At 33.7% G+C, this 60,948-nt stretch overlaps 7 protein-coding genes across 15 annotated transcripts; 6 read left to right on the top strand and 1 right to left on the bottom strand.

The window, feature by feature from the left end:
* Positions 1 to 1,582: 1,582 nt before the first annotated feature.
* LOC108335927 (pectin acetylesterase 8) lies at positions 1,583 to 8,279 on the top strand. 7 transcript variants are annotated; one of them, XM_052869745.1, is made up of 19 exons: positions 1,583 to 1,920; positions 2,653 to 2,774; positions 2,893 to 2,975; positions 3,104 to 3,233; positions 3,317 to 3,396; positions 3,503 to 3,589; positions 3,673 to 3,797; positions 3,884 to 3,944; positions 4,076 to 4,129; positions 4,218 to 4,295; positions 4,564 to 4,669; positions 4,937 to 5,082; positions 5,570 to 5,695; positions 5,989 to 6,060; positions 6,749 to 6,817; positions 6,919 to 6,982; positions 7,471 to 7,572; positions 7,727 to 7,826; positions 8,102 to 8,279. In XM_052869745.1, exons 2-16 carry the CDS (start codon positions 2,654 to 2,656, stop codon positions 6,928 to 6,930), a joined length of 1,350 nt encoding a protein of 449 aa, XP_052725705.1. In that variant the 5' UTR covers positions 1,583 to 1,920; position 2,653; the 3' UTR covers positions 6,931 to 6,982; positions 7,471 to 7,572; positions 7,727 to 7,826; positions 8,102 to 8,279. The 7 variants fall into 7 exon arrangements, with proteins under 7 accessions (XP_052725705.1, XP_017427634.1, XP_017427636.1 ...); XM_017572145.2 differs by having other exon boundaries at positions 7,727 to 7,976; XM_017572147.2 differs by having other exon boundaries at positions 7,717 to 7,976.
* A 3,474-nt stretch (positions 8,280 to 11,753) lies between these two features.
* LOC108336019 (uncharacterized) lies at positions 11,754 to 16,897 on the top strand. Of its 2 annotated transcripts, none has more exons than XM_017572298.2 (6): positions 11,754 to 12,252; positions 13,034 to 14,077; positions 14,292 to 14,486; positions 14,593 to 14,723; positions 15,317 to 15,427; positions 16,039 to 16,897. In XM_017572298.2, exons 1-6 carry the CDS (start codon positions 12,109 to 12,111, stop codon positions 16,097 to 16,099), a joined length of 1,686 nt encoding a protein of 561 aa, XP_017427787.1. In that variant the 5' UTR covers positions 11,754 to 12,108; the 3' UTR covers positions 16,100 to 16,897. The 2 variants fall into 2 exon arrangements, with proteins under 2 accessions (XP_017427787.1, XP_017427786.1); XM_017572297.1 differs by having other exon boundaries at positions 11,756 to 12,252; positions 14,572 to 14,723.
* Positions 16,898 to 18,514: 1,617 nt separating this feature from the next.
* LOC108335757 (beta-amylase 8) lies at positions 18,515 to 25,158 on the top strand. Its single transcript, XM_017571894.2, has 10 exons — positions 18,515 to 19,060; positions 19,512 to 19,736; positions 20,636 to 20,716; positions 20,886 to 21,089; positions 22,200 to 22,394; positions 22,660 to 22,824; positions 22,940 to 23,200; positions 23,915 to 24,127; positions 24,263 to 24,479; positions 24,882 to 25,158. Exons 1-10 carry the CDS (start codon positions 18,668 to 18,670, stop codon positions 24,899 to 24,901), a joined length of 1,974 nt encoding a protein of 657 aa, XP_017427383.1. The 5' UTR covers positions 18,515 to 18,667; the 3' UTR covers positions 24,902 to 25,158.
* Positions 25,159 to 25,289: 131 nt separating this feature from the next.
* LOC108335758 (alkylated DNA repair protein ALKBH8 homolog) lies at positions 25,290 to 29,706 on the bottom strand. Of its 2 annotated transcripts, XR_001832784.2 has the most exons (9): positions 29,566 to 29,706; positions 29,140 to 29,458; positions 28,361 to 28,462; positions 28,134 to 28,220; positions 27,820 to 27,945; positions 27,382 to 27,672; positions 26,684 to 26,749; positions 25,856 to 25,971; positions 25,290 to 25,575 (listed from the first exon to the last, which is right to left on the bottom strand). XR_001832784.2 is itself a non-coding variant. In XM_017571895.2 (8 exons), exons 2-8 carry the CDS (start codon positions 29,437 to 29,439, stop codon positions 25,915 to 25,917), a joined length of 1,029 nt encoding a protein of 342 aa, XP_017427384.1. In that variant the 5' UTR covers positions 29,440 to 29,458; positions 29,566 to 29,706; the 3' UTR covers positions 25,624 to 25,914. The 2 variants fall into 2 exon arrangements, 1 of the variants encoding a protein (XP_017427384.1); XM_017571895.2 differs by lacking the exon at positions 25,290 to 25,575 and having other exon boundaries at positions 25,624 to 25,971.
* Positions 29,707 to 39,627: 9,921 nt separating this feature from the next.
* On the top strand, positions 39,628 to 42,746 carry LOC108334855 (probable LRR receptor-like serine/threonine-protein kinase At3g47570). Its single transcript, XM_052869969.1, has 3 exons — positions 39,628 to 39,711; positions 39,796 to 42,286; positions 42,376 to 42,746. The coding sequence occupies exons 1-3, from the start codon at positions 39,628 to 39,630 to the stop codon at positions 42,744 to 42,746; spliced, it is 2,946 nt and encodes a 981-aa protein (XP_052725929.1).
* Positions 42,747 to 50,926: 8,180 nt separating this feature from the next.
* LOC108335510 (alcohol acyl transferase 1 allele RGb) lies at positions 50,927 to 53,503 on the top strand. Its single transcript, XM_017571534.2, has 2 exons — positions 50,927 to 51,447; positions 52,431 to 53,503. Exons 1-2 carry the CDS (start codon positions 51,013 to 51,015, stop codon positions 53,325 to 53,327), a joined length of 1,332 nt encoding a protein of 443 aa, XP_017427023.1. The 5' UTR covers positions 50,927 to 51,012; the 3' UTR covers positions 53,328 to 53,503.
* Positions 53,504 to 56,150: 2,647 nt separating this feature from the next.
* Positions 56,151 to 59,476, top strand: LOC108334856 (methanol O-anthraniloyltransferase). The gene is made up of 2 exons (XM_017570787.1): positions 56,151 to 56,582; positions 58,553 to 59,476. Exons 1-2 carry the CDS (start codon positions 56,151 to 56,153, stop codon positions 59,474 to 59,476), a joined length of 1,356 nt encoding a protein of 451 aa, XP_017426276.1.
* Positions 59,477 to 60,948: the final 1,472 nt, after the last annotated feature.

Raw genomic sequence — 60,948 nt, 5'->3', positions numbered from 1 at the left:
ATAATATATATATAATATTAAAATAAAAGAAATCAATCAATATAAGAAAATAGTTCACAAATTCAAAATTCACGGTAGAGTGTCTATCATATAACCAATAATAGAGAAATCTTCTAATTTAATCTCCATTTACTAGAGAATTTATCATATTATAAAGATTACATCTTGGCAAATTCTTTCCCGGTAACTCTTAATTTTTATTGAAGTTACAAGGTCTAATTTATAGAATAAACACTGTTATAACAAACGTATGTGAAACACGCTCAATAAATAGTGTTTTCCATTACAAAACAAAGTAATCATAAAAAAAAATAATAAACACAAACAGACTAGATAATTTAATGAGACCATAAACTATATAGTAATACAGTTCAGAGCTAGTCAGATAGTTTAGTAGCCTTTAATTAAGACTCTACTGAATTAATTTTCATTATCAATAATGCATTATCAATAATGCATTAACAATTCTTCAATGTCAACAATGTATTAACATGTTTATTGAATGAATCGGGGTATCCTAATCCCTTGATTTGATGGGAGTTAGAAAGTGCTTTTGCGTTTGGCACACAAAGGTGAAATGTGAGGTTGAAAAGAAAGACAAGAAAAGGAGGTTGGTGGCTTTTGGTGGCATTGGAGGACAGCTTTTCTCATTAATGGGAATATAACAAAACATCATGTATGAATTTAGTATAGGAAGTGTTTGTTTAGTGAAACTATGATGTGGTATTTAAGAAATCACCGTCAATCGCGTGCCACTTTTTGTACCTCAACATTGCTACCAAATTCCTAACTTTTCCCACACCCACTTTACAATCCAATCATGCCCTTCACATTCCTTAGAGTACTACACTATTCGCTACTTCGTAACACTTTAATTTCTGTATAAACTTTATTCATTTCAAAATTTTATTTTAAATTACAAAACTTTGACATCATTACACCGATCAATGAGGACGAATGCATGCCGATATGTCTCTCCCAGAAAGCAATAATTTACGTTTGGACTCAACGAAACATCGATGCATGTTTACCTTTATTTCGCAAAGACATTCTTAGAAGAACATCATCATCGCCGTGATGAGAATTTGTTTTGTGAAACTGAAAACCCTAAAATTCAATTACTTTAGCATTTTGTCAAAGGAAAAGAAGTGGAGACAGAGAGAGGCGAGCTCATGATGATAAGAAAAGGAGCGTCCACAGGAGAATATTGTTAGGGTTGTTTTGTTCCATACTTTTATTTAGCCGGCGCCAAGATTACACATTTGAACCACTCATTCATGTGGGAACACTAAACAACGATAAGATTCGATGCTTTTCACAAGAAACATTCGGGTCGGACCCTGGAGCCCCAGACACAGTATCAATATTCTTATTGCCGTAATTATTCAATAAAGTAATTAAAGTATTTAGTTAATTAATTATGCACTACCCGAAGGCAGAAAACACCAGCACCGTGAAAAATTTGCTGTCTTTGAACTTATATCCCAGTTTAAGGACATTCTGCGACTAGGTTTACTATGTCGGACTGTCACTCATTTATTTATTTTCTTAAAAACAAGTAAAGAACTTTACTATATAAATCTGCACATTCTTTCACAGAAAAATATAAATTAGCACATTTTTTTAGTGTAGTTTTTGAGGAAATGAGTGTCGGCTCTGGGTTTTTCTGACCAACTGAGAAAAACCTTTGTACTCACAGAACTAACTGACTGACACCATAATTCCATTACTTAGACTGAAGATTTAAGCTCGATTCTCTCTCCACCCAACACTGTCACAGAAACAGACTTCTTAACGATTGTTAGTTACATTGTGTTTCTTCACCACCTTATAAGCCTTCACCACCTTCAATTGCCTTTCATTAACAAACCTTCTTCAGTGTTCCTTCACCTGTTTTCCTCAACCCATTCTCCATCTCAGGTACACCTGCTACCGTTTATACTCATACACAAACTGTTATCTTTTTAGTTTTGCCTTTGATCATCTGAATGTTTGTGGGGTTGGAGTGAAGATTTTGATCTGCCTTTGCCTTAGAATATGGGATTAGTTATTGGAATGGAATAGGATCAGTGATTGTGTTTGTGATTCATTTTGTGAAACTTACGGGAAACCTGTGCAGTGCAAGTCGGCAGTTTTGACTTCCATTACGGTGTTGCATTAATTTCTGGTGATGACTGAAATAAATAAGCCGAAATCAAGATTTTAGGAGGCTGTTTGTTTCCCCATTTTGAAGGCAACATCGGAGTTTTTTTAGTCGCTGTAACTGCAATTATGGCACATGTGTATATAGTTTCTGGCCATATCAAGGATCACGTAACGTCAATGAAAAAGCAGGTTTTTGGATTTGTGTGTGTGTAGAGGCTAGTGGGAATAGGGGCATTGGGTTTTTTCACCGTGGAAGGAAACCAATATTCGTACAAAAGTCATAAATTCATCTGAGTTATTCTATAGGAAATCAAACTCTTTGGCTCTATGATTGTTGGAATACCAACTGCATGAATAGATCCTTTTTCGGTGAGTGTTAGGTCGAAGTGAAAAGGGAGTTGGAACGATGTATTTTTACTTACATATCGATGGAAAGATCTTGCTCTGTTTTTCTAGTTCTATATGCGTATGTATGTTTATCGTTTTCTATTGGTTGGATTTGTGCAGAATGGAGGGTGGGAACATAAGACAGTGGTTGAACTTTCTGGTTTGTGCACTGCTGTTTCTGATAGCAGAGGCTTCTTATGTGCCAATCACCTATCTTCAGAACGCTGTAGCAAAAGGAGCTGGTTAGGAAATTTGGTTATGTCTTTTCGTATATTAATTAATTGTGCTCTTAACATCATGCTTATTACTTTCAATGATGTTTATAATAATTGGGAAATTGGATTTCAAAATATCGCGCAGTTTGTTTGGATGGGAGTCCACCAGCTTACCATTTTGATAGGGGATCTGGAACAGGGATTAACAATTGGTTGGTTGCTTTTGAGGTTGTTCCTCCCTAAAAGTTTCCATCAATAATGAGACTCAAATATGAACTTTGGTTCATTGTTTTATCTGACTTTTTTTGACAAACTATAGAAGTTCATTGGCTCTTCATCTATTTTCTTTCTGCTAGGGAGGAGGATGGTGCAACAATGTCACTACTTGTCTCTCTCGCAAGACCAATCGTTTAGGTTCATCTAAGCAAATGGCAAAGCAAATTGCCTTTTCGGGAATTATGAGCAACATGCAAATCTTTAATCCAGGTCTTCCCCACTGATCAACAATCTTGTTTCTTTTCATCAATCCAACATTGATTTAACTTTCTAATGAGTGTTGTAAATTACAGATTTCTACAACTGGAACAGAATCAAGGTTAGGTATTGCGATGGTTCATCTTTTACTGGTGATGTAGAAGAAGTCAATCCAGTAAGTTCAGCTAAACTCTAGGAACTTTGACTTCTAAATTTAATCAAAATATTAATCATGAGTCATTCTGGTTAAACTTTAATACTGTGGTGTGTAAATAAATTAGGTTACTAAGTTGCACTTTAGAGGAGCAAGGATTTTTGCTGCTGTCATGGAGGATTTACTAGCAAAAGGAATGGAAAATGCTCGAAATGTAAGAAATTTTGGTGTTTTGCAACTCTTTTTCTTCCTCTTTATTGTTTTTTTTCATTCACTCACCAGAACTTGTTACTACAGGCAATTATTTCTGGATGCTCAGCTGGAGGATTAACTTCAGTACTGCATTGTGATCGCTTCCGAGCTCTATTACCTGGAGGAGCCAGAGTGAAATGCCTCTCAGATGCTGGTTATTTTATCAATGCGTAAGTTATTGCTTTTTACTTTGCCTCTTCAAATAAATATTAAGAGTTCCTTAAATCATTTTATGATTCAATGTTACTGTTAACAGAAGGGACGTCACTGGGGCATACCACATTCAACAGTACTTCAGTCAAGTTGTTGCTACACATGTACCGCTACTTTCCTTTTATCTGATCAATTTCCATTTTGGCATATGCTGTGTTCTACACACGCACAAAAACTTCTTTCATGGAAGATCTAAGATATTCAAGTCTTTTTTTTTTCATTCTAATTTTAAAAGGGCTCTGCAAGGAATTTGCCTCAGTCATGCACTTCAAGACTTAGCCCAAAGCTAGTGAGTTTATGAATTAGTTTTATCTTTCTACCTCTGCAATTCCCTCTTTGATTTTACTAATTCTTCTGATTTCTGAACAATCTTGCAGTGCTTTTTCCCACAATATTTGGCGTCACATATCACTACGCCGATCTTCTTTGTAAACGCGGCATACGACTCATGGCAGGTCAGATAATTCTTTTGCTCAAGATACATGAGTGTATTTGCAGAGTGAGGCTTCTGTTTTATTGTTTTGATCATGCTAAACCGACATTGATCTGTGTAAAACTTGTGGTTTCTTATGCAAAATAAACTTTGTATCAGAAGTTGAACCAAGATTATTTTACTTACTCTTCTTAAGATTTCTATCATTTGATGTTTTACTACAAGCTCTTAATAACTGGAGAGATGATTCCAGTCCTTTCCCTGATCCTCAGAATGTTGTTTTGATTCAGATTAAGAACATTTTGGCACCTGGTGTTGCTGATCCTGAAGGCCATTGGCATAGCTGTAAGCTGGATATAAACAACTGCTCACCTGATCAATTAGATCTAATGCAAGGTGAGTATTCTTATATTAATTATTTGTGTACCATGGAATCATGGTAAAATCCAAACTGAGAAATTTTATTTTGTAAAATAACCCTCAGAATGATGTCTGTTGTTTAGAACGCCTCTGTCAACAAGTGTTCATACTTTTTAATCGAGTTATAAGGAAAACAACTTACTGAGATCACAATATCATACCTTGTCATATCTGAACTTTGGCCAAAACTTTTAAGGGCCAACGAAATTCCTGATTTCAAGTCATACGTGGGTTGATTTTCAGGCTTCAGGACAGAATTTTTAAGGGCATTGACAGTGCTAGGCAACTCTTCATATAAAGGAATGTTTATAGACTCTTGCTATGCCCACTGCCAAACTGAAATGCAGGAGACATGGTTGAGAAGTGACTCTCCAGAGCTGGAAAAGACAGTAAGAAGCTGCATTTTCTAAACCCCACCCCCTCTTCAGAAAATATAACATACTTACAAACATTTTTCCATCTCTATAAATATACCAACTTTTAGTTATAGTTTCTTCAAAATATATTTATGATCCTTGTGATGTTCAAACTTTAAGTTTTTCTGTCTTTCTTATCAGTCTTCATTACAAAAATGTCTGGTGATTCCATAAAGCATTGCCATGTGACAATGCCACATTACAAAATACGCTAGCCTCGGGTGTCAACGCCTGATGAAATCACAAAACCTTTTTGTAATGGAGATTAATGGGATGACAAATAAGTCAAAAGTTTGAACATTATAACATAAATAAATAAAAACACCGAAAGAAAAAACTAGTGTGTTTGTATAGATTAAAAACATATTTGAACATATATAACATATGATGAGTTACATAGTGTTTTTGCCTTGTTATTGTCTTTCCTTCATAGCTGACTTGTCTGCGTAACACTCTGCAGACAATTGCAAAGGCTGTAGCAGACTGGTTTTATGAAAGAAGGACATTCCATCAGATAGATTGCCCTTACCCCTGCAACCCCACTTGTCACAACCGCGTTTTCGGACCAGAAGACAACCACCAAGGAGTATAGATACATTCATTTCATCAAAATTTATCACACATTTATTTCTACCATTCCTAAAAACCACACTTATTAGTTATTGGTTAGCAACATCAGATTGAATAAGAAAATATGATTTCCAATTCTAGTAGGCCATCAAAATAAGGAAATGCCACCACTGCACTGAACTTGTGTGCTGGGTGTACCTCCACCATTGTTTAATGCCACTTATTCTCAATAAAAACTAGTGATAGTATATTCTTTCTAAGCTTCTGTTACTTGATATATAAGAGCTTTATGTGTTGTGTGTATGTTAGAAAAATGTGACCTCGAAAGGAACGTCAGATGCATCAGCCAGAAAGCTCAATTTTCCGAAACTAACAAACAAGGTGAGCTATGCTTAGTTGCAGTATTCTGCTATGAACCACTCATTTTATTCCAAGGGTTGGAACCAGACACGGGAAAAACTGAAATAGACCACAATGTAATTTGCTTCAATCATTGATTGTGGTATTAAAAAAATATTATTAACATACATGCTTTTCTTTAAAACAGAGAAACCTTATCTTACTGAAATATATTATTGACTAATACAGTGCCATATTTTCACAAACAATTCGACATAAATTTAATTAAACACGCGCTTTGAGCGATTGCAATTGTCCTTTCTCAATTTTCATCTCTCGAAGCTCTAATCACCGTCGCTAGCCGCCGCGAACTAAACTCACCTTGGCCGGAATCCTATCGTTTGAAGCGGCGTTAGCTTTGTAACCTGTCTTGTCGTTTACCTTCTTCAAACATGTCGTTTTTTCTAACACAACTACAATTTCTTCTCACTGGGGTGACCAAAGTAAAAAAACATATATGTCTGGATTTTGAGGATTCGCATGTTCATACTTAAATCATCGGTACCACGTTTTATACAGTATAAATGAAAACATTTTTTGCGGTACATAGGATTTCATTCTAGTATTTTTATTTTGACTGTCTTATGCACCTTAACATCATGAAGTATGACGAGGAAACTTGAACTTTGTTTACTTAATGTTTCATTTTGTTTTTCTATTCCATTTTTAGGCACAATGGATTGAGCTTGTGTGCATTAATGGAGGAATCAATGGGCTTCTACTAACGTTGGGTCTTATGGTAAACATAAATGTTTAAAGCTGTTTTTTTTTTTTATAATTCTTAGTTCATAAATTCTGCAGAGGGGTGACATTTATATGGGTCCTACTTGCATCTTGTAGATCATCGTATAAAAGCTGGTTCGAATTCTGACACGGCTGGACCATCTCTTCCACTGTCTTCCATGTAAATGATTTACTGTTGTGAACTTTCGACTGGTGTGAATTTTGTTTTATTGTTGAGTGACATGTTGCTGGAGTAGTTTCCAAGGCTGATAGTGATAGAATCCTCTAGCTTCTCGCACTTGTTCAGTAACAGTTTCCCAATTCATTTCATGGGACCACAATCTTTGTTAGTATCACAGGGTCTATGACCCTATTCACAGTGAAACTGTTTTGGTTCTTGTGGATAGATATTGTATGATCCCCTTGTTTGTTGTAACATAGCTTTTTCTTGTGTGAAATGGAATTATGTGTTGATATGCCGTTTGAGATTATCAAAATTTCCGATGTTGTTTGAAAATCAGTGGTTGAAATTTAGTACTTGTTTTTGTTGAGAATTTTCAGTTGTTATCTGGTAAACTTTCTGTTGACTTTGTTGAGGAACTGCTACTTGGATTTTTCTTTTTGTTGGTTAAAAATAATGGATTGATCAATTGGGTGCTGGTTGTGCAGAGGAAGCAGGAAAAAGCCAATCCCATTGGATTGAACAATTTTGTGGCCTTGTACAGACTGCAATAAATTCCAGACACAGCTTCATAATTGGATTCAGTCAGAGTAAGCTTGAACTTACTGCAATTGCTTGGCCTAAATAATTATTTTCTGCCTTAGTTTTGGGAGAGAGGATGTTCTGGTGTTTCTGTTTGACTTCTTTTTCTGTGCCATCTATTATGAGAAACATTTATGCATCTTTTGTTTAAGGTGAAAACAGTTGGAGGAAGGGCGTTTTGGTAGGATGAAAAAGAAATGAAAGTTCAAAACTTTGGTGGGCTAACTTTCACTCAAAAAGAGAAGAAAACTTGAAAAATTAGGTGGATCATAATTGATTATACGAACAACATGCATCTTTATTTTCAAATGCTGTGTCAATTCACACGAACTGGCTAAGTTCAAGGTGCATAAAGCCTGCTGGTGAAGCTGCAATTGTAATACTGACAGCATATATCATAGTATCTTGTTTTGTAAGAACAAATTCATAATTTCTAATTCACCATTTTAAGGAGTTGCTTTCAATATAATTTTAAACATGGCATTAGTAAAAGAATGTTACTGATCATGCAATTCATTTGTTTTTCTCTCTTTGCAGACTAATCTGTTACTCCAACAGGTGTGAAGAAGTTCCATTGGCTCAGCATCTTGCACCTACTAGACACTTTGTTTTGTTTTGTTTCTTTCTGTAGTATTTGCTCATTATAGTTTTGAAGGCTCAACTTGTAAAAGGAATACAAAATAAAATAAAAATATCATATGATCATTTACATATCTCTGTAGGTGACATCATCATTGTTAGATTTTCTATGAGGCTTTAAGATGAGAGCTCCACTGGCCACTAATGGGTTATCAACACACATAACTAGTGCATCCATATCCACTATTATTGTATCCATTCATATCAACATTGCTGAAACACCAAGTTTATTTCTTTTTTCTATCACTGCTTAAAGAGTTAGTGTTAAAGTCATTATATTTTAAAGAAGATTCTGATATCATTTTCTTTAGTAATCTGACATTTTTCTTCTTTCAATTATTTGTTCCTTTCTAGCAACATCCATGAACAATTTTTGTGTTTCAAGTGATACAAATATACATTTGTCAGAATCATGTAGACCATGTTAATATGTTATCTGATTCATCATACTGCATATATTTGGAGTTTATGTATCTGTGCCTTTGACATTACCATTTGAATGTGGTGTGACAGAATAATAAAATCATCCTGTTAGGGAAACCACAAAAAAAATTAAAGGTTAAATTATTTAGTAAATTATTGAATAATTCATGTAGGCCATCTCAGTGTATTATCTAATCCATCATCGATTGATTTGGACTTTACGTATATGTGCCTTTGATGTTACCATCTGAATTTGATGGGACACTAAAATATCACACAGATCATAAACTTACAAGTAATTTATAATTGAAATTTAAAAATTTCAAACATTTTTTTTTTAATTTGAATTATAGATTTGAAACACATGGAAGATTATCTAAAAATTGTTAAATAGTTCCATAATTTTCTTATTAATTCACCCCAGTAATATAACCTTTAATCAGTCAGTTTGATTTGCTTAGAAAAAAATTCTTATGTTTTTAAATTTCACAGTTAGAATTAGAACATTTTAGTAGCACATACTGATCCTTGATGCTGAGTTTTGAGATATTGTCAATACAATGTCTGAAATTTTTTTTACAACAAAAGTTTACTCCATAAATCTCATTAAGGGATTTAATTATAATAATATACATTTATTTGAAACATTCAAAACATTACAAGAACTTATTCCTTAATTTAAAAGCAATCTTAAAATTAAAATTAAAACAACTTCATCTTAAGCAAGAATCTTCTGCTTGTCGATCTTCCATCAATCTGATAGCTCGGTCAAGATTACTTGATGGAAACAACGTTTGGAAAGAGTTGACTCCGTATTGAAGACTCTTTAATGATTTCTACTAATTTTTATTTTATTTTCAAACCAATTAACGTTTGTCTTTCAAAAGATGAAAAAAAAAAAACTTTTTCAGACCTTTTCTTTAGGTTACGTTGAACACGACACGTTCTTTTAGGTGGGTTTGGAAGGAAATACATCTGTGGTTCTGTAACACATTAATAATTAGGTTTAATTGCTTACATTGTCCCTAGTTTGGCTGCAACGTGTCAAAGTAGTCCATCGTTTTAAAAAAATTTCAATTACGTACAAACTTGGTTTAAAAGTGTCAATTTCGTCCAAACGTATGTAAAATTTGCTTCAATCAAGTCCCTTCCGTTAAATTCACCAAAACGGACGTTAATTTTTTAGTTCTCTCTCCTCTGCTCCTCTGCTGCTATGCTATGCTCCTTTGGACATTATATGAAAGGATAAAAAAATCTAACACTTTACAAAATTTAAGAATTTGTATTAGTAAATATTCTTTATTTTACGAACGTGCTCACTGATAACAAAAAGTAACTGAGTTTTGAAAATTCATATGATTTTTGTTTCTACTAATCTAAAAATCCTTAGAAAATATATGTAATATACTGATTTAATATAATATTCTAAACAAATACTTGGGAAAAACCTTTTCGTTAAGACTTATTTCTCATAAAATTTTGCAGCTCTTATTTCTCTGTACAAATTACAGTAATCTGTACCGAATAAAAATGAATAATAGCTAGACAATACATTTTAAAAGAATTAGAAAAAGAAATGTCCATGAAAACAGTGACAAGTTTCCCTCTTTCAACCCTATCCATGTATGCTTACTACATTACCCAACTTTTACACATGAATGTTAATTTAACATTTCCCCTAACAATATCATTTCTATGGTACTGGCATAGGCTGGAACGCAGCAGCTTGAGGGGGTGGTGGACGAAGGGCGGGAATCGAACCAGGAGCGACCCCATTAGCAAAGGGACGAGGAGGCACTGGTGCAACCCCATTAGCCTGAGGAACATTTGGAAGTGTCGGAGGTCCACTGGCAAATAAAGTATGGGGCCTGCTCTTCTGTGCAGTTGGATTACTTGCAGCCAAAACTCTTTCTGCACCACGGAAGAAATATATTAGCAGATAGTCAGATACTACAAAAAGGAACAATAGGCATGAATTAATCCATAAAAAAATATAAAAATAGCATCAAGAAAGGTCTTACCTGCCGGGGTACCATGCCGTTCACCCTTAGTGTCTTTCTTATAAGCATATGACACTGTAATTTGACGATTGCAAAGATATTGTCCATTCATCACCTATGAAATATACAAATATTCAATATCAGTGGCATGGAAATGCTTACACTAATTTCTCTATTAATAAATCATATGTAGCATATTGGTAAAAAAAAAGTGGAATAATAATTTAGATAAAATCATTTAGTTACATCATGATCATGATTTAATTTATGTAAATATTAAATATAAGTTAAAAACATTTTACTAAAGGAGTAGCAGAGCATAGCAGCAGAGCATAGCAGCAGAGGAGCAGAAGATAGAGAACTAAAAAATTAACGTCCGTTTTGGTGAATTTAACGGAAGAGACTTGATTGAAGCAAATTTTACATAGTTTGGACGAAATTGACACTTTTAAACCAAGTTTGTACGTAATTGAAATTTTTTTAAAACGATAAACTACTTTGACACGTTGCAGCCAAACTAGGGACAATGCAAGCAATTAAACCTAATAATTAATAATAATAGAAATAGAGAGTAGGTCAACTTAATCATTTTATTATTATTACAGGCAATATTTATTCCAACACAATCAGTATAAAATAAATTCAAGATTTAATGTTTTTTTTTCACAGAAGCGTTCGTAACGGGAGTGAAGTTAGTTACCGTTACCATGTGAGTACGGTGTTTTTCCAACAAAAAGAAAAGGTTGAAAACAAAAGACGTGGGAGAGATTGAATGTTAAAATAAGGTAAAATGAAAGAAAATAAAAGGTGTTGTGTTGGGGGCAGCTCCACCTGATTTGTGAAATTGAATGCGATTGAAAGACACGCTGCACTCATCGTACACCAGAGACACCTATATTTTAATCCCCAGAATCGTGGGGGCACACAAAAATTAAATGCCATTTTTCTTCTTAAATTAAACTACAAAATTTTAATTTTAATTTTAATATTAATTTAATCCCCTGTAATTTTCGTAAGAACAAAAGTCTGCTATGATTAATTATTGGATAAATTATGAGTGTTATTTATTGAATTAATTTAAAGTATAGAAAACAGCTACTACTTTATTTTGCTTGTTAATTATTTTATGTTCTCGTCGCTTTTCTTACAAAAAAAGCCTCCTTTTCCGTTTCCCTGCGAGTTGCTTTGTCTCATTCCCTCAGCTACTCCCATCACCACCACACTATCTTTTCCCTCTTTACCCTCTTCTTTTCCCTTCTCTCTTCTTATTCACATATTCACATTCAAAAAATTCACACACTTCAATCCAATGCACCACAACATCCCGCAAAAATCTCACTTTACTTTCCCATCTCTGTAGATCTGAACCACCCGGGATCTCAAAAAAACCGCATTTTGATTTCTGGGTCTTGCCGTTTGCTCCATTTGGGTACTCCCAAACGCTTTTTTTTTTGCCGGGTATCTGGTTGTTGGCAGAGGAAGATGGGGTCCAGTGGCAGCAAAGCCAGGTCGTCGTCGTCGTCTTCGGGGAGTTTCAGGAAGGGTCGATCTAAGGGGCACAGAGGTTTCCCATCTTATTGTCTGGGAACGTCGTCTGGATCTCGTGACATTGATAGTGACGACCAGGTAATACTAACTTCCTTGGTTTTTCAAACTTTTTCGCATCCTTTTCAGTGTTACGTCAATTAGATTTTAATTTAAGGGATAATTATTTTCAAAATTTTCATTAAGTTTACCTTTTTTTTATATTTTAAAATCAAATATTACTTGATTGAATTTGCCGTTACTTTCAAAGGTGTTTGAAAGCTATTGGTTTTCGTGATTTACTGGTGAGACTCCTAATAAATCGATTCTTAATGGAAGAGATGACGTTATTTAATAAGGTTCTTGAAAAATGCAATAGTATTTATACAGTAATGAAACAGCTAATTATGCATTGAATTCCTGATAAACAAGTGTTGGAAAGTGCTGGTTAGTCTGCCCCGATTCTTGTATTGGGGAAACTCGCCTACTGCCAATTGGTTTATGGGTGAAATCTGAAATGTGGCAGAACCATTTTGGTTTATGGGTGAAATCTGAAATCTTCAAAAACAATTATAATGCATTGTGATTCTGTTTCAACTTGCAAATTTTTTAAATATTGATTGGTGGTGTATTAGGACTTTCTTAACACCTATGCCTCTGTCTTGTTATTAGCCTCTTTGTTCTATCAAGTCTTATTTTGTTTTTAGGCTAAGAAATGCCCGTAAGATTGTTTAAAAAGCAATATAATGGAATAGTTTTTCTTTTTCATTTGTTCTCATACATTTGTTTCCTTGTGTCAGTGTCATGTAATGGAAAAGTTTTGGAATTGGTCAAGGTTTTATCTTACTAACTGGCTAACTGTAGTTTGAAACACATGCTTTAGGTTTGTGATCAGAATAAAGTAAACCGAGATGATGTGACATACACCAGTGGCAATGAAGTAGACTCAGATGAAGGGAAGACAGAGTCTTTTAGAAAGGTGAAACCTGGTAAGTCTGATGAAGTGCCTTCTAACATTGACCTTGAAGAGTGGCGTCACAGTGCATCCAGAACTGGTAGCAGCTCTGCACATTCTTCTTCAAACCACTCCTTGAACCCCTCAAGTCGGTTCTTGTCTCGCTTTAGCCTTGTTCCTGGTAATATAAGCTTCAGACTTAGCAGAACCACAAGTTTGGGATCATCTAGGCCTTGCCCTGTTTCTTCAACAAGTATCTCAATATTTAATGATGAAGATGAGCTTAGTCTACATTCAGGGCCTCCTGGCAGCTTGATTAATAGAAATGAAACTCAACACCGTAGTGATTTGCTCAATGCATCTTTTGTTAGTCAAGTGCCTATGCAGTGTCATGAAGAAGCTTCTAATAATTTGCGTCCTAATGCCCCAGCATTGGTTTCACCTGGTAATTTGGCTAGTAGTCGCCCAGTTTCTTCTATCCAGGATGTGGGTAGAGATGGAAATGGTGCAAGAGAAGTGCCTGATGCCAACATGTTTTCTCCAAGAATTCATACTGATACAGAAAATACTGAGACTAGACATACTGATAGGCGAAATGGAGCTCGAGAACCTGTGGAACGTAATGTTCGTTTTAGCCGAACTTTAAGTGTTGGAAGGCTCCGTGACAGAGTTCTCCGCCGATCAACGTTGTCAGACTTCACCTTTTGCCCCATGCAACGAGAGAGAGAAGTAAGAGAGGCTGGTCAAGAGAATGGAAGACGAGTAGGGGATAGAGAAGCAAGAGTGTCACCAACTGGTCGTAATGCTTCAAATTCTTCTACACCTAGATATCCTCTACCCAGTACACCTAGCTCCTTGTTTGGCATCCAAGACTATGAAGTTGAGACTTCACGTTCTAGAGAAACTAGGTATCAGGATCTGCTGGAACATAGGTCCAATTTCCTGGAACGGAGAAGAAGAATACGGTCCCAGGTTTGTGGATTTTATGAACTTTATAATTAACAACTAACTGATGGTCTGATAATATGCTTCCAAACCCAAAAATTTCCTCATTATTTGAGGCTTTTGAAACAACAATAACAAATATTCAGACTAGTAGTTTTTTCTATGGAAACATCTGTGCATGTTCTCTTAACCAATCACTGGAATTTGTTTATTGTTAATGATGCAAATTTATATGGTCTAGGTCCGTGCTCTTCAGAGGTTGGGTAGCCGGTTTGAAAATCTTTCTGGACATGACAGATCATGTGTCTTGTCTGGTCAACACAGAAACGGTCGTTGTGCATGCAGAACCAATAGTCGGGATACCAATTCAAATGATGATACCAATGCTAGAGCTAGCATATCAAGAATTGTTATGCTAGCTGAAGCCTTGTTTGAAGTGAGTTTAATGTGCTGTTTATCTATTCTAGTGGCCATTCATTATATATTTATGCAGGTTAAATATTTGTACATATTTTAATTAGGTTCTGGATGAAATTCACCAGCAATCTGTGGTTTTATCTTCTCGCCCTTCTGTGTCATCTATCGGTTCCATTCCTGCACCTAATGAAGTTGTGGAATCCTTGCCTGTCAAATTATACACAAAGTTGCACAAACATCAAGAAGAACCTGTACAGTAAGTATTCAAGCTCAACCTCCTCCCAGTATGGACTCATTTTCTTAAAATGCCTTTTCATTTTTCTTTTTCATGTCCACTTTCATTTCCATTTATTTTGTGTAAGTTATTCCCTCTTACATCTTCTATCTTGTGTGACATGTCTAACAAATTTTAGAACGTATGTAACTTTTCCTAACAAAGATTAAAAAGTAGAAAGCGAACAATAAAAATTAGTATTTAGTCGTGTCTTGTGAGGCCAGACTTGAATCGTTTTAGTATGCAATTTGGATGCTGTAATGTTGACATCATGGCATGAAAATCCAAACTGATACCAGATACTGTGAAACTCTTACCTCCAACCTCCATACCCAGTTATTATGTAACTTGCTGCATACTATTTAGCTTTAACTATTCACGACTGTCTTCTTTTTTTTTGGTTTGTCGTGGCATGTGACCTTTACCCCCCACTTTTCCTTTCTTTAGTCAACATACTGATGTGCCTTTTATTTTTAAACCTATTTAGTACTATCTAACTAAACTTGTTTAACTTTTCCCTTACATGGATTATACTAAACAAGTTTCCCTTTTCTTTTTGCCTTTACTTTTTGCAGATGTTATATATGCCTTGTGGAGTATGAGGATGGAGACAGCATGAGAGTTCTGCCTTGTCATCATGAATTTCATACAACATGTGTAGACAAGTGGCTGAAGGAGATTCACAGGTATGTGGATATAGAGATTTGGGTGCCCTTTTGGTTAATTTAGGATTGCTTTGACTAAAAGCTTAAAATTTATGTAAAATGTTCTATTGCTACATCTATTCATTCATGGGACTGTGGAACCTATCTAAAATGGCACAGAAGGAACATAGATGAGTGAGTTTTACATGTAATCTATAGACTAGAAGCACTCTACTGAGTAAACTGTAAAACAAAGCAGGTAAAAACAGAAAAACTATATGATGCTAAACATTGGTGATTGACAAAACTGACTAAATGTTCTGCGGTTTTATGAACTTTCCCCATGTTTTCTTCAACATATCCAACTTGTGGTCCAACCACCAATGATTTTCTGAGATGGATAATGGAAGATTTGGATGCCCTTCTGACATCATGATGTTATGGATTTCTACCGTTTTTAATTCTTAGCAATTCATATAACCCCACTGTAATAATTGATTGAATTTCTTTGCATCTTAAAACTGAGCTATATGTGTCCCGATACCATGTTGTCCTCTATTCATATGATCATTATGTTATTATCTTTACTTGCAACTCGTGCTAAAGATACATGGAAATTTGTATCTCTTTAACTTTTATTATATTATACACAGGGTGTGCCCGCTATGTCGAGGGGATATCTGTGTATCTGATTCACTGCCAAGGGAAAACTAAGGTGGCCAATTTTTGATCAACATCTTCTCTGAGATACTCATTGCTCCTTTGGTCATTGATTGCACATAAGCTGATGTGACACCCCCACCATCAGAAGAAGCACTCTAGTTGTTGTCAATATTTACTACAATTTCTGAATAAACAAATCGGACCATGGTAGAAATAGACTGACCTATTGGCTCACCACCCTGTATTGCCAGGTGAAGCAAATGCCAAAAAGGAGGGCTGTGGTATTGTTTAATGGAAATTCTTTTCCATTATGTTTCAGAAAAAAAAGGTTCTCTTATGATATATCCGACATCCTTTGTTTTGCCCCACTTGTTAAACAAAATTTGGGGAAAAAAAGCATATGTCAAATGAGCACTTTTGGTCATCCATGAAACTGCAGATGGGCACAGCATCTTTGACTGGATCATTCTCTTTCTCTGTAGACCAGTCAACCAAGTGGCTGCAAAACCATAAGCAGTGGTGCATGCGTGTGATGATATCCCTTTTTCACTTTTCAGAGGAAAAAGGGAAAGAAGCATTTGAATTGCCGTGTAAACTGAGGGAGACAAGTTGTAGTTGTCTCCTAACAGACCCGAAACACCACCATCTACATTTATTTGTTGTACAATTTGGTCTGCCTCATGTGCTTTGAATTGTTTTGTCCCTGTTCTTCCCATGCATGATCATGATGCAGGGTGGCTAAAGGATCATTTCCTTGAGTTTTGGATCACTCACTTTCTTGATTAGTCTGTCAAATTTTTAATATTTGCTTAATATTTTTATACTTTTATATCATCTTATATTATTGCATTTTCCATGTTGCACTCTCACTCACTGTTCTCAGCCTTCTTAGATCACTTGTAAAATTGTTATTCCTATTTAATTCAGAATATCATTTTAATGAATTAAAAGTCTTGATTTTCAATAATATTATGTCTTTGGGTCACCGAGGAAAATATTATCGTTTTAGATATTAGCGGAAATTCAAAGCCTAACTGTACCTTCGTGTCTACAATTTTTATAATTATAAAAATTAGTTAATATAGTGCTCACATTTTTATGATTATAAAAAGTAATTAACACAATAAAAAAATTCATTACTACAATAAAAAAAGTAGTTACCACAACATAAAGGATAAATTCGTAAAAAAGAAAAAGTGTTACAAAATAATGAATCAGCTGCTATAGACAGTAGTTTAAGATATACAATGTTAATTTGTTGTTTCAATTGACGTGTCAAGTTTGAGGTGAATGTACAATTGTATTTAAAGGAGACACTGAGAGTTTGTTGTTTATATTACACTGTTTATGTAACTGGTGACTTGTAACAGAACACTGGTTTAGTTAATTATTTATTCTTTTTATGTTGTAATCCTTATGTTATGTCTGTATGTTGTGGTAATTCTGTTAGATATCAAAACTAGCAGAGATCAGAACATAAAAGTTTACTGGTATAGTGATGAGATTAAAACATAAAGTTTAAAAGTAAACAGATTATGGAATTGTTTAAAGAGATAATGATGCAAAGTGTTCTGCATAAAGCAGTCCATGGTTGATTTATTTGGTTGGTGAGGTGACAGTTGGTGTGGCATAAGTAGGTACAGTACTACACTATTGGTCTCAATTCAAAACATAGAGAGATGACAGAACGGTCGGTATCATACACGTCACTCACTCCACCAAAACTGAACGATTTTTCATTTCCAAAGCAATTGCTGCTTCTCAATGACCAAGGTCACCTCTTTATTTTATTTTTCAGTTTTTTTATAATTATTTTAATATTATAATTTAAAAAATCTATATTTTAATAAAATTAGATATATACTTTCAAATATTTAAATTTAAAATATATTTTTTGTTGTATTTTATACTCTCAATTTCGATATGATATGTTATAGAATACATTATATTTTCTAATTTATTAAAAATAAGTTGATCATTTCAAAATTAAAAATAACACTAATTTCTAAATAAGTTTATTGGCTTGTATATACAATAATCAGCTCAAAACTATATTTTAGAAAAATTAATATAATTTATTTATTTTAGTTTATTCTTCTCTTTCTAGAGTATATAAATTATTCTTTTCAAACAAATCCCTTGCATTTTCTTATATTAATAAATTATAGTTGATTAAAATTGTATTTCATTTGGAAAATATTTTTGATATAATTAAATAACTCTAACTGATATGAATCAGTTTTTCATTATTGTTATTCTGTTTTTACCTTCTTTGTATGTACTTTTCTATGTATGTACTTTATTATTATCATGTGTTGAAATAAGAAAAAAAAGGATGCATATAGAACAAACCTGCCAGATAACATGTGGTGTGTTATATGATGATATCCAACCCTCAAAAAGTTCAAGTATAGAAATTATTATTTTTTTTAAAAAAAAAAGGTTTTGTTTTTAGTGACAGAGAGAAGTGAGAAATGAAGGCCCAAGTAGGAGGTGGCGTGGTTTACGTTGGGCCAGTTCGTATCAGAAAATCAGAAAAAATAATGAGAAAACGGCGTTGAGTTGAGTTGTGAGAGGAAGAGTGAAGAAGGTGAGAAGCGTCAACGCTGAATTGTGAAGATGAAGAGCATAAACGACGACGGTTCCACGCAAGATCTCGACCCTCAGAGCGACCACAGCTCCGATTACTTAACTCACCCAAACTCTAACCCCCAACCTCACCCTCACCCGCGCCGTCCGCGGGGTTTCGCGGCGGCGGCGGCGGTCACTACCAATTCCGTCGCCAAGGGAAAGAAGGAGAGAGAGAAGGAGAAGGAGCGAACCAAGCTCCGGGAGCGACATCGCCGGGCCATCACCAGTCGCATGCTCGCTGGCCTCCGCCAGTACGGCAATTTCCCCCTGCCCGCGCGTGCAGACATGAACGACGTACTCGCCGCGCTCGCGCGTGAGGCTGGTTGGGTTGTTGACGCCGATGGAACCACCTATCGCCAGTGTCCCCCTCCCTCTCACATGGTTCCTTTCAATTCTCCGAAAATTTCACATTTGAGCTTTAATTCACTCATGATTGCGGCTTCTTATTATTGAATACTCCAGTTTGTTGATGGTTCGGAAGTTGAGATGTGACAATGTGATTGAATTTAGTTAGTTGCTTGTAAGTTAGATCATTGAAGAAAAACTGACACTAAATAATACACGCCGACAGTGTAAAATTTACGCTGTCATCTAATTACAAACTGCCATATCCTTTAGATTGTTGAGTTTTTGGTGACTACCCTAAAAGTCATCCAATGTATGATTTATATTTGTTGACAGTAAAAATTTTTACACCGAGAGTGCATGCATTTTAAAGCTGAGATGTAAAATAAGAAATTGAAATGAAATGAAACGTTGAGCTGGGAAATGATTTGTTGTGCTAATTTTAAGGTTTTCCCCCTTTGTGTAAATGTAATGTGTTACGATGCAGGGGTCATTTGCGGCTAAATCAGTCGAAAGTCAACTCTCTGGTGGTTCTTTGAGGAATTGTTCTGTTAAGGAAACGATTGAGAATCAGACATCTGTGCTTAGAATTGATGAATGCTTGTCGCCTGCATCCATTGATTCTGTTGTAATTGCAGAAAGGGACTCAAAGAACGAGAAATATACAAATGCAAGCCCCATCAATACTGTTGACTGCTTGGAGGCTGATCAGGTGATTTTGATGGCTAATTCTAGTGGATTTATATCATATTTGATGTTGATTTTGATATACACGGGCTATGGTTTTAATTGCCCTTGCTGTTTTCCTCGTTTGCAATTATCTGAAATCTGAACATGAACTAAGTATAATGGCTGTAATTTATAATGTGATTCTACATTTGCACTATTGAGTTTTCTTGATATAGCATGACTTTATGGTTGTAAATTTGACATTCCTCCACCTAACTTTTCTGATGGGCCAGATTTGCACTCCAATTGCATAATGCTTTTTTTGATGTTTTTGTTTTTAACATGAGTAATGGGTTTAAATTTAATTTAAGATGGTTGTGGAGCGATATTTGAAACCATAAGATTGCTATTGTTTTTGATAAAGTATTGTATCATTAGTTTGTTCTATTTTTTTTTTTATCAAAATTGACCGCCTTGCAACACTTCTGTTCCTTTTGAAACAAGTCACCAAATGGTTTATTAAGTTACAGTTTGCCCTTTGCAGAAATGAAAGAAGTGATGGAGTGTGTTAACAGATAAACTTAACATTTAGAATTTGCTCCTCTTGATATGGAAGTATTTTTGCTTAATATGATGGTGTGTGAAGCTCACAACCGTTGGGGACAACCTGAGTTTCAGGATAAGTAAAATTCACTATAAATCTTTATAAGCAAAAACTTCACAATGACAATACTATAGAACAATATAGAAAATAAATATTACACCTGAATTTGCGGAACTGATACTAATTTTGTAAATATGACTTCCTCAATGGCTTTGTTTTGGTTCCTGGTATGCCATGTAGTTTTAAGTGATTTTAACTTATGCATAACCATAATATTGAGCCTTATGTATGAGCAGATGTGATCCAGGACCAGCTGATAGTGTAATTTTTTAATGCAGCTTATGCAAGATATTCATTCTGGGGTGCACGAAAATGATTTTACTGGCACACCATATGTTCCTGTTTATGTAAAGCTTCCGGTAAGTGTCCTTCATTTGCTGCTTGCTGAATAACTAGCTTTGATCATGTTTAATTTCTTCACTCTGGACAACAAATTGTAAATGTACGACTATCATTTGTTTATCCTATTTAGTACTTTGTTTTCCTTGTATTTGATTATAAGGTTTAAAAATTAGTCTTTTATTGCAGGCTGGTATTATTAACAAATTTTGCCAGTTGATTGATCCTGAAGGCATTAAGCAGGAGCTAATGCATATGAAGTCTTTAAATGTAGATGGTGTTGTTGTGGATTGTTGGTGGGGCATTGTTGAAGGCTGGAGCCCGCAGAAATATGTGTGGTCTGGCTATAGGGAGCTTTTTAACATCGTTAGAAAATTCAAACTTAAGTTACAGGTATTATTTCACTTGCTCATATAATCCTATCCATACATAATGCATTGATATTCATTGGAATCTAAGTCATTTATTTTCTTGGAATACATTTTCTCGTTTGGACTTTTGATCATGGTTAGTAGTATCACACAATTCATGATACAACTAGTGCAATATAAGTGTGAGTTGTACTAATTTTGGGTTTGACTTGCATATGAATTGTGCAATTTGCAAACAAATTTTGTCCCCTGCATATGTACGGCCTCTGTTCCACTTAAGCTGCACTTGTTGCTGGTGGGTCAAGAAGGGAGATGACCCTCAACCTTAAAGTTAAATGACAGGGTACTGAGTTTTATTTTTTAATTGAGGAACTTTTATATTTTAGTTCCAAGACAAACACTGCCAACATACAATTTTTGACTTTGGGCCGCAAGTTATCCACTGGGCCATGTATTCGTATAGGACTTTCTAATATCTTTTAATTACAATATAGAGAATAAAAAACTAAAGATCTAGGTTCATTACTATCAAGTTTTATTTCGTATTTAAATAGATAATTTCTACTCATGACATTTGGAAACTGAAATAAAAATTATTTTCAAACTTATATGTTTCTTTCGTAGCTATTTAATTTCACGATGCTGTTATATGTGTGTATTTTTTTTTTGTTATGTTGCTTTTAGATTTATCTTTATTATGATTTTGAATCTTGCTATTCATGATTCTGAAAATGAGCCTTCGGATCCATAATTTCTATCCCAATTCAGCCACCATGCTTTTGATAGATTTCCTGCCTATTTAACACTTGAAACTAGTAAAAAACAGGAATGACATAATATTGAAGAGATAATTTCAGGATGAACGGATGTTGTCTACTACCTATGACATCTATTTTTGATATGGAAATTTAAACATAATAGCTAGTGGATGATTTCATTAATACTATTCCTTGAAGAAATGTTTCTTCAGTGTAATTAATAAAGCCATGCTCTAGAAGCATAATATTTGAAACACCATTTAGAATGTCTTTAGAGGTTTCTATGATTGGATGTGTATTTTTGTCATGGGAATTGGGAACCATCTTTGAAGTTGTTGGAGAACCTTTTTTCATTCTTGTTTAAAATTCTGAAGGTTGTTATGGCTTTTCATGAATGTGGAGGGAATGATTCTAGTGATGCATTGATTTCCCTCCCACAATGGGTTTTGGATATTGGAAAAGACAACCAGGATATATTCTTCACAGATCGTGAAGGACGGAGAAATACTGAATGCCTTTCTTGGGGGATTGACAAAGAACGAGTTCTCAAAGGAAGAACTGGAATTGAGGTATGAAAATTTTTAGCCCTACTGCTAGATTCAAAGATTTGACATTCACGTTATTGTTAAATGTCTGTTAGTTACATTTACATACTAATTTCCGGTATTGTTGTACATTTCACCTTATTAAAAAATAAAAGGGCAGTTCTTTCTAGCATGTGCAGAATTCTTTGTGGTCATAGATTATATTCTTTGAAGTATTCTTCAATTGAAATCTACTAGTGTTTTCATTTCTCATGTTTGTTAGTGATTATCCTTTTCTGAAAATATGCAGGTCTATTTCGATATGATGAGAAGCTTTCGGACAGAGTTTGATGACCTGTTTGCAGAAGGTCTGATTTCTGCTGTTGAAGTTGGCCTTGGGGCATCCGGAGAGCTGAAATATCCTTCTTTCTCAGAAAGAATGGGATGGAGGTATCCTGGTATCGGTGAGTTTCAGGTACCTCATATTGTGGCTTAATTGCAAAATTGTTGAATTATTCTGTACCATAAATAGTGTGCGTGCTATCATATTTTAAAGTAGTCCTGTTTGCCGTCTCATCTTCTATGGGCAGTGCTATGATAAATACCTGCAACATAGTCTGCGGAGAGCAGCCAAATTACGTGGTCATTCTTTCTGGGCTAGAGGACCTGATAATGCTGGACATTACAATTCTATGCCGCATGAAACTGGATTCTTTTGTGAGCGAGGTGATTATGACAATTACTATGGACGATTCTTCTTACATTGGTACTCCCAGACATTAATAGACCATGCAGATAATGTTTTGTCTCTTGCAACCCTTGCTTTCGAGGAGACAAAAATAATTGTCAAGGTAGTGTTCCCGGTATCAGTTTCTTTTTCTCCAGTAGTTTTGTCTAGGTCGTATGACTAAATTTGGATGATGTTTGTTATTGGCTGCATTATCAGGGATTTAGATTCAGTTTGGTATCCCCTTTCAAATTTGGGTTCCATTTACTACACGTTTTACATTTAAGAGAAAAACTTTTCATGGAATAAATGTTAATGGTATATAACTCCTTACTTGTGTAAAATAGAATTTGAGTGCATAAATAAAAGCTTTGGTTAAGAAATGGATATAGTAAAAGCCAAAGGGAATAGAGTGAAGACTTGTGAGCAAAACTGGTAAATAAGATGATATCAATATCTGAAAGGAAACTCAATTTTAGAATTAACATTTGGACACAGATTTGAAAAACGAACAATAGCTAAGGAATTTATATCCACATCTCAAATGTGATAGCATATTTCAGGAATCGTTCTGCAGCAGACCCAAATGGATCATGATGATATTTTGTTAGTATACTATCGTTTCTATAGTTGACTATAGTTGACTATAGTTGACTATAGTTGACTTGTATAAGGAAAAACCAAATTTTAATTTTTCTCTTCCGTATTTTTCTTAAGATGTTTGTCCCATATATTTAACCTTAGGAAGCATAGTCATCATATCTCCTTTAAAAGTCATATCCTGCCGTAGAAAGTACAAGTATATAAACTGAAACTAAGTGACAATGATTTCATGTAGGTTCCTGCTGTATACTGGTGGTACAAGACTCCTAGTCATGCGGCAGAGTTGACAGCAGGATATCACAACCCAACAAATCAGGATGGGTACTTTCCTGTGTTTGAGGTTTTAAGAAAACATGCTGTCACCATGAAATTCGTCTGCTTAGGGTTTCATCTTTCCAGCCAGGAAGCTAACGAATCATTGATTGATCCTGAGGGTCTGAGTTGGCAGGTAATGCTTTCTATGTTCTAAAGAATGTTGCTTAATTAGGTACTTTGCAGAACATATTTTGGTCAACATGGACGATTAGTCCCAAGTATGTTATCTTTGTTATGAATGATCATTGTTTGTTTTATGTTTACACAGGTGTTAAACTCAGCTTGGGATCGTGGGTTGATGGCTGGTGGAGAGAATGCACTCCTCTGCTACGATAGAGAAGGGTACAAGAGATTGGTTGACACGGCAAAGCCGAGAAATGATCCTGATCATCGACATTTTTCATTCTTTGTTTACCAGCAACCATCTTTGCTGCAGGCTAATGTTTGCTTGTCCGATTTGGATTTCTTCGTTAAATGCATGCATGGTAAGGACCCCTGGAATTTACTCTGTTTTATGTGAGAATTATTCTTGTCACGTGGTTCTTTGCACAAAGCACGATATTTTTCAAAATCATTGTCTCAATCAATGTTTTCTCTCCCTATACGTCCCGCAATGTCCACCATTTCTCAATCTCAGGGTATCGTGTATAGTCTGATAGAATTTAAGTTCACTTAAATATGTTTTTAGTCCATCAAAACTTTGAATGTGATACCTGTAATATAGGGAATTTTGATCTTTTTGATATAAATTATGCCTAAAGCATTGATTAAGTTTCTTTAGTACTAAACGTTTTCAAGCCGGCTTCGTATTTGCAAAATCTGTTATCAAGTTCTTGCTCAGCAAATATTTTCCATCTAATGTTTATTATAGCTAGCTATTCTTGCAGGTGAGATGACGGATCTGTAATGGCTGCAAATTGTAAAGTTTTAACTGTAGGTCATTTCGTGGGGGTAAATGATCATCGCAATGCCATTTGTAACAATGTCATCTACATATAATAATATTCGTAGAATCGTTGCCTACAAGAAGTGGCCTAGTCGTCAAGCAACGCCTATTTAAGGCATTCCAACATATAATCTTTCTAACCGATTAAAATAGGCAATTATAAAATGTGATTATGGATGGCAATGTTTGCTAGCGATAATAAAAAGCATTTTAGTCTATCTATTGTTTGTTTGGACCTTATATTATTATTCCAAAGTCTTTGGGTGGTTCGGAATCCATTCAGCTATCGAACTGAATGAATGTTTAATGCGATGAATGTATACATAGCATTGGGTTAGTGCAGTTAAGATTCATCATAAAACGACCACGTTTCCATTCATGTGCTGTTGTTTTTGGTTGTATGGATTCACCCAGACTTCCATTTACATAAATATATACTGGTTTAAAACTGAGTGATTTAAAAGATTTGGTCAGCATACCATCTGAACGTTAAACACCAAGTGCTCGCAAAATAATGTAATCAAAACAAAATTGAAAATGAGTTATATGAATCCGACCCTTGACAGAAATGTTATGCCAGGGAAGCCCATTTGGTTACCACTGAAAAATTATTGGAATACTCTTGTGTGGAATATCTGGAGCATTATGACACGTTCAAAAAAAAGAAAATGCACAAGTTAGTAGTTATTAGAATTATACATTTCATCAAACGAATCAGATGAGAAAAAAATCTAATGTGACGATGGTGTAGACATAGAAATGTTGGGGTTAAGGCTGGTAGTGACAATGAATGTAACTGAATGAAGCTAGGTCGTGAAGAACTAGTGACCTATTTAAATATTCCTAATCAAAGAAACATCTTGCATGTCGTGAGTATTATAATATCAAGAACAAGCAAACAGATGCAGAACACACCTCAGGTTATACCAGTCCAACTCTCAATTACTCATTCTCACTGCCGCCTCAGTTAAACCTTATCTTTGAGAATCGCAATACTGAGGAAAATCACATTTGCATAAACCTGCTCTAACCTGGTACACACAAGTACTTGTTTTTAACATGAGAATATATATATAGACAGTAAAGACAAACCTTGCAACAAACAATTACTTATTAATTGTTGTAGTATAAAAGTATGCAGGAAATGCTAGATTTCTGCACTGTCAAATGCATATTAGATTTCTGCAAATGCATATTAGATTTCTACACTGTCAAATGCACTAAATAATTAGTGACCAATTTAAACACTAATTATTTTAGTAGTCAAAATCATGGTAGTTAAGGTTAGAGACCATTGAGAGTTTAATTTCCAAAAAATTATAATTTTTTATTCATAATAGAAATTATTTTAGATTCCAAATTTATAAATTGGTATCTAAGTTAGTCACTATAGTGACTAATTATTTTTTATCTATAAAATCGGTTGCTATTTAAGAATTTTCTTGTAGTGTTTCATTTTCCAAACCTGCTTATTAATATAGGAATACTGCATTGGAAAATTATAGCCAATGCAAACTGATCATATTTACTAAGAAAATAACAATAAAAATACTGAAATGTGCATTTCAAAATCAAAAGTCCATACATAAAAAAGGATTTCATATGAGGGTATGACAGCTACTGAAATAATTGCATTACCAATATTTTTGTATTCTTGTGCTGAAGTACTAGATACTGAATCAGAAACAATAATATGGTGTTTACAGGAACATCCGAACCAAAAAGACAATGACATCAACTTACCTTACGAAATGTAAAAGATACCCTTCTTGAAGCCCTTCTAATGACATTGCCATTAACTTTATCAATCTGTGGGGAGACAAAATATATTTAGTTGGAAAAATATGTTATCAAGACACCTGAATGCACTTCAAGTAAAAAACCAATCTTCATGTTTTCTGCTAATACTAACAAAAATTGTCAGGAATTAGGATAATAAAGTTGCCCTGCTAGGAAACACATGAAAAGAGCTGCAAAGTTATGGGACTGATACTATTAGGAGGCACCTTAATTGAGTAAAAGGTTGTAAGTCCATCAGAATTCAACATTTTGGGTCTTTAATATGCTCTTTTATAAATCCAGCACGCCTATCTGAAGTGCTCAGTGTGAAAAGCATAATAAGGAAATACAGATTGTCTAGTAACGAAAGAAACATTATGAACTTAATATCTTAAATACAGAAATTCTCAAACAAGGATCTCTTGGAAAATGGGATCTTTTACTAATTTTATATTGAAAATTTAGGAAAAATTTTGGCTTGCTAAATGAGCCAAAAAAAAAGGTTGTTTTGCTTTTGGACTCTCATGCCTTTTAAGATATATTTTTCATAATTTTTCCATTCAAATGACCACAAATACACCACTTTCAGACCATGATAGTAAACAGGATTTTGAAATGTAACAATTTCTTTCCGCATGTAAAAGTACACAGCATAATCACACCTTGTGATGTGGAATGTAATGATGCCAGGCAAAACGTGCTTCTCCAGACAAGAGTAGCAAAGACCGAGGAGGAAGATAGATAGCTCTCCTTTTAAAATTTGATTGATCTTCTGTATTTTCTGATTTTGCAATAGAACTTGAGGCAACTTTAGGAAGCCAATCACCATTTTCATACCGTCTGAACTCCATTATACAGGGCCCTGATAATGAAAGGCTGAAAATTAAATCTTCAAATGCAGAGTGAGTGTCTATATGAGGGGACAGACCCACTCCAGGTGGGTACTCATTTACCTGGTGGTGCATAACAACAATTAACTTAGAACATCATAAACAGTATTGATTATATGCAATAACTCATTTTCCCTTATAAATGAACTAATAATAGCATCAATTTATCACCCGATTAAACAATTACGGAGTACTAGTAAGTATGAATACCGTAAGTTGGTCCAAAACTATATTTTTAATATTCTTGAAACTTGGACATGATGAAATTCTTTCCAGTATTGGAGAAACAAATGACGGAAGTTCACCTAAGCAATGCCTTGTATTAACGTTCCTAGTCTGCAAAGCCAAATGAAATGGAAAGAGAGTATAGATTAATCAATCTTCTCACAATACTCAGCAGCCCATTTGTTAAAATATAGCACATTTCCAAGCGGTTTGGAATAAGATCATCAATCTCATAAAGTAATTATTTAGTTGTCTGGAAAAACAGATAATGAGAAATCCAAATAATCCTTGAAACTCACATCATAGCGAAACTCATAACCGTAGTGTTGAACCCTTCTTTTTGCAAGACTGTTCCAGGGCCTGCAGTCAACAGCCTGAAGCAGTTCCTGAGAAGATAGAGAAGACAAAAATTTGTACAGGAAGCACCAACATAAGTAAAAAATTATTTCAAACAGAACAATGCAAGAAAAATGCAAACATGGTAAGCTAAACAATTTGCATTGATACGGAATGAAAAGTTCATAACCTCTTCTTCTTTAGCACTAATGAAGTCATGAATTAGGTAAAGGCCTGGAATGCTCACTTCTGATGCAGAGATAGATACAGGAACCAAGTCACTAGCTTGATCCTGAACAGACATGTAAACTCGTAAGTGTTAGAATAAAGAATGTAAATTCCACAAACCACCATTGCTTGTTAGAAATGCAAATCTCCTCCTTCCTTACCTTGTTAATTTAAAACAATTTTAAGAAACTTATGCGTGTAGCCTGTACATGGAAGTTACTTTAAAGAACATAGCAAAGATGTTTCTTTTACTGATTGACTGTTTAAGCTTACTCTTCACACTAATAGTTTATCAAAATTAAGCTTTATGAATAATACATAAAATAAGGAGTGGCATGAATCGTCAACCAATAAAAATCATTATGAGCATGACTCTTCAAGTAGTCATTGCAAAAGGTAGCAAACTTACTCTAAACAACAATTTTACGATTGAAGGGATTGCATGCGTTATATATCCTTAAACAAGTAAAGTAAATATAAGAGAAAACTCTTACAAATTTGTCTATGCATAATCTAATTTTAACTTGTGAAGAAATGAATTTCACTCCTTTTCTTCTTATTTTTGTCTCCTACAAGTCCTTATGGAAAATCTCGTCCAAACATACTCTATTATTCCAATCAAATAGAATGTAAATGAAATAATGCAAATAAAGCTGTAATAATTAGAAAGCCCTAAATATAAACACGAACCGATTTATAGTGAAATGAATGGTGTTAGATGAATGGTGTTAGTAGTAGAACCTGTATATTTGGCTGAAGCACGGAATAACGGATATGCATGGATCGACCTCCAAGTTGAGGACATGGGCGTCCATGTAATGCCTTCAAGGCAGCTTGTGCAGAGCCCTCTTCAGCATAGGCCACAATGACACGTGTCCCACTATCGTCTGCTGCATAAACTCCCTTAAGCTCTCCAAATTTGCAGAACACTGATGCAATGTCATCATCAGAAATCCCCACCGCGGGCCCACAATTGGCCACGTAAAGGTTCGAACTCAACTCACCACCATTCTTGGGACGTCCAAACCTTGGCAAACTCATATCAATACCCACATCGAAGCTGCATAAATAAATCAAACAATTTTCATTAGAATCATCGGAGGACTTGTTTGGTTCGACCCAGTTGAGGATCACGAAAAACTATAATGGAATAATATGAATACGCACTTCCCCTGATGAGGGTAAGAATCAAGTTTCAATTTTGCCGAATCCAAGCTTTATTTCTGTGTGTGCTGCGCAATCAAGCTCATAGAACCTACACCAAATCAAAGGATTTGAATCTGTATTGGGTCAAATTAGTCTATCGGTTTGAAAATGCTATTTGCACCCCTTTTAAAAATTGAAATTATTTCCCGTCATATAATCTTTTAGATATATTTCGGGAATTAGTCGCTGCTACGTAAAAAAATGCATTGTGAAAATTTTCTGCAAAGGTTAGAAAAATAAGAATTTGGAATATTAAAATAGTGGAAGTATACAGAAAGCTTTTTTATTTTTCAGTGTGCCATTATACTATTATACTATGACTTCAATATTATAATCAAAATTAAATTACTAAAATTGTATGATGTTCTCAAGACTTTCCTTTGCAGGTCATTAACTTTAATTAAATAGTATAAAATTTTCATAATTTCAACTTATATATTAAAGTCAAGTTATTTTACCACAACTTCAACTTAATTTAAGAAAAAATGTGTTTCACTAGCAAGATTTCTTCACCATAATGTGATACCAGCTTTTCACGACTTGAGTGAAAGTAAAAAAAAAAAAAATATATATATATATATATATATATATATATATATATATATATATATATATATATATATATATATATATTTCTATAGTTTTGGACGACTTGAGTGAAAATAGTTTTTGACGGTATGGAAAGGAATTGATTCTTCTACATGAGAGAGATTTTGTTAGGTGTAATTTTGAGAGGAATTGATTCTCCCTAACTAAAATTGATTCTATGTGTTTTTAGTTTTGAGAGAAAATCAATTCTTCCCCATCTACTAAAAAGAACTCCCAATACATTGTCATGATGCAAGATACACTAATACTTACAATTTCTAGAAAATGAATAGATAGCAACCAACTACTTCAATAATTGCTAAATGTATTAAATCCACGCACAAAGCAAAACATCATTATTTGTAAAAACCATAATCCTTAATAATTCTTATTCAATAATAATAATAATAATAATAATAATAATAATAATTCCTTAAATATTTCAAAACCAAGCATTTTAGCTTCAATCATGGACACTAAGTCATGTCTCATAAATAAGGCATAAACTACAACATTGTTTTGCCTTGTTCGTGCTTAATAACATAAGAAAATTGTTTAATAAATTCTACTCATTTAGCATGTTTCTTATCGAGCTTGTCTTGACTTTTAATGTATTTAAGAGATTTATGATCACTTTGATATATAAATTCCTTAAGAAGCAAATAATATTTTCAAGTATGCAAAACTCTCACTAGGGCATATAACTCCATGTCATAAGTGGAATAGTTTCCCATCGCTCTTTCAACTTTTCCCTAAAATAGGATATAAGAACACCATAGTTCTCTTGTTAGGGCATTGAGATGATATATGTCCGTTTTTTAAACATTTGAAACATTTTTTAGAACTTGAATGTGAAGAGAAGAAGTAGTAGGTTAAGGAGTTATTTTACCACTTGAAGACTCATTCTTCTTAAGTTTGGTAGTTGTAGAAGTATATTTCTCCTTCTTAAATTTCTCCTTATCCTTCTGTGAGGTGGATAGTTTTTTATACGAACTTCTTCTTTTGAGTTGTTGTTCTACCTTAGTTGCTTGGTGAATGAGATCTTCCAAAGTTTTGTAATGGTGCATCTCCACTACATTTGAATCTCCTTATTTAACCCATTAAAAATCTAGCCATTGTAGCCAAAGGTGTTTCCTCCACTCTCACCTTCATCAATGTGACTTCCATATCTTGGTCATAATCTTCAACACTCTTATTTCCTTATGTAAGTTTTTATAGCTTGTTGAAGATCTCATTTTTGTAATAAGGAGGCACAGATTTCTCCCTCAAAGCTAACTTCAATCATTCCGAGGAAGAAATTGATTGCCTTCTCCTCCTAGCTATGTACATAGTGTTTTGATAAAACTAATTCAAAACATAGCTTCAAACTCCAAGGATGTCGTAAGAACCTTATCATCATCATCATCATCATAATCATAAGAGTTGAAGATTTGATCAAGCTTCATTTTCCATCCAGGTAGGCTTTCAAGTCATTAGCTTTAATAAATTTAGGATTTTAATCTTTCTTAACATCGTATCTCTTATAGATGTGTGGTTCCCAAACTCCTATGGTCTTCGGCCTCGCCTTGGTATAAAACCATGCTTATTTTCATCATTATAAGAAGAATGGTCTAACTCATCATGTCTCCTTCTCATTCTCTCCACTTCGTCCAATCTCACACTCACATCTTCATGAGACTTTTAAAGTCTTTTAAATTATAGTTAAGTGTGTTATTACATTTGAGTCATTTGTAAGTTGATTTTATCAAGTAAAACCATAATTGTTGTAGTCTTAAGTGACGGAAGATAACTATTCGGTGAAGAAGTCATGTCCTATAAGAAAATGTTAGTAATAATAAAAATATATTTAGGACCTCACCACACTTTTAAGTGTTTCACTCAAATTTCACTCATGTACCATATTTATAGGTTTTTTCACGAATATACTATCTTACATTTTACCACTCAAATTCTCATTAGCGCTTGGCAAAGAACTCCATTACCTTAAGCTAAGAGTGAACGAACAATATAAAAAATGTTGAGATCTAAATCTTGATTCAAAAGGTAAAAGAAAATACAAAACTCTAGATAAAACTTCGAGGCATTTTAAAAGACATAAAAATTATAAAATTAGAAAATAATAGGAGTACCAAAAAAATTTAAATGAGACAACACATGTACTCTAAGAAAAATATTTATTGCAATTCAATAGATAAATAAACCATAAATAAAAAACAAAAAAATGCAAAAAAAAATTATGTTGAATTCTTCAATTAGTTTTTGCTCTTGGATCCTTACTTTTTCTTTTTCTTTTCTTTCAATATATATTTGCTTCCTTTTAACTTGGATCCATTATTCTTTCTTTTCTTTTCAATTTTACAGTTCAACACACAAACAAAGAAAACTAAATAGATTACTCTTCCAACACCAAAACTCATGGAAAATAAAAGTAAACAATTAATTAGGACTACAATTAACAAAAAAACACAAAAATAGATCATTTAAACGAATCAAATGTAGAATTTCACAATTTAAACAAAAAACACGAAGAACACGAGAAAAGTTAAAAACTCAACGGAATTGGATAAAACCTTACGGGTTTTAATCCTTACAAAATTCTAAAAATAATGAACTTAACAAAGTTTCAAAACAAGCACAAAACACAAAATATTCAAGAACTTTTTTTTTGGTTTTTTATATGATAGGAAAATTAAGATATAAGAGAAAATAAAAACCAGACCTTACTTTAGATATCAAATGATACAGTTTGGATAATAGATGATACGCTCTGGTACCATATGATACAATATTATCTAGGAAAGAGAACAATCATTCTGAATTTTAATCCTTAAGAGGAAAAAACAAAAATAAATCAAAGAAAGAATAAGACAGATATGAAGACATGGCAACCTAGTAGATTGATAAGTCAATGAAGATTCGCCACAAAGATTATCATCGTTAATAAGAATCAGAGTTGGAGACGTCACAATCTAATAGATTGATAAGTCAAAGAAGATTCGCCATAATGAAATCCATCTATGATAAGAATCAGAGTTCTAATTCAAGAACCAAGATAATCCTTACTCAATCAAAATTTATATATTGACCAATCGAGGTGTCTACATATACATTTAGTGTCTCTTTATATAAGCACAAATGTTTAAGCAACCTAAAAAACTCTAAAAATATCTCAAAGACATTAAGCACAAAAATAACTTGAAAAATTAAAAAATAGAAACGAACTTTTCGCCCAATGAACTTACAAAATTAAAATAAAATTATAAAACTTTTAATTGCCTATACTATTTTATAAGGGTGCTACAAGCCATCATGATCTTTATTTCATTTAAGTTCTAAGCTTTGTGAAGCTTCACGAGCCTTAAGGAGATTTGTTCTTTTAAGTGTTTGTTTCTTGACCTTATCATATGTCTTTTGAATTGCAATAGTTCTTTCTCAAGTTTTTCCTATAAAAGATCCAAAGATAGTCCTCTATAAGGAAAACTCATTAGAAAATGTAGTATTGAAAGTGGTATAATGTGTGCATTTTTATATATAATACTATATATAAAAATATGGTATTAATGTAGTATTCGTTTATACTAGTGATCAAGTGTGGATAAGAATTAGAAACCTTAAAGTGAAGAGAAATCTTGAAATTGCATAAAACTGATCTAGTATAACGTTCCATAAACTTAAAGTGGTTTATATCTTGCTAAATGATTTTCCTTGTGTACTACATGTTATGGTTATGATTGTATTACCATATGTTTGAAAATGCCTATATATGTGTGAAGATTTTAGTTTTATATTTGCAAAAAGGTTATTTTCAAAGAGAAATGTTAATATAGGATGAATCCAAGTGTACTGAGGGGACTCTTGTAATGTGAAATTATTCCGACTCTACTAATATTTAACTCACATAGAGAATGATAACTAAGTGATGAGAGACTTCATAGAATATTATGAAAAAGGATTATACTCAGAAAACTAGTTAAGTTAATCCTTTTAGTACAGAATGAAAGATGTTTTACTTGAGTTATTGTTATAAAAAAGAAAAAGATAGAAGTGAGTATGATAAGAGTAGAGTTTTACTAATTCACTCAATATATTAGTAGTCTTAATAATGGAGTTTAAACATTATTCTTAGAAAAAAGTCTAAACATTTATCTATAGTAGAGTGGTTGCACTTTAATTGACTGCTTTTATATTTGTTTTTATATATATTTCAAAGACTCTATTTTAAGGTTTTGATGAAAATTATATCTTAAATCTAAACATTTATCTTATTATATGTATAAACTTTATAAATGATTACCTCTGTAAGGTTAGGCCGATTTTCCCACTTTCCAATGAAGCACCACCCCAGTGGTATGAAAATAAATATTAATAAATAAGCACGCTTTGATTAACAAATCATAATTTATAATTTAAAGGCAGATTATTTTTAAGATAAAATAAATAAAATGTGTGAAAAGATCACAGTTAAAGTATCACATTTGATAAATGATTTTCAAACTAAAATGGAATTAATTTTAAATTTCTGAGATATAAACTGTGATACATGTGTGTCAAAAAGCCTTACTGTTAAAATAATACACTCCTGTGTTGCATCGAGTACTTTACTTCAATAAAATAGAACCCATTATTGGACTTTTATATTTATATATTGATGGAAAATTTGATTATTAATTAAATTATTACAAATGGAAATTTTTAACGTGTTTTGTGTACAACACTTAGATAAGTTGATTTGGCAAAATCCAACTATTCAATGTCACTATTAATTTTGTATTAGAAAAAAATCATCATGCAAAGAAATGATAACGTTAGTTTTTGAAGTGGTGGGAGAGATTCCAATTGAGTTTACATTGCCAACGATTTGTTGGGTAAGTGATCTTAACACCACAAGTCACTCTACATTTGCTCGTGTTTTCCGAAGAACTGGTTATCTTTGCTTGATTGATTTGGAGCTATATTATTTTTACAATATTACTCTGTGTTATATAAAGTTAATGCCTTTTATATATTTAAATTTAAAATTAATAAACATCTTTGAAAATATAAATTATATTTTGAATTTTAAGTAAACAACTTAAATTATTGTATGAATGTCTTGTAACATAATTAATTTGGTGACCTTTTAATATATAATTGACAATCATAAATTTAGGAAAAAAAACCATTATTCACTATATTTATAATTAAAAATTGAGATTAATTTAAAAAAGTAACCCAAATTTTGGTAACTAATATCATATTCCAATTTAAATACAATTCATAAATCAATTATAATTTTTATTAATAATAAACACTATTTTAGATACTTAAAAAATATAGTTTATAAAATTAGTTAATATAGTGAGTAATTATTTTTTATATTAACGAGTAGTCTCATAGGAGTTTACACGTAGAACAATGTATCTAACAAACTAAAATTTTTATTATAATAAACTCTAATCATGACTCTCATATAGAGATGATAAAAAAATTCGCACCCACAAATATCCGCGGATAAAATCTGCGACGGATAGTTAATATTCGCGAATATTTACTATCCGCAGGTTGCGGGTAGCGAATGTTTTAATACCCACTTATAAACGGGTCAAGTGCGAGTATTATATTATTCCTACCCGCAGATATCTGCTATACGCAAAAGATAAAAATAAAAATTTAGTTTATATTTTATTAAGTTAAATTTAATTAAAATTAACATTAATTTATATTTTATAAGGTTAAATTTGATTAAAATTAAATTTTAATTTATATTTTATATTTTTTTTAATTTTATTTAAATTTTATTTTAATAATTTTTAAGTTTAATACATCATTTGGTCCCTAGTTTTGGGGGTTTTTGTTCAAAGTCGTCCTACGTTTTAAAAAAGTTCAGTTAGGTCCATATTTCATTAAAAAATGTTCAAAATGGTCCTTTTGACTTACGACATTAAAAACATAACGGTGCAATTACATTTGTGGCCAAAACTGAATGACGTGTAAAGTTTTTGCAATACGTGGCACATATGATATATTTGAATGTGTAAATTAAAAAAAATATATAATGACGTCAACTAGGTTTAACGAAATGGGTTAAATCAAATTGTCCTTATCTAAGAATCTTATCACGATTTCTGGGTTTAACAATTTGGTGAAATTGGTCTTGTAATCACTGTGGCATGGTGATTCCTTGAAGGTCAAATTTGAAGAGCGTACGTACGTGAAATAAGTGTTGCTAACCCTAGCCTACTTACTTGATGTTCTTGTTGTTGGATTTAGGGGTTAGGGTTTGAGGTGGAAATAGAGGGTGGAAAGTAATGGTGGAGTGGAGGTGGACAAAGATGGTGGACTGGAGGTGGAAACTAAGCCAGATATTTTTCATGTGTTTTTCGTTGATATCTATTTGGGACCAAAGTACACATTTTTAAATTGAAAAGGGGACCACATTGCACATTTTTTGACTAAAGGGAAAACTAAATTTAACATTACATATAAACACATGAACGTTAACATTGAGCTTCACCTTCACATTACAACACCTACACCTGAACGTAAAAATTGAGCTTCACCTTCACATTGTTTCTGTGTTTCTGGCGTATGCAATTTGCAGGTTGGTGCCCATGGATGTTGCTTGCGAACTAGGGTTTTTGCGATTTGGGTATGTTGTGAATTGGGTTTCTAGCTGTCGCGATTGCGATTTTCTTGTTCCTATTTGGGTTGGAATTTCTGGTTTGCAGGTTAGGGATTTCGATTCGGTTCTTGCTTAATGGTGGTGAGGCGCAACACATGCTGGAGATTTTGCCCTGATTCCTGGCGACGCGATTTAGGGTTTCATGGTGGCTAGGGTTTGATTTCTGAGTTTTTTGTTGCTTTTCTCTGCTTTGAATTGTAGGTCTGTGTTGATGCTGGTGACGGCGGCATGGTGGCCTGAGAGTTTAGTGGTGGCGCGTTTCGTTCTACGACAGCGGCGACGACTAGGGTTTCACGGTGGTGAGACAAGGGTTTCTGGTCTTAGGGAAATTAGGGTTTCACGGTGTCCTCCTATCCTTTTAGATTAACATTGCCACATCAATGGGTCACAGTTGCCACGTCATAAAAAATTGGAGAGATCACAGTTGTCACATCATTGCACCATTATGTTTTTAATGCCGTAAGCCAATAGGACCAACTTGAACCGTTTTTAACGAAATATGGGACAATAGTGAACTTTTTTAAAAGGTAGGACCACTTTGAACACAACGCCCCAAACTAGGGACCAAATGATGTATTAAACCTTTATAAAAATATATATTTTTTAAATATTTGCGGGTATCCGCAGGTGTCCACGGGTATCCGGGGGTTTTAAAATATCCGCGAATATAATTTAAGTATCCGTGCGGGTAACGGGTCGGGTAGTGGATGATTTTTTTGTTGGGTCGGATTGTAGCTAAGCACTATCCGTGTCCGACCCGACATGTTGTCATCCCTACTTTCATACTATATTAAAAAATAAACTTTAATCTTAACTCAATATCTTACCGAACCAACTTGTAAAACGAGCCATATATATATAAAATTGTGAATTTGCCTTATCACTAATAAAACTTTTAATTATCACCAACAATATCGATCATTGATTATATTATCAGGTAACAAACTTAAAAAGAAATTGGTGGATCCGGATTACCCTATCTGCTATAAGTTTTGCTTTAAATTATAAAATTATCAAGATTTATTGAAATTGTAGAAGAAAATCTTACATTAATTAAACATAATGAACTCATATTTTTTTAATCGTGAGATTTCACATTAAATAGAGATAAAATGAATTTAAAAAATGAATTTATAATAAGTGAGTAAATTTTAGTTTCTTTAAAGTTTATTTGGTAGAATTAAGTTATACTTAAAAGTTTACTTTTAAATGATATGAGATTATGTAAAATATATCATAGTTAAATTTAATAACGTCTAATCACATATGTGATGAATGGATGTGTGTGTCAACCTTTAGTTGCTTTTATTGATTGATAAAATATATTATTGTTTGCAAGTGGAAAAATTATATCATCTTGTTGTGGTATTGTTGCATCACGTTAATGTCCTGCTATTGGAAAGGAAAAATTGAAAAGGGTTTATAAGTTGAAAGAAGATGGATGTAAGAATGAGGTTTGTGGTTTGTGAAATCTCATGTGGTTGGATCTGTTATTTAAAAATGATTACCGTCACTATTTTACTTTTCGTCCTGTTTTTATATTACTCGTGATTCGGTGAATAAGTACTTGTAGATAGAGTTTGGCAAGACATTCACTAAAGTTCTATGATTGCGTTTGCGTTAATGGGTCATTTCTTCCATTTTCTCAAATATATAAGTTTGTTTTGGCCTTTTTGGGATCAGAATGAAGAATTAAAGCACGTAATCTGATTTGACTAAGTGCTAAAACATGATGATGATTCCAATATTTGCCTCAGTGGAAACTTGCTTGATCTTAGTTAATTCTTTTTGTCTGACCACACAGGAACCTCAATGCGATTCCTTTATGGCTGCATCACACAAAATCTGTCTCCTAAGAATCAATAACCACCTGGAAAATACGATGTTGAAAAAATCGTGACAATGGTTGTAAGTTACACACAATATATATATATATATATTCAGGTGGAGTTGCTACAAGTAGAATTGGTTAGTTCAAAGTTCTTTACATAAAATGCTATTATGAATAGTTGATATAATGCATATACATTAAGCACTTTGGTGCACTTAAAATTATTTATTAATATTAGTAAAAGATTAATATTGTTGTTATTTGAGCATTTGAATGCTGTTGATTTGAGAATGACACAAGCTCACACTTTTCTACAACTTTTGAATTAATTCTTTTACTGAACAGAATTACTTATAATCATGTTGCTTTGAATAAAGAATGAATATTAAATTTTTGAACTTTTAATGTTTTGATTCTTTTTATCATTTTATGACAGAAAAGAAAAACTTTTACATCTGACAGTCTAAAATTACATTTTAGAAAAAACTAGCTTTTATCATTGCATGTAAAAACAAAATATGTTTCCTTTATCCTTTGAAAAGGATTGAGAAGTAACCTTCAAAATGTTAAATGTGGAAACTTTATAATAAGGGAATGTTGGCATGCTGGCATTCATTACAGTAAGTTTCGATGTAATTTCATGTAATATATAGTTGATTAATTTTTTAACTGATACATCAGAACACACATGTAGTTATGTGTGAACCTAATTACAGGCCATTAAAATTAAAATTAATTCCCATCATGAACTCCATTATTTAAGTCCTTCCTGTGTCAGAGACTATAGGTTCCAACCAAAGACAAATAGCATTCGGATCATCCTAGGTATCTGTCTACCTACCTAAATCACTTCCAAAATCTATCTGTACTGTCTTGTACTCTGAACCAAATGAACACTTTTTCTGTCCTTTTTCCATCGTTTTGTTTTGTAGCATGTCTTCCCATGCTTGTCTTCTTTATTATCAACTCTCTCTTGTGTGTCCCAAGCACAGCTACCTCTATATTGGGAAACCAGACCGACCATTTGGTGCTGCTCAAATTTAAGGAATCAATATCAAATGATCCTTACAAAATCATTGCCTCTTGGAATAGTTCCATCCATTTTTGCAACTGGCCTGGAGTTACATGTGACTCCATGAATCAAAGAGTTATAGAGTTAAACCTAGAAGGAAAACAGTTACAAGGTCTCATACCACCCCATATAGGCAATCTCTCTTTCCTAACCAGGCTTAACCTTGGAAACAACAGCTTTAGTGGAAAAATTCCACAAGAACTGGGTCGGTTGTTACAGTTACAAAACTTATCTCTCACCAATAACTCTTTGAAAGGAGAAATACCTGCAAACTTGACAAGATGTTCTAACCTTAGAGAGTTACACTTGTTTGGTAACAATTTGATTGGTGAAATACCAATGGAAATTGGCTACCTGCAAAAGCTTCAAGAACTGACCTTGGCAGTAAACAATCTCACAGGAGTAATCCCATCTTCCATAGGGAATCTTTCATCTCTCGTTTCTCTATCAATCGGTGTCAATTACTTCGAGGGATATATTCCACAAGAAATTTGTCTCCTCAAAAACTTGTCATTGATGTCATTGCATGTCAACAAGCTGATAGGTACATTTCCTTCTTGTCTTTACAATATGTCATCTCTTACCATTATTTCAGCTGCAGACAATCAATTTAATGGCTCCCTTCCACCAAACATGTTCCACACTCTCCCTAATCTCCGAGAATTCCTTGTTGGTGGGAATCATATCTCAGGTTCAATCCCAACTTCCATTGCAAATTCATCTGTCCTCCAAACACTTGATGTTGGTACAAATCATTTACAGGGCCAAGTTCCAAGTCTTGGAAAGCTGCAATACCTTTGGTTCCTTAGTCTGTATAGTAATAACTTAGGTGACAATACGACAAAGGACTTGGAGTTTTTAAAATCCTTAGCCAATTGTAGCAAGTTAGAAGTGGTTTCTATTTCCTATAATAGTTTTGGAGGTAGTTTGCCGAATTTTATGGGAAATTTATCCACCAAACTTAGTCAATTATATCTTGGGGGTAATCACATATCAGGAAAAATTCCTGCAGAAATAGGCAATCTAGTTAGCTTAACTATCTTGACCATGGAAATTAACCACTTTGAAGGAGTTATTCCAGCCACTTTTGGAAAGTTCCAGAAACTACAAAAGTTGGAGTTAAGTAGGAACAAGTTGACAGGAGATATTCCAGATTTTATAGGCAACCTCACTCAGTTGTATTATTTGGGCATGGCAGAAAATATGTTTGAAGGAAAGATTCCTCCAAGTATAGGAAAGTGTCAAAATTTGCAATACCTTAACCTTTGGAAAAACAACCTTGTAGGAAGCATACCCTTAGAGGTTTTTAGTCTTTTCTCGTTAACAAACTTACTGGACTTGTCACAAAATTCACTGAGTGGTAGGCTTCCTGATGAAGTTGGCCGGTTAAAAAATATAGGAAAGATGAGTGTGGCCGAAAATAATCTGTCTGGTGAAATCCCTGAAACCATTGGAGACTGTATAAGCTTGGAGTACCTTTGTCTGCAAGGAAATTCCTTTCATGGAATCATACCTTCCTCTTTAGCTTCACTCAAAGGTCTTCGAGTATTAGACATGTCACGAAATCTTCTGAATGGATCAATTCCTAAGGATCTACAACATATTTCTTTCTTAGAATACTTCAATGTATCTTTTAACATGTTGGAGGGTGAAGTACCACTGGAAGGTGTCTTTCAAAATGCAAGTGAGTTAGCCGTGGCTGGGAACAATAAGCTCTGTGGGGGTGTTTCACAGTTGCATCTACCACCGTGTCCTATCAAAGGTAAGAAACCTTCAAAACACTTGAATTTTCTATGGATCGCAATGGTGGTAGTTAGTGCAGTTGTTTTTCTTCTCGTTCTGCCATTTTTTGTATCTATCTACCGGTTGAGGATAAGAAAGCACAAAAATCCATCGTCTGATTTGCCAATTATAGACCCAGTGGATAAGGTTTCATACCAAAACCTACACCAAGGAACCGATGGGTTTTCAGTTAAAAATTTGATAGGATCTGGAAGTTTTGGCTCCGTATACAAAGGGACTATTGAGTTAGAAGGAGAAGAAAATGTTGTAGCCATAAAGGTTGTAAACCTTCAACAGAAGGGAGCTCAAAAAAGTTTCATTGCCGAATGTAATGCGTTGAAAAATATTAGGCATCGGAACTTGGTGAAGACTGTAACATGTTGTTCTAGCATAGATCACAGAGGCCAAGAATTCAAAGCTCTTGTTTTTGAGTACATGATAAATGGAAGTCTAGAAAGATGGTTGCATCCAGAAATAGAAACCTCAAAGCAGCCCGCTAGATCATTAAACATTGACCAAAGATTAAACATTATCATTGATGTTGCTTCTGCTATTCACTATCTTCACTACGAATGTGGGCAAGCCATTATTCACTGTGATTTGAAGCCAAACAATGTTCTTCTCGATGATTGTTTGGTAGCTCATGTAAGCGACTTTGGTTTAGCTAGAAGACTCGCAGCTATTGCAGTTTCTCCAAAACAAACTAGCACTATTGAAATAAAGGGCACAGTTGGTTATGCTCCTCCAGGTAAATTGTTTAAGTTACGAAATCTTGTTCTCTTCTGCATTTAACTTCATTTTTTGATCAATGTCTCTTCTGCATTTAACCAATTTCAGAATATGGAATGGGATCAGAGGTGTCTGTAGAAGGCGACGTGTACAGCTTTGGAATTATGGTTTTGGAAATGTTGACAGGGAGAAGACCAATAGATGAAATGTTTGAAGATGGTCTTAATCTCCATAACTACGTCAAAATTTCAATTCCAAACCACCTTCCCCAGATTGTGGACCCAACTATTCTTCCAAATGGAATAAAGGTGGCTGCTGATAGCCAAAATCTTCTTCCAATGCATCCTTTGGTAGAGAAATGCTTACTACCACTTTTTAGGATTGCACTTGCTTGTTCAAAGGAGTTGCCGAAAGAAAGAATGAGTATGGTTGATGTCATTAGGGAGCTTCATTTGATCAAAAGTTCCTTTTCATCATGAAAGATCAATGGAGGTTGGCTACATGAAAACCACAAAAATGTTAAGTTATGTAACTTGTATACACTAGCTTATCAACCAATGCTGGAAGGTGTTTCTTATCCTTTCCTTCTTCATTACTTTGTTTCCTTATTAAAGTAAAGGAAGTTTTTTACTTTTCCTACTTTTTATATGTGAGTTGACTGAGACAATAGAAAACACAAAAGTAAAGGAAGTTTGGGAAAAAGGTTGGAATACAATATCTGAAGAAAAAATGGATGATTTATGATGTTCATTATTATGGTTTAATGATGAAATAATGGATTGTTTAGGTGCAATTAAATGCACTAACTATTTATTTTTCTCTGTGCTAAAATTGGAGCTTGACAACTAGTTGCATATATTGATGGAAAACAACAAAATACAGAGAAGCTGCTTTTGTAAACCAACTTTATTTCTGTATTCGATTTGGATACCAGGTTGAACAAAATACAGAGAAAATATCTAGGCAAAAATATTTATTTCAATATATTTGCATAAATTAGTTTTCAACTTTCAAAATTCTTTTTTAAATATTGACAAAAATATGAATAATCCTTTACGTCTAATGTTTGGGTTATTTCCAACTCTGAGGCCAGCATGTAGTATTCACAAAAGTATGACCTAACTCTACGTACCACCAATTCAACGTCATTAATTTAAGAGTAACAAAAAACAAAGTTGGGCATGCTGCATCAAGTTTGTTTGTTTTTTTCTTGGTAGGCAAAGGAAAATTCATTAAAAAGGTACAAGATGTACCGCATATATAGTAGATTACAGGAAAAACAAAAGGAAGAAACAATAATAGAACATAAAAAATTACTGCATAATTCCTTTTTAATATTTTGATATGATGCATCGACATTTTAATTTTTGTATTGTGTTTAATATTTTATGATACCATACCCCGATGTTTATTAATGAAGTATGTAATTTATAAAGTAGTAATATAGTTATGATAAAAATAGTTTATAATTTTTATTTTGACAATGTTTAATATATATCATTTTAATTTGAATTTATACAATAACAATTATATATTTATTATATTTAATTTTTTTTATATTTTTTATTATGTGTATATATGTATTATATCTTAATATTTTTAAAATAAATATATTGACTCCTATCACATTCGATACACATATAGATAGACTCATCCAAGCATCACTTAGCTATCACTTTAAATATATTAAAATTTATACTTTTTAGAGTCTTCTTCTATTGTATCATACACTAATTTTAATATTTTAAAATAGGATTAATATAAGTTTTAAGTTTTGATGAATTTCAAAACTTTTAATTAAATTTTTATGATTTATTAGTTTTCAAAATTTAAATCTTTTCAATTAAATCTCTCGTTAGACTTTTATTTTAATTAGTTGACATAACTTGTTATAAGTTGAGAACGTTATAAGTTGATAACGTGACTGTTATCTTATCTTGCCTCTTAGCTTACCTATTTTGTGTAACATCTCAAATTTAGTAATATAAAATTTACTAAAATGAAACATTATATTGATAAAGAAAGAACATAACTACAAATTTGGTGAATAAAAATTTCACCTGAAGAACAAACATAACTGTCTATACTATAAGCTTCACTTCCCCCATTCCTCCCTCCTTCAGCTTCTCAAACTGAAAAGACTGCATCTCTAAGCTCACACTATCAAGGTGATCATTGCAAAAGAGAAGACAACATACAAAGACATACCACAAAAAAACAAGGATAAGCTAGAATAATTTAATTGATCATACTACTCATACTGATTAAACTAATTCATAAGCATGTAACAACAGAGCATTTCAAGCATGCAAGGACTATCCACACAATACATGTAATGACCGAATACATCATACAGTTAATGACTGACCACGTGACTTGACCATCCAGATTGTATGAAATGTCAAGTTCCAGGGGTTTGTGCACCGGTGTGGTGAAGTAACTCAAAACTCATCAGCTGTCACACTAGGTTAGTCCATTATAAATCACCTACGATACCCTATAGGCTAGGACCTCCTGCTATTCTCACCACATGACTCATCACTCTCTACTTGAGCATGGATGATCATTAGAATGTCAGGATAAACCCCCTAAAGACACTCCGACCATTCACACGGTCAATCACAACAAAAGGCACCACCATGTAACCTCTCTGTAAGGATCATGGAATTACGTCCATCAACCATACTTTTCCTTTTTACAACATTATGATAATGCATACATAAGCCATCAAAGCAATTTGATCTATTATTTAAAACAACACACTAAAATAAATATAAATATGGGCCGAACAAAAATCACCAAACATATATGAACAATACCGAAAACCCTGTGAATGTTGGAGATTGACCGTTCTCTCACTACCTAAAGAACAGGACCGAACAGTCAATAATAGATACAACTGAAGAGAAGGCCGAACACTATTACTGACCGACAACTAGAGGATTCCGAGTACCACAACATGACCGAATACTACCACCATACCAAGTATTAAGTTTAGACCGAACGCTTATGGCTTAGGCCAAACACTTAGGCCCTGTTCTTTTGAGTGGATTTGAGAGGATGGATTTGAGGGGATTTGAAGATCATTTTTTTTGTCGTTTATTTGAGTGAATTTGGAGGTAAATGAGAATGAATTTGGAAATAAAATTTGTGAGAATTAGTATAGAATTGTATTGACATGACAAATTAAAAAAAATTATTTCCAAATTCACTTTTATTTACCTTCAAATTCACTCAAATAAACGACAAAAAAAATTATCTTCAAATCCTCTCAAATCCCCTCAAATCCATCCTCTCAAATCCACTCAAAAGAACAGGGCCTTAGAGTTGATATTGATTACTAAAATATCACCTAACGGTCATTCACAGGTAGGGCCCATGAGAGGCCGAACGCAGTTAAGACCGAATACAAATATTAGACCGAGCGCTAGTACTAGACCGATTGCTACTAAGAGGCCCCACACCCCACTAAGACCGATCATTACTAAGTGACCACACTCCCCACTAAGACCGATCGCTACTAAGAGACCACACACCTCACTAAGAACGATCGTTATGACTAAAACAGAATACTAGTACAAGACCGATCAGTCATTAACTCAAAAGCGCTACAAAAGTAGAACTCAGTTAAGACCGAACACAAGAAGAAAGCCAAAAGGTCAATGAATGACACTCGGCGATCTACATAATTCTGTAGAATAGCTGCAGAATTATGATCAACCACTATCTTCACCAATTCCTACCACTTCCCAACTTCTAATCCTCCAAACATGATTCATATACCAATTTACATCTATCCAAAGGTACCTAAAATCGTTCTAACATCATCCCAAAGAGTCACATACCAGATTTCACTCCCAACCCCAAACTATCATACTCGCATACCCACTTTCTTAAGATTAGACAAACCGAACACTTATGCAGAGAAACTCCAACTAGTTCACAGGTTCCAGCATTCACAGATTCAACACAATTCAATCAAACATTCAAGTTACAAACAAGCAACCATCTAAACAATAATTTCATATATAGAAAATCACAATTAATTTAACTAGCTTCACTTACCTCTTAACCAAACGGAATCTTCTACCCTTCTAGAAATTTTCTCACACTTCTAGAAAATCCCAAGAACACCTATAGCTCATTGATTGATGAGGATAGACCACCAAAAGACCAGAAATGTTATCAGAAATGGGAAGAAGAAGCTGATGAACACATGCAACCAGAAACTTGGCTTGCATGTGTCAAAAAGTTTCAGAATCTCACAAGAGCTAAAGAAATCGAGACTTACCAGCTCTAAACAAGACTTTGATCGGTGGAAAAGGATGTTTTTGACTCTAGGATAACTTAAGCTCGGTCTGATTGAAAATCAGATGCAGTAAAATGAGAGATTTTTAGAGAGAATAAGGAGAAAAGAAAAAAGAAGAAGATTTAGAGAGAAATGGTTGTATCAGAAAATGGGACGAACATTTGAAATTTTCCTTTATATAGTAATATTATTTTAATATAAATCATTCGGTCTCATTATTCCCACACACCTGTCCACTCCAAAATCTTTAAAATTCTCGGTTCTTACATTCTCCCCAACAACAAGAATTTTCGTCCTCGAAAATTAGACTTACCAGATAGAAGGAACAACCTATTTTGACAAAGATACTACTCCCCACAACCTTACTAACATGAAAACCTTGCCTCTGTGTTAAAATGCCCTAATGATCAATAGTGTAGATTTGGTCTAACCATCATTCTCGAAACAAATTTGAACCTCTAAACCTCAGTTAATACGAATCTTTCTTTCACATAATTAATCTTGTTGTGTCTGCCACACAACCAGTCCTCATCAAACCTCTGCCACTTCTTGTAATTCTCTTCTAAAACCTCTACTAGTGCTGACTTCAATTCAATCCTTGTCTGATACTCTTTGACATCTTCTTGCTTCTTCTAAGAACCACTATACCACTGACTTGTTCATTACAACTTCTGAGTTTTCTACCAACTGTTAACACTCTTGATCACCCTTAATCCCCACCTTTTCTGATGACTTCACATGTGCTTTATTGATCTTCACTCTTGAGTAACATAGTTTCCAACTAAACTATCTCATTTCTAAAGAAAAAATTTCTCTGTTGCAACTTCCAAACAAAGTGAATACTCCATCTTTGCTTCTTCAACTTGTCAAACTAAACCGTACGCATTTCTTGACTCACTGGCTTTCTATCATACTTAGACCTGCAACTTCCTCGACTTGAGATCACTAGCTTAATCAGTATCAAGCCTACTTATGATACATCTCAAACTAGGATTGTCCAAACTGCGCTTTCTCAACCATTTTGAGAAGCCCACTAGTTATAGCATTTCAATTATACTATAAAATCACTTCACCACTTCATTATAGACTCCAATCTTCATATTCTTCAACCAATTCTTACTCAATTCTTATAAAACCAAAAACCTAAATCTTCTCTTTGTTCAAACTACCTGTTAACATTTCCTTACCTCTAAAACGCCCTTATAACTCAAAACCATGGTTCAAATCATCTCTTTCGTCCGTTGACCCACTCTTCCTATTCCAAATCCATTAATACTTCCTCACTTTAAAATTAACCCTACAGCTTGAAACCGTAGGCTCACTTATCTTCTCGGCTTGATACCTATTTCTTTCATACCCAAATCACTTCTAACTCTTGAGAATTTCCAACCACTCCCGACTCATTCTCATATAACAGCACCAATACTGTCTTAAAGAAACTCATCCCTCACAAACCACCAATTCATGATTAATAGAACGCTTCGCCCACACCACTTATTGATAAGAACCTGCCCACTATCATCCGTTGCGCTACTCTGATTCTCATGCTTCCTTGTTCATCAATCTACTGAAAGAACACTTCCTTCGTACCAATTTCAACCCACAAAGATTCACCCTCGAAGGACCTACTTCAAAACTTCCATTACCTTACAAAACCCTGAGAACTCCTCTCTTCCCTGATAACCTTGTCATTCCATTTCCTCAACACTGTTTCTACTCCTTAAAACGAACATGTTCGAAATCACTCCTGATGGTTAAGACGTATACCAAACTGTTCCAACCTGTTCTCTATTTCTCTTTTGAGATTCTTCAACCTTGTAGTTCTCCCTATGATTACACTAAGTCCAAACTCTACTGCTCTAACCAAGCTTCCACCTTCTTCTTGTACTACACAACTTCAACAAGAACCATCCATAAAGATATTACTGACACTGGTTCTTCTTAGACACCATTCCAGAGTGAACACCACTTCTCCAAGGTATAAAAATCTCATACTTGTTGCGGAACACCAACAGAAATCCTTACACCAAAATGATTTATCTTCTCTTCTCCACTTATCGTTGCTAAAACTTTCTGACTTCTATAATCCTTCATCTTCTCTTTTAAAACTTGATCCATTTTTAATGTATAACCATTGGTTCTCCTTCTCCAAATACAATACTTCTTTTGAAAGCCATAACCTCCCAAAAATGATTTGAAACAATCAAACCTCTCTTGTGATCACACCTCAAACCTAAGAAAGAACAACATCACATCTTTTTCACTTGCGTTCATCAGACATCTTGGATTTCTATAACACTTGCTACCATCTTTCGCTCAACTACACTTGATGCATCATCTTCGCTTGCCTTCCTTGCCAAGAAATCACTTCCTATAAACCTCAAACCTGAGCTCTTATATCGACTCCCCAACACCACATCACTTAGACTTTGTCATATATTCTTAATGTCAGCTTATCTCAAAACCTTCTTCAAGAATTACCTTCCTCAACTCAGAATCATCAAAATACACCTTACCTTTAATCTTCTGATCCTCAGAATACCCTTAGCCCGCAACATCAACCCTTTGACTTTATCCTAACTTGCCAACTTACTGTCTTCTATAACTCAACATTCAACATCCTCTTCTCTCTTGATCAAACTCAGTCGATCACCGAACATCACCATAAAACCATGCCCGAAGAAAACTGGTTGTACCCCAACATACCGCTTCATAACCCTGAACATTTTAATCAACCTGGATTCTCTAATCATTCTTGATACCCTCTTTAACGACTTACACTGTAACCACCGTTTGTCATATTTTCTAAGACCTTTCTTCTCCATTCCTCATTCATCGTGCTCTTAATTCTCTAACCTTACACTTTCTACCAAACTGACATCTTGATAAACTCCTTCCTGCAGCACTTGAAATCTTTCATCTCAGCCAATGGTCAAACCTTTCTTTTATTCAAACTACTAGTCTTGAAATATCATTCTCAACATCCACTTGCTAAGAAAACTTGACCATGTTCTTCCAACTATTTACATATCTCCACCCATCTTGCGAAACTTTGATCGGTGGAAAAGGATGTTTTTGACTCCATGATTAGTTAAGCTCGGTCTGATTGAAAATCAGATGAAGTAAAATTAGAGATTTTTAGAGAGAATGAGGAGAAAAGAAAAGAAAAGAAGATTTAGAGAGAAATGGTTGTATCAAAAAATGGTACGAACATTTGAAATTTTTCTTTATATAATAATATTATTTTAATATAAATCATTCAGTCTCATTATTTCCACACACTTGTCCACTCCAAAATCTTTAAAATTCTCGGTTATTACATTTGCACCACCTAATTTTATAATTATATAATTGAAAATTTCATATATATAATTTTATAATTATATAATTGAAAAAATTGTCGACTACCTCTTTATTTATATAAGTTTCCTAGACCTCTGCAACAATCTCTCCAATTCCTTTCTACGCTAGAAGGTGGAAAATGCGACAGTGTTTTTAAAATTTTGAATATTGAAAAAAATCACATTGTTCACATACTATTTTTCTCGTGGTTGGCCCTATATAAATATTAAAAAGAGCAATATATTAAAATCGATATATTTTGAATAGCACCAAAATCTTAGAATATGGACTCATGAACTTGCTTGTTTTTCTTTCCTAACGATTAATTGCATTTATAGCACGTATTCTTCTCGATCCTCATGCTTATCACGTTTTTTTTTTATTTCCTTTACGTTATAATCTTTCCTCATAAAAAGAAAATAATTAACTTGTTAGTGACTCATTTCTGTAAATGATATCATTATATATCTTGTTTTATTCTGTATATAGTTCACCGTGTTCCGTTATTTTTAAACTTTATTTTAATACAGAAATACAAGATGCCCAATTTTATATTGGAAAATTATATGTTGATAGCTGGACATCACTTAGAAACAACATTTCAATAATAAATATAAAGGACATAAAGTCGCAGTTATTTTATTAAAGGAATCATACTAGAATATTTTTAAGTTATAAATTGAAATAAATATAATTAAAATATTGTTATTTTGAGTTAGTATGCGAGTGTTTTTTATTTGGTAGATGTGAAAATATTATAGACTTTTATTCAATATATTTAATTTATATTTTAATATAAATATAAATATTTTGTAAGATAATAAAGTTTTTTTTTGTACAAAGTCTACTCAAATTTAATAAGAAAATGACGCTTTAACAACTTTCTAATACAACTAATTAATCCTTTGTTATAACAATATAATAATTATCAAAATAGATGTGATATTTGTCTAACTTTCATGTCAGCAAACCTTTATCGTTTTTATAAGTAGAATGTTTGGCCAGTAGTTGGTTACAAAGAAGTTGCTTTTCATGTCAGAAACAGCGCTGTGGTGAGTTTTCTTCCTTTTGTCTGTGCAGATTGCATTACCGAAATGGCTTGGAATGGAATTTCCGTGAGGCGCAGTGAACCGGAAGTGGTGGTGCCGGCAAAAGCTACTCCGAGTGAAGTAAAGCATCTTTCGGACATTGATGACCAAGAAGGGCTTCGCATGCAGCTCTCCTTCATCATGTTCTATAAAAGGGAGGAGGCAATGAAGGAGTTTGATCCTGCCATGATCATAAAAAGGGGAATCTCTGAAGCTCTTGTTCACTACTATCCCTTGGCTGGGAGGGTGGCGGAAGGGTCTAACAGAAAGCTGGTGGTGGAGTGCAGCGGTGAGGGGGTTATGTTTGTTGAAGCTGAGGCTGATGTTGCATTGGAGGAGCTTGGTGACTCAATTGGACCACCTTGTCTCCATAGGAAACACTTCCTCTATGCACTGCCTGCATCTCAAGGAATTCTTGCCTCTCCTTTGTTGTTCATTCAGGTAATCAAATACAAACATAACCATTAATGATATATATATCATTAATGGATATTAATAGGTAAAAACAGTTTAATTACCTATTCGAAAATGAAGTATGCATGATATCATATATCCACTCATCATGAGCGGTGACTTTTATTTCAATGTATGATTTTAATGATTAAATTATTAGTAAGAAAATATTAATTATTCAAGAATTATTTAAATTTAATTTTATATATTGTTATTTAGTCTCATGAAATTACTGATTTAAAACAATTAACTTTTCAAAATTTACATTTTATGATACAACTCATTTAAAATAACATGTGTGACCAAATTTATTTACATATATATTTTATTATGTAATTTTATTTGAATTGTATTAAAATAATTTTTTATCCTATATTATATTTTAAAATAAAGGAATTTGTAAATATTCATATATTCATATATCTTAAATTATTTTTAAAAATTATTTTACGTCTAAATTAAATATATATTTATTTTATTTACTTGAAAATAATATAAAACTTCATTTTCTGACACATGAAATATATCATATTACAAACATATTTCTACAATATATTATATATAATATAATATCTAAAAAAACATATTAAAACTTTTTTCTTATATATACATAACCAATACAAAAAAGTGAAAATATGGTAAATGTTTTTAGACAAAATGAGATAGACAAGATAGACAATAATTAAGTAATAATTAAGACAACAATTAAATAGCAATAATAGTAGCTTGACATTCAACTTTTAGATAAAGAATATCTTAGACAACAAAGTTTTATATAAACAATTAGATAACAATATTTTTAATAATAAAATATTAAATTGAGATGAGTGATTATAGCTTAAAATAAAGTTATAATATATTTGTCACGTGAATAACAGATGTTTGTAGAATGATTATACAAATGGATATAGGTGTGAACATATTCATCATTTTTTCTTTTAAAATGAAAACCCTAAATCGTCATGTCTCAGGTAACTCGTCTTTCATGCGGAGGGTTCGTATTTGCCGTGTGCATGAATCACGTCGTGTGCGACTCTTTCGGGCTGGTTCAGTTCCTCAACACGGTGGCAACAATGGCAAGGGATCCACACGCCGCAATCCAACAACCGGTGTGGAGAAGAGACATATTTAGCGCACGCAACCCTCCACGTGTGACTTGCACACACCACGAGTACGAGGATGTTGTCCACCATAGTACTACAACTACTTCTTCACAGGAAGACTTGTCTCACGAATCATTTTTCTTTGGGAAGAAAGAGATTCAAACGCTTCGAAATCATCTTCCCCGGAACCTTCAGAAATGCTCAACTTTCGAGTTACTTACGGCATGCTTATGGAAGTGTCGTACAATGGCGCTTGATCTTGACCCCAACGAGGTGGTTGGTGTGTCGAGTTTCGTCACTACTCATGGGAAGGTGGATGTGCCAAAAGGGTATTATGGGAATGCGTTTGTGTTTCCAATGGCACTATCAAAGGCTGGTTTGCTGTGCAAAAGCTCGTTAGGGTATGCTTTGGGGTTGATCAGAGAAGCCAAGGGTCGAATGAGTGAAGAGTACGTTAGGTCAGCGGTTGATCTTATGGTTCTGAAGGGGCGTCCTATGCATAGGACACATGGGAGTTTCTTTGTAGGGGATATGACTCGTGTGGGTTTTGGTGAAGTTGATTTTGGTTGGGGAAAGCCCGTTTATGGAGGTCCTGTTGGAGCCATACCATTAGTCAGCTACCTTGCAAGGTTCAAAAATGGTAGAGGCAAAGATGGGATTATGGTGCCAATATTGTTGCCACAGCTTGTCATGAAAAGGTTTCTCAGGGAGCTCACCAAAATGACTAGTCCCGACATCAAAACAAGAGCTAGATCCATGATATAACGTTGTTTAATCTCTCACTTCCATTTCATAAGGTTGTTTCAGGTTTTATTGGGCATTACTATGTTTGTGGATCCATGTCCTACATAAAGCGGCAATTTCTTCCTGTAACTTTCGTCTATAAACGATTTCCAAAAATAGAAAATGATTTCCACGTTACACAATCTGGAAGTCAATTTTTTTTTTCTAGATTTATGAATTGTACAGTTCTAATTTTTTTTTTAATTTAAAAGATTCAAACATAACTTAATGATTTGAATAACTTTTTGTAATTATCCATTGGATAAATTTAAAAAAATTGCGCGATAAATTTGCCCTTTTCTTTTACACGAATACAATGGATAATTCCCACATCGCATACATCTTAATGGTCCCAAATTCTGAGTAGTGTGTGGTGTGTAACTGTTGATAAACAAAACATACATTATTGCTGATAAATGTGTTACCTAACTCTACGAAGACGTACAACACCAGCTAGCCTTTTTGTGGACCAGCCTATAGCCCCACAAGTTCAGAATCTTACTGAGTTTAAGTTTCAAATAAGTGAATTTAACTTTTATATAAGCTTAGGTCTAACAAACTCATTATTCAATCTTTTTAAAATGGTACCAGTTCGGTTAAAAATTTCAACTTGTAAATTCTTTCAAAAGACGGTGTTAAAATTTCACCCACATGACAAGCGCCATAATGACACGTGATTCATGAGTTTAATTTTTTTAAAATAAAATTAAATATTTTTATAAAATGGGTATTTCTTTTTAAGCTTAAAAAATTTTATCCAGAGTTTCTTTGTTTCTTCTACACACTATTTCCACCACTAACCAATGTTTTCCATTTTTCCATTTCTCAACTCTTCCAAATTCTAAAATGGTGCCATAATAATTATTCTCACACACGCACAGAACATATATATACAAATCCATCAGTATCTTCAAATTCCAACTTTATACAACTCCATCATCACTATTTTTCTTCCTCCTCTCATCTTCATCATCACCTATTCTCCTTTATTATCTTCAATCATCTCCACCTTCATTACAGTTTTCTCCAATATTCACCTTCATACATATCATCCAACATAGACCCACACAATCATCATCACATCCACCTTCACCTACAAAAACCACTTTTGCATCGTGTCTCATCTTCACCTTTATACAAACACAAAGACCAAACTAGAAATTACTCCATCGCTCTCACTCGTTTTTTTTTCATCTTCTTCCTCACCATATTGTTCACACAACACACTAAGATACATAAACATACTAGAAAATTTAGAGGTTCTTATTATTGGATTTATCAAGAAATAAATTCATTAGAAAAACACAACAATAATAAAACATGAGTTGAATTATATAAGGGATTAATATTATTTTCTATCCAATAATAACGATGAGAAGGAGATACGACATGAATACCGACAATGTTACCTATGGTAGTTTGTGTTGATGGCAGTTTCTCCGTCCGACTACTGTGGAAAGTGTGACCAGAAATAGAGAAGGCGTTGTTGAGATTGACCACGAGAGAGGATACAAGGAATAACTCTATTTCTTAAGTTTTTTTTTTTTTAAAAAAAAAATAAGTGTGTTGAATCCAATTTTTCCAACCTCCAATTTTAATTTTTACACCTTCACGAGTTTATTGGACTGGATTTTTCAAAAAAAAAAAAATATCTAATTTTGATTAAAAACAAATAAACACATGACAACCAAATAGAGTATTATTTGCCATGTAGACGAAATTTTAAAAAACTAAAATCATTTTTTTTTTAAAATATATAGGATAAAAATAATTCAAAGTTTCACTTAATCATTTGCAATTTTACATAATAGGACCAAAAATATTTAACACATGGCATTTTTATGAAAAGATAAAAGTACATACAAAAGCTAAAGCTATGTTCGTTTCGCAAGATATACTGTTTAAGCAGATGGAAAAGAAAAGATTTACACGGACGGATTTGCTGTGTTCATTTCTGAAGATTTGAGATTGATTGCAAGCAGTGATTTGCGGGATGCTCATATCAGTGACTAGAGAAGATTTGCGGGAGGAAAATTTGCTTTCCAATATTATCCTCCTTTAAGTAATTTTCAATGCAACTGAAAAATAATAATAATTATTATAATAATAATAATAATGGAATTTTAAAATTTATTTTTTATTTTTCTCTCTTTATAATAATTTTAACAATTATATATAATATTATTAATTATCATTTTATATTACTTTTAAGGATATTTTAGTAATCTTTAATTTTTACCTATTAAATCATTTTTTTTATCTATCACAACACTAATTCTTACAAACTTTCTTTCCAAATTCATTTTCAATTACCTTCAAATCTATTCAAACAAACAACAAAATATTTATCCTCAAATCCCACAAATTCATTCACTCACTCTCTTTAAATCATCTCCACCAAGTGAAAACGGAGAAAGCTTTTTATAAAGGTAAAATAAATCCTAACAAACTAAAGATATTAGGACAAGCAAGACGTCCTCTATCTACTTATGAGAATATCTCAATCATCTCTATTTTGAATATATATATATATATATATATGAAAATGTCTTTTTAATAATTTTTTGATAACTTATTAACAACAATCTATGTGATAGTTTGTAATTTGTGCATTTAAAATATACAAACCAATAAAATAGTGACACATCTCTTTTTATCAAAAAGTTGTTAAAATATATATATATATATATATATATATATATATATATATATATATATATATATATATATATATATATATATATGTATATGGACTCTGTTCAAGTTAACATGTGTTTCCTTAAATTTATATAATATATATAGATAATGTCACCAAGGAGTTTCGCCGTGGTGCATGGTGGGGCAGAACTGGTGATGCCAGCAGGACGAACTCCACGAGAACTGAAAAAGCTTTCTGACATAGATGATGAAGAGGGGCTACGTTTTCACCTTCCTGTGATCATGTTCTACAGAAATGGTTCAGTTGTGGAAGGAAAAGATGTTGGTAAGGTTATAAGAAATGGTTTAAGTAAAGCACTAGTGTACTATTACCCTCTTGCTGGTAGACTGAGAGAAGGGCCTAACAGAAAGCTTATGGTGGATTGCAATGGTGAGGGGATGTTGTTGGTGGAAGCTGAGGCTGATGATTCACTGAGGGAGTTAGGTGATAAGATTCTTCCACCCTGCCCTTACATGAAGGAGTTTCTTCTTGATGTTCCTGGATCACCACGCATTCTTGGAACCCCTCTCTTGTTTCAGGTAAATTATTATATTCTGGTGCTCATCTCATTTATGATTCTGCTAGGTTTCTCTCTAACACATGAAAGTTTATAATAATAGTCAACTGCATAATATTTATTTCATTAAATCTTTCTTATTTAAAGCAATTTAATTCCACATATTATTTCTAAAATTTTATAAAACTATTTTGCAAAATAAAATTTATTTATTACTATTTTGTAAAATAAGATTTATACTTATTTTAAGTCGGTTTTCTTTATCAACACAATTTTAAGTTACTAACAATGTTAAGATCAATCATTATTTTCTTTGAGATAATATTGATTTTGAAATTTCAAATTTTACAACAATTTTATCTCAAAAAGATATTTCAAAAAATTGAAAAAAAAATTATATTTAAATTATCATTAATCTCAATTTTAAAATAACGTATAACGCAATCTATATATTACAAATTAACTTAACTTTTAATTAATTGAATTCTTTAATAATATATTTCAGGAAATTTAGGTTATAAATCCAGTCTAATACTTATAATATATAAGTTTGTTCTTTCATTAGGTCTAAGAAGACAATTTTGTCTTTTCTTTTGAGATTCTACATCTATGAGCAATCTCCCTACACCTCACCCATTTCTTCTGCATCTCTCATATTACACATTTACCCTTTATTTATTAAATTATTTATTAAAATCAAATCAAAATTAATGATGAGTTAATGATTTCGTAACCACTAACAATCCTAAATCCTATTTTGTTGCCCTACATGCATCCTTTCCTCTTCTTATTTTTTAACTTTAAAATAAAATAACAAACAAATCAAAAAATGAAAAGATATTTCAAAAACATATTCAATATTATTTTATCATAAAATATAACATAAAAATAAAATTTATAAAATATATAAATATAAAATATTAACAAAACACTATATAAAATATTAACCAAAATAAATTAAATATACTAACATAATATTTCATACATATATTTTTTAAACAAATTTAATACTATAAATCAATATCAAAAATACTAAATAATAAATAGTATAAAGAAATACAATTTATAAATTTTAAACAAATATAATTAAATGTAATAAAAGAAAATAAAGTAATAAAAGAAACCCTAAAAAAAGCGGCCCAGATCCAAGTGAAACCCTACAAAAGCAAGCGACACAGCTCCAAGTGCGGCCACCGTAAACCGCAGGTCGAAGTGTGGCTAGCCTCATCTGCAGTTCCAACCGAACGCCAACCGCAGGTACAACTGCGGCGACTCGTAGTTCTCATCCCTCCCAACCGCATTTCCATGTGCGGCAGCACCTGATCCGCAATTCCAAGTGCAGTTAAGAAATAAAAACGAAACAAGTATAGATTTTATCACACTCAATACATCATGACCTACCCTTGAAGTTAATTCTCTTAAAAGAAGAAAATCTACACTCTTCCACTAGAAGAACTTAAAAACAAATGAAGTTGATGATGAGGGAGGAAAAAAAATGTGAACTTGAAATGAAATGCGACAAGAAGAGGCAAGGAGGAGAAAAGGAAGAAGAAATGTAGGTTTTACAAAATAATCTGAAATGCAATAAGTTATTTGGTAAGTTATTTGGTACTGGAGAAAGAGATGTAAGTTTTACAAAATTTAAAGAAATTATGAAAATGAATATTTTATATGATTTAAAGAACTAATTCAATTTGATAAAATTTTCACTAATTAATACAGGATAATATTTAAGATTCTAATAAAACAGATCTACAATTGTTTTTTCTCAAGTGATATATTAATCCATATAGTAAAATATATAATAATATAAATATAAAATCAATTCACCATAACTCATATTAAAATATGGATATTATATTAATTGTTTTGTTAAAATGGATTATCTTTTGTTGGCTTTGTTGGCAGAACGAAAATTACCAGTCAAAACCGGATTTCAACACAGAACAAATACACTGTCGTTGAATTTGCCCACATTTGATGATTGTGCAGGTAACCCGTTTAACATGCGGAGGATTTGTTTTCGCCGCTCGCATGAACCACACAATCTGTGACTCATTGGGGTTGGTGCAATTTCTGACCATGGTGGGTGAGATTGCAAGAGGTGCTTCCATAACCCAGTTCCCTGTGTGGCAAAGAGAGTTATTCAGTGCAAGGAACCCACCAAGAATCACATGTGCACACAACGAATATGAAACCCAACATTGCCAGAAAGAAACATGGGACACCCACGAAATGGACCATGGATCATTTTTCTTTGGTCCCAAAGAGATTGCAACCCTTCGGAGTCACCTTCCCATGCACCTCCAAAATTCTTCAACTTTTGAGGTGCTCTCTGCCTGTTTGTGGAAATGTCGAACCATAGCACTTGGGCTCAAACCCAACGAGACTGTGGGCTTGTCACCCTTTATCACTGCTCGAGGCAAATTGGGCCAACAAGTGCCCAATGGGTATTATGGCAATGCCTTTGCCTTCCCAATGGCTCTTGCCAGGGCTGGGCCTTTGTGCCAAAACCCATTGGGGTATGCATTGGAGTTAGTAAAAAAGGCAAAGGCTCAGATGGGTGCAGAATATGTCAGTTCTGTGGCTGATCTTATGGTTCTAAAGGGTCGACCCAAGTATAGGACTGAAGGGAACTACCTTATTGGGGACACTACTCATGTGGGGTTCTATGAAGTGGATTTTGGGTGGGGGAGTCCTATATATGGAGGACCTGCTGGGGCTATACCTTTTGTTAGCTTCTATGGACGTTTTAGGAACAGTGAAGGAGAGGATGTAATTGTGGTGCCAATTTTGTTGCCACACCATGTCATGAGGAGGTTTCTCTCTGAACTGGTAAAGATCACAAACAAGGACCCTATGGACTTTTCTGATGAGAATATGCCAAATAGGTCCATGCTGTATGTGAGAACCTGAATAATTAAGCGCTTTAATCACACACTCTGAACCCCATTTAATTCACTGTGCCACGTCAAAACCCACTCTGCATGCGCCGGCCATGTGTCACTGAGGGAACGTCCAAAAACGTTGGTGGAAAACAAGTGGCGTGCAGAGGATGGACGTTCGTCCAGCGCGGGAAGGGAAATTCACCCTCTGCATGCACTGACGCCATCTGTCACGTCAGAAGCTTCTAAAAGCTGTAGTGGAATCCAGGTGACCGTACGTGGTTGCATGGTCGTTCGGCGAGGAAGAGAAAATGATTTCTCTGAAAAACACTTTCTCTCATTTCTGCATTCATCTTCTTCTCCACGAAACTCTGGCCATTTCTTTTCTCCAGCTTCTCTCTAAACTCTTTTCATCTACTCTCTAAGATCACTCACCACCAGCATCTCTACTTCCATTTCAGAAACCGTAGGATCATTCACGGTGTCTGGAGCTTTCGTTTGAACCGAACACGTTAGAATTCTGTAACTGGTAAGTTCTCATCTCTGCGCTTCGTCCATTCAGTTAATGCGAACCAAAATTCTGGTTGCATGCGTGGGTTAGGGGTCTGATCTGTCTACGATTCTGGTGTATTAATTAAGTGGAAATTGTTGAGTAATTCCTTGGATAGAAAGCTGTGAAAGAACGAGTGAAACCCTAGCAATTGGAAGTGCACTGCTAGACCAGGTAAGGGAAGCTTTAGTAATTTAATTTAATGCTTGTTGATGTTTATGAAATGCCTGAAGTATACTGGATGTCTGAAATGTATGAAATGTTTGATGGTTTAATCATGCGTGAACGAACTCTGTTGTTGTACTGGATGTATATTTGTAAGATTGGTTGCACTGTATGTTGAGAATGAAACGTATGATCTGGAATATGATTGAATTCTGTATGAGATGAAATGATAATATGAATTCTGTAATGTATGAGATTTATGGTGGAGAAAAATCATAAGTTATGAATCGTATGAAATCTGTAAAGTCATTGTAAACTGAAAAATCTGGAACAACATCATTTTCTCTGATTGAACAATTACGCTCGTCCTTGTACGGTCATATACCGTTTGTCTTCTCTAAATTTGAATTAGAGTTAAATTCTTTCTTTTGGAAAGTATTCTGTCTTAGAACGAGCGTCCCCATTTGAAATGCTAATTGAGTGTTCGTCCTAAGTGGCGTTCGGTCTTAGACCGAACGCTCGTTCAAAAAGATAAATGATAAGTAGCGCTCGTCCTTATGTCGAGCGTTCGTCCTTGATAAGTAGCGCTCGCCCTTATGTCGAGCGTTCGTCTTTGATAGCGTTCGACCTTCTGTCGAGCGTTCGTCTTTGATAGCATTCGACCCTCTGTCGAGCGTTCGTCTTTGATAAGCGTTCGGCCTTATGTCGAACGTTCGTCTTAAACGGCGCACGGTATTCTATCAAGCGTTCGTCCGAGATAGCGCTCGGCTTTATAACGAGCGTCCGTT

This window comes from Vigna angularis, chromosome 10 (genome assembly GCF_016808095.1).
Source record: "Vigna angularis cultivar LongXiaoDou No.4 chromosome 10, ASM1680809v1, whole genome shotgun sequence".
NCBI classification, from domain to species: Eukaryota; Viridiplantae; Streptophyta; class Magnoliopsida; order Fabales; family Fabaceae; genus Vigna; species Vigna angularis.
This window is presented reverse-complemented; position numbering and strand designations above follow the sequence as displayed.

Excerpts from the sequence above, each read along its gene's own strand:
- LOC108334856 (XM_017570787.1), top strand. The coding sequence starts at position 56,151 with ATGTCACCAAGGAGTTTCGCCGTGGTGCATGGTGGGGCAGAACTGGTG. Across the intron at positions 56,583-58,552 it reads GAACCCCTCTCTTGTTTCAG|GTAACCCGTTTAACATGCGG; the intron begins GTAAATTATTAT and ends ATGATTGTGCAG.
- LOC108335927 (XM_017572146.2), top strand. The coding sequence starts at position 2,654 with ATGGAGGGTGGGAACATAAGACAGTGGTTGAACTTTCTGGTTTGTGCA. Across the intron at positions 3,234-3,316 it reads CATGCAAATCTTTAATCCAG|ATTTCTACAACTGGAACAGA; the intron begins GTCTTCCCCACT and ends TGTAAATTACAG. Across the intron at positions 3,397-3,502 it reads ATGTAGAAGAAGTCAATCCA|GTTACTAAGTTGCACTTTAG; the intron begins GTAAGTTCAGCT and ends TAAATAAATTAG.
- LOC108335510 (XM_017571534.2), top strand. The coding sequence starts at position 51,013 with ATGGCTTGGAATGGAATTTCCGTGAGGCGCAGTGAACCGGAAGTGGTG. Across the intron at positions 51,448-52,430 it reads CTCCTTTGTTGTTCATTCAG|GTAACTCGTCTTTCATGCGG; the intron begins GTAATCAAATAC and ends GTCATGTCTCAG.
- LOC108335757 (XM_017571894.2), top strand. The coding sequence starts at position 18,668 with ATGAAGAGCATAAACGACGACGGTTCCACGCAAGATCTCGACCCTCAG. Across the intron at positions 21,090-22,199 it reads AATTCAAACTTAAGTTACAG|GTTGTTATGGCTTTTCATGA; the intron begins GTATTATTTCAC and ends AAAATTCTGAAG. Across the intron at positions 22,395-22,659 it reads AAGGAAGAACTGGAATTGAG|GTCTATTTCGATATGATGAG; the intron begins GTATGAAAATTT and ends GAAAATATGCAG.
- LOC108334855 (XM_052869969.1), top strand. The coding sequence starts at position 39,628 with ATGCTTGTCTTCTTTATTATCAACTCTCTCTTGTGTGTCCCAAGCACA. Across the intron at positions 39,712-39,795 it reads GAAACCAGACCGACCATTTG|TGGCCTGGAGTTACATGTGA; the intron begins GTGCTGCTCAAA and ends CATTTTTGCAAC. Across the intron at positions 42,287-42,375 it reads AGTTGGTTATGCTCCTCCAG|AATATGGAATGGGATCAGAG; the intron begins GTAAATTGTTTA and ends AACCAATTTCAG.
- LOC108335758 (XM_017571895.2), bottom strand. The coding sequence starts at position 29,439 with ATGAGTTTGCCAAGGTTTGGACGTCCCAAGAATGGTGGTGAGTTGAGT. Across the intron at positions 26,750-27,381 it reads ATTACATTCCACATCACAAG|ATTGATAAAGTTAATGGCAA; the intron begins GTGTGATTATGC and ends GTCTCCCCACAG. Across the intron at positions 25,972-26,683 it reads TATCTTTTACATTTCGTAAG|GTTAGAGCAGGTTTATGCAA; the intron begins GTAAGTTGATGT and ends TGTGTGTACCAG.
- LOC108336019 (XM_017572297.1), top strand. The coding sequence starts at position 12,109 with ATGGGGTCCAGTGGCAGCAAAGCCAGGTCGTCGTCGTCGTCTTCGGGG. Across the intron at positions 14,078-14,291 it reads GAAGAAGAATACGGTCCCAG|GTCCGTGCTCTTCAGAGGTT; the intron begins GTTTGTGGATTT and ends TATATGGTCTAG. Across the intron at positions 14,487-14,571 it reads TAGCTGAAGCCTTGTTTGAA|GTTCTGGATGAAATTCACCA; the intron begins GTGAGTTTAATG and ends TATTTTAATTAG.